This window comes from Pteropus alecto, unplaced genomic scaffold (genome assembly GCF_000325575.1).
Source record: "Pteropus alecto unplaced genomic scaffold, ASM32557v1 scaffold88, whole genome shotgun sequence".
In the NCBI taxonomy this organism is placed as follows: domain Eukaryota; kingdom Metazoa; phylum Chordata; class Mammalia; order Chiroptera; family Pteropodidae; genus Pteropus; species Pteropus alecto.
Genome location: NW_006494611.1, coordinates 1,964,571 through 2,036,659, shown reverse-complemented (window position 1 = coordinate 2,036,659; position 72,089 = coordinate 1,964,571). Strand labels below are relative to the sequence as shown.

General features: G+C 36.2%; 2 protein-coding genes and 1 pseudogene across 3 annotated transcripts in view; 2 read left to right on the top strand and 1 right to left on the bottom strand.

The window, feature by feature from the left end:
* LAMP3 (lysosomal associated membrane protein 3) overlaps positions 1 to 10,109 on the top strand; it is a 26,052-nt gene extending 15,943 nt beyond the window's left edge. Inside the window, exons 4-7 of one of the 2 annotated variants that reach the window (XM_006925758.1) lie at positions 879 to 936; positions 1,616 to 1,783; positions 4,122 to 4,283; positions 9,852 to 9,909. In XM_006925758.1, coding sequence (XP_006925820.1) covers positions 879 to 936; positions 1,616 to 1,783; positions 4,122 to 4,261 — 366 coding nt within the window. In that variant the 3' untranslated portion in view covers positions 4,262 to 4,283; positions 9,852 to 9,909. Of the gene's footprint in view, positions 1 to 878; positions 937 to 1,615; positions 1,784 to 4,121; positions 4,284 to 9,851 lie in introns of both variants that reach the window. The other variant, XM_006925759.1, reaches the window with a different exon arrangement.
* A 7,707-nt stretch (positions 10,110 to 17,816) lies between these two features.
* MCCC1 (methylcrotonoyl-CoA carboxylase 1) lies at positions 17,817 to 66,822 on the top strand. Its single transcript, XM_006925757.3, has 19 exons — positions 17,817 to 18,047; positions 19,115 to 19,161; positions 20,424 to 20,560; positions 22,888 to 22,983; positions 29,488 to 29,609; positions 30,036 to 30,183; positions 30,271 to 30,392; positions 35,974 to 36,085; positions 37,192 to 37,273; positions 46,577 to 46,704; positions 49,028 to 49,211; positions 51,410 to 51,519; positions 53,006 to 53,216; positions 54,726 to 54,812; positions 60,033 to 60,082; positions 62,639 to 62,776; positions 64,009 to 64,116; positions 65,646 to 65,717; positions 66,459 to 66,822. Exons 1-19 carry the CDS (start codon positions 17,956 to 17,958, stop codon positions 66,585 to 66,587), a joined length of 2,175 nt encoding a protein of 724 aa, XP_006925819.1. The 5' UTR covers positions 17,817 to 17,955; the 3' UTR covers positions 66,588 to 66,822.
* On the bottom strand, positions 58,947 to 59,646 carry LOC102891904 (annotated as a pseudogene).
* Positions 66,823 to 72,089: the final 5,267 nt, after the last annotated feature.

Genomic DNA, 72,089 nt, shown 5'->3' with positions numbered 1-72,089 from the left:
TTCAAAAGTCATAACATTGTAAACCACCTCCTTAAAAAAAATAAAAGCTTATTTCTCAACTTATCTTTTCATATCTCCATTCAATTCCCTTTGTTTCACACTCTTAGTCTCTCTGGAAGTTATAGGACCAGCCATTATTTATTAATTTGTTTGTTTTGTTTTTCCAAAAGGATAATCCCTGGGTAAAATGTGGATCACTGTTTTTATATTTCTGAGCACAGCCACCTGGAGGCCTCTGGTAGAGAAGATCTGGTGATCTCAGGGCAAACCATCCCAGAATCACTCACTGTGGCCCCATCTAACCATTTTGGAGACATGAACCCATTAATCTATTTAAAAGTGCCTGATACTCTACCCAGGGAAATGCAATCAAGAGTTTGCATACACTATTTTTCCCAGAGAGTATAAGGAGCTCATGAAGTCTACCCATGGTAGCCTTATAGATAAGTGGTCTCAGTTTGAATTCCTACTCTAAGGTATTAATTACTAGTAAAAGCTTAATGTATGCTCCTCCAACCCCTCCACCTTCCAGATGAATTTGTATTTTATTTTATTTTATTCTTTTTGCTAAAGTGTATTTGCATTTTAATAGGAGGAAAATTGGCCCAACTAAAGGGATTCAAATTATACAGATGGAACTTGAATTTCAGGCTCTCACAACAAGTAGGCAGTAGAGAAATCTTGGGCCAGGGGCCAGCCCATTATTTTTATTTATTTATTTGTTTGTTTGTTTAGAAATTTTCAAACACAATTACGGCTCCCAAACCACCATATCAAGGATTTAATAGCTGGAATCCTACCTGAACAAAGTTTGTAAGCCAGGATCATAAACATAAAAACAGAGGTTACTCAGGTTAACACACTCTGCTGCTTTACAGGATGAAAACTCATATTACATCAGTGAAGTGGGGGCCTATTTGACCGTCTCAAATCCAGGTAAGTAGGCTAATCAGAAGGGGGCTGGTGCTTGGTAGTGTGGAATTAGAGCAAATGGAGTTAATTATATGATTAAATGTTTAAAACCATCTGCCTCGAAGCATATGCCTCCTTGAGAAGGGTATACATGTTATAAAACAGGGCCAGTTTTTGAGCAGATCTTTCTCTCTCTGACAGCACTCAGATGAGCAGAGACGGGCTGCTCTCCCTTCTCTATGTTTCCATGGATGGATGCAACAGCCCCTCCTAATGGTGGGCATAGTCCTTCCTTTTACCATATTAGTCAGTCTGGGGATATGCTCCACTGGATGACTTTGCATGTCACTACTCTGATTCATTTCTGAAATTTTGGGGACACTTTTCTGTAGTCCCTAAACACTAACAACAATTTGTACCAACTTGTCCCCAGTAATTTAAAAATAACCAAAGAAAACATTCCCCCAAGTTCTCATTTTAATGTTATCACATTCCAATGTAGGTGAGGTTGCCCTCTCATACTCCAAACAGAGCACCGTAAAAAGTCCCCAGAGAGCACGAGGGCAATGAGGCGAAAGCAGAACTCCAGAAAGCTACATCTCAAGGAAGGCCATTTAACTGCACATGAGCCACCTGCAATAGCTGGAACTCAATAGATTTATGCCAAGATTCTTATATGTCTGTTTTACCTTTATGTTTTCAGAGAAAATTTACCAAGGAATGAAAAGTGCTGTGATGTTTGAGACTGAGGTTGGGCATTCCTTCAAGTGTGTGAGTGAACAGAGCGTCCAGCTGTCAGCCCACCTTCAACTGAAAACAATGAATGTCCAACTTCAAGCCTTTGATTTTGAAGATGACCACTTTGGAAATGGTAAGTTAAGGGTCCAACATGTCACAAACACAATCTTCAGATACCTATAGGTAGTTTCAAGTTATTTTTTGTCTGAAGCCATCAAAGGGACAAGAATCACATGAGCTTCCTAGAACAGTATGATTTCACGAAGCTCTTAGGGCCAAGTTTCTCCAGCCAACCCTCCCTCCTACCATTTCTATACGAGTCAGTACCAACCTCAAAACCAGACAGCTTAACCCACCCACTCACGTCCACCACTCTCTTACAGCATAATACATTCTTTGTTTGACCAAAATACATATTCTGAATCTCTTAAACACACACACACACACACACACACACACACACACACACACACACAATCTACAAGTCAGAAAATGCTATCTGTAGCCTCCTCTTTACAAGCTGTTGAGTACTGGTAAACTCGGGTATATTTGGAGAACACTTTAAAAATCCTCTTAGTAATATCCAAAATTCAAGATATCAGAATAGATGCTTTGCCACTTGCAGAGGGAAAAGAGAGATGCCATAATTCTATATAGAAATACACTGTGTGTTCCCTCTTCTCAGTTACGAGCTGTTCCACCTGGCCAGTGTTTCCTCACAGTTAGTTTCAGTTTTCATGCAACTTCTGCTTTGGGTTTTAACTGCCACAGAGGGAAGTAGGTCCTAGAAAGAAGGCCAGGGGCAGATCAGGGTGGCTTTCCAAAAAAGCCCCTTTCCCTGCTTGGAAAACAGTGTTGCAAGGATTTCTATATATGTCCAGAAATTGAACTTCAGTTTCTAAAACTTCTAATAATAACTCAATGACATACTGAATACCTCTCAACTATAATTAGTAGGTTTAGCTAGAAATTTAGCTGTAAATTAAATTTCTGTAATGTGAATCTGATCTCTGAGTTCCATTGGAAAGTTGAAGATGCATCTGCACAAAACTTCTGATATATTTGCTGGAAAGCAAAGCATTTAGCAAAGGAAGGATTCAAGTGTTACCTGTGTCGAATCCTCTGATTTCTATAGGTTTTGTCCAAGTCTTACAATCTCTAATTTAACATGGGACCTTCACCACAGTGCTAAAATTAAATTTTAAAATTTACTAGTAGGTGTTGCCTCCCACTTTGTCATCTTGTCTCAAAACTTCCAATTTGGGGAAACTTAACAATTTATTATGAAGTTTTAAAAACCTCTGTAATTAATCATGTGATCTCAAAAATAAGGTACACTTTTGCTCTTCCTCCTTGTCAGAACCACTGTGAAGCAGAAAGCGAGCAAGTCTGAGAAACCCTAGTGGCAGAGGAGAGAAACAAAACCTTTTAGCAGCACACACTTGGTCTCTATTAGCATAGTCCGAAGGGAGATGTAGAAAAACTGCCCTTTCATTTTTTCCTCTCCCTCCCTTACCCTCTCATGCAAATAGTCACAAAACCCTATCAATTCTACCTCTAAATTATTCCTCTTGTTTATTCTACTGTCACTGCCTCAGCTCAACTCCATATTCCCAGTCTTCGTGCTTCAGATTTCACTAAAGACCCTCAAACATGAAGATGCATGCCATTCTGTAAATAATATTTTCTTCCAGAGAGTAAGAGAAGAGGAAAAAAGGAGCGAGTAAAAAAATGAAAGTTGTCATACAATATGGTGTTATAAAAGATACATGTACAGAGGGTTGTGGGAGCAGAGGAAGGCACAGCGTTGGCCGGGTGGGGTCAGTACTGAACAATAGGTGACATTTCAACAGGGACAGGAAGAATTGGAGAAGAATGCAGTAAGTGTAAACACTCAGCCTAGTCATCTCAAACAATAAGCTCTGACTTCTACATTCTCAGCCCCTTCTCCCTAAAATCCCCAAGTCTGCAAAAGGTTTCTCCAGTTCCAAGAGTCCCTGGCTGTCCACCAGCCCCTTAAAAAGCAGAGTTTGAATAGAAAATGTTGACCACGTGATTTGGCACAGGTCCCTGTTTCTGGAGTTGGGAACCATGGTTCCGGGCCTTACCTGGCTTGGGAGTCAAAACACAATTCTGATCCTGACCCTCTCGATCAAACCAATGTTTCCCAGCTTCCTAGAATCACCTGGGCCCCACTTTCAACCCACTGAATCATAATTTCTTGAGCACGAGCCCCGGGTATCTGCACTTTCATGCACTCTTTCACAAGTGCTGCATGTTCCAGATCATTGCACTGACCATGTCTCTCCTCATTTGCACCTATCTGCATGTATGAGGCAGCAGGTGGGAGGCCCAGCAGCTCCCTCTCTTCATCTGTTTCCTTCTCTGTGAAGCCAAGACGGGCAGGGGCACGATCGCTTCCCAGCATTGTGGCTAGCCTCTAACACCTGTTACTCTGACTTCAATTGCAGCGGATGAATGCTTCAGTGACAGAAACAGGAGAGAAATCCCTGTGGCCGTGGGCCTGAGTATCACAGGACTGCTTGTCGTTTTGCTAACAGCATGCCTGGTGACCAGAAAGAGGCCCAGTAGAGGATATGAACGCATGTAAAGCCCCAGCTTCTTCAGAATGTGTAAGGTTAAGGCCTTGGGAATTCTGACTTCATATTCAGCTTAAAGTGAAGGACTTGACTTTTCTAGTTGACTGTCCCACCCTCCAAATCTGATTAGGAAACCTAGCTTTTCACCGAAGGGCCATCTGAAGGCTAGCTAAAAGGTGGCTCCCACCTACTTTCTCCTGTTGGCATGGAGAGGCTGTGCCAAATGAATTTGAATTCCATTCTCCACACCTGATAATGCAGGGGGCTGGCTGTGAGAATTAGGGACAAGAGGCAGGGACATGAGCAGGGTGCTTGTGAGGATAAAGCAAATACCCAAAGGGAGAATTGTGGGAAAGACATTTTCATACTGCACAGATTTTTCTTACACATTTTTAAGAGTCTCAATACCCACTTTTTAAAAAATATTGTTTTTAAAAACCCAGTCCATTTCAAAATAGATTCTAAGGTGATTTGAAACTCCTGGATTTCGCCCACATTTTGATTTATTTGAATTACAGATAGTCTTATAAACTATTATTTTTTTAAAAGACGTATTCTATATTTTTGTAATATATTATCGGTAAAGTGTAGAAAACTTCTCAACATTTAATTTTTTTTAAATGTAAGGCAAGTACCAAAAGTCTTGGCCAATAAGAGTCTCAATAAATGTTAGTTCTCCAGTTTCTTTACCTTCAATTGTTGTCTGCTTTCTTAACACTTTTTCCTGCTTTGTCTCTATTTTTCTTTCATTCTAATCTATTCTTATAACTTGTTAATTTGGGCCATTGTGGGAAGGGAGCAGGCAAAAGATAAAACAATTAGAAATGGCAAGCAGATGAGGGAGAGCTACCCTGATTGTGACTCACTTTCCTTTTTTAGCAAACATTTACCAAAAAAAAAAAAAAAAAAACTGAACCGGACAATTCAAATTCCCGATTGGGAGTGATTGATATCTGGAAGAAAAATTCTATTAAAATCAAGCTCCAAATGTTATTTGTGGTTTTCTATTACATTGATTGTTTAAATGGGAGAATTGGGATTTTTTATTTCAGAGAAAGAGGAGAGTTACGGACTTCTGGATGTTAACTCCTTTTACTAACAGGAAGTTTCCTGTTTTTCTACATTGTCCAGAGGTGCCATTCATTATTTTTAACAGAAAATTGATGAAAGTTGGAAAGAACTCTAAAACCACTGTTAATCTGGGACAGCTACTGGCTTTCCCTTGAGCTATTTTGGCTCTCTCCACTTTCTCAGAGGTGAGAGGGTGGCGAGGGCACATAGCAGCTTCAAGAGATCTTCAAGAATCCCTGAAGATGTCTAGAGTGTTAGGAAATTCCTGTTTCCTCCTTACAACAGGAGATGTTGATGAAAACCTGGGATGTGAGGACCCAGTGTTCCCCAGAGTGACCCAGGTTTAACAGTGAGGGCTTAGCTTTGGAGAGGTGCCATCTCTCTCCATCTCCTTGTTGACTCCCATTTCCAGTTCTGCCTCAAGTGTACTCGAAGGTTCTAAACCGAAGAGTATGAGTTGTTTATACACTGTGCCACTAATCATCATCCTGTAGAATGACTAAAGGAAGGTTCATCCTCTAGTGTGTGGAAATTTCTCCCACAAGTGATGGAAAAACAAATGGAATTAAAATCAAGAGGAGAGGGATAAGACAGCTCACTTAGGTTTAATTTTCCTTCCTACCACTTCGATGAGTTCTTTGGGATGATGGATGCTGCTGCTTAGACTCATTATCTTCCTACCTACCCCCAAAGCCAATTATCTTTAAAATTAATTATAATTAACATTCTGGTAACCAAAAAGAACAAAGTTTTCATTTGAATGACTAATAAATAAATTCCCAGAACTGCCTTATTGTCTCACAGTTTTGCTCACTGTTTTGCAGTAATGTCCAGGGAAGTTCTTCAGGGAGAAAGTGCCGGGATTGAGACTATAGAGAAACTGAGTGTCTGCAAGTAGTCTCCTCTGCCCCTGGGGTTCTGCCTTGTGCTGCCTCCAAGTCTGTCTCTTCGGGCTACAAGGGGCTTACTGCAGGCACCCTGCCCATCGCTTTCTGGGTGGGAGCTGGAGGCTGCTGTGAACGACTCTGGGAAAGCTCGTAGGGGCCTTTTCTGATCTCTCTGGCCTCCCTTGCCACTTGCCTCTAAGAGTTCTGCTGCTTGCCCATCCAGCTGGTTTCAACACAATGTTTCCATTCTGCTGTAAGTAAGCTGTCTTAAATTTACCTCTCTCTCTCAGCATCCTCCTTAGAGGACATAAAAATCCCCTTAGAGATAATAAAAACCTTCACTAATACCCACCTGGAGATAACCTATCCATTGTTAATTTGGATGTACTTTCCTCTCATGGATATTGTTTTACATACTGGAGGCATACAGAGCTTACAATATGATATTCTTTTTACCTGTGCATCATAAGCTTCATGCTATTAAAGGTGCAAAGTATCATTATTATGGCTGCTATCATGAATATGTTACTAACTCTATATAGTAATTTACTTAACTAGGCTTATTTTTATTGAGAATTTTTATTGTTTCTAGATAGTCACAATTATATGATTAAAGAATTACATATGAATTGCATACAAAACAAACTTAGATTAACAAATGTGTATAAACATATACCTGAATTTTTGGTTTTGCCCTATAAATTGTTTAAAATGGTTATAATTTATTCCTTAGTACTAATTCTTAATTTTTAAGAAAAAAGGAACAAAATAATAAATGTAGATTATTTTTTAAATTTTAAAGCATTACAGAAACATATGAAATGAAAAATTGGAGTTAAAATAGTGACGAACTTTTCTCACAGTTTTCCTTTCTCATTATCTAATTAGACTGAGGAATGAAAGATTTTTAAAAATCACCAGCAGCACTCAAAGAGATATAACCTAATGCAATAAATTTAAACTGTTGAACAAAAGAGAAACAAGATTCAGATGCAAGAAGAGGGGCGACACAGCTGATTTAACCCTGCCTCCCTAAACACACTTACCCCAGGAAGCCAGAGGATGACAGAAAAAAACATGTGAATGTTTATTATCATTCCTAAAACTGGAGAGAAAAAGAGCAGCTTATCTCTTCTAATCGAGGGGAAGTAAAAATGGCTACTGAGAAGACTGGGCAGAGTAAACACAGAGAGGGAGACTAGTGGAAGTGAACTGGGGAGCCAACTCAAACCAGAGGATAGCCCCAGGCTATACCTAGTTCCCAGGGTACAGAAAAGAAGGTAGAATCCAAAACAGGTAGGTCAGCAGAAAACACTAACTGATCTCGAGTATAATAAGAAGAAAGGCCTTAATCAACTCAAATGATATCATAGGAAATTTAATATCTGGGCGAGGTGCTGTAGCATGAGCAAGATGAAAACAAAAGATGTGACCACTGTTTAAAATTACGGCAGCATGACAACAATACACATAATATAAGATTAAATCGTGGGTGTCGAGTTTTAGTTTTGCAAGATGAAAAATGTTCTGAAGATGGATGATGGTGATGGTTACACAACAACGAGAATATACTTAATGTCACTGAAATGTACACTTCAAAACAGTTAAAATGGTAAATTTTATATTATGTGCATTTTACTACAATTAAAAAAATTAAGTTAAAATAAAGGAGGGAGGGTTAGAAAGGAATATATTTGATAAAATAAAAAGAAAACATAACTCAAAGAACAGGGAGAAATCCCTGACAGTTTTCTTATGCTGAAAATTACTTAATAAGAATATGAATGTCATGTAACCAGAGCTTATAGATGAGATGTTATAATGAAAGAATGATGTGAATAGATTTTACTCCTAAGAAAACAAATTATCAAAGCAACACGCTTGCATAATGAATAGTAATAGTAAGAGTCAGAATAGGTAGAGCTGAAAACTGGATTATCTTCATAGAGAAAATGACTGAGATAATTAATGCAGATAAAAATTAAGATTATAACATTATACGGAAGCTCCTAGGTATGGAAGGTATTCAGACCATCCAACATAAGGATAATTGGTACCTTTGAAGTAGAGTGCTCAAAAATAGAATAAAGATATATCTGACAATTTAAGAGATTTTCCTTAAGATCAGTAATTGAAGTTACAGATTGAAAGAGCATGGTGTACCCCAGAAAAAAAAAAATTGAGATCTGCTACATCCTTTTTTAATGGCTACTTTATATTCTATTGTATGATTATACCATTTAAAATTTTTGATGGATATTTAGATTGTCCATTTTGCTCTCATAAAATGGAGATTATTTTAACATATCTTTTTGTAATTATGTTACTATATCTTTAGCGTAGATTCTGAGTTGTGGAATTGCTGGGTCAATTGGTATGTGCTTTACATTTTGTTTTAACTTTTTTGTATTTTTTCCAAATCATTTTAATTTCTTAATTTGTCAATGTTCTTTTTTAATCTAATAAATGTATATTTATTTAAAATATAAATATAAAGAAAATTATCATATAGTATAAAAGGGCTTATGAAAAGCAATGTTTTCCTGTCCATTCTCTAAGAGACAAAGCATTTAAAACTAATTTTAACAATTTCTTATAATAGCTATCCCCATAATTCTTTTAAAAAATATTAAAAATCTTATCTTACTATTTCTTAATTTATCAGCTTTAAACTTCTTGCTATGCCAGATAGAGATTTAATACTCTTATACTACCTCTTTATGGTCATATCTCTATTTATTATTAAATCAATAAGGTATATATTATTATAGTTGTGTAAACATTGTCCACCGACAAATCAAATACTGTATGACAAGCACAGTTCCTGTCTTGTACAGATTTTGTTTTTTTCCTGGAGTCTCTAGTTACCATTACCTCTTCCCTGGCCCCTCTTGTTTTTTTTTTCTTGGATCTCAGGTGAGAATTGGGTTAATGGTGATCTTTGGTTTATTTCAATATCGATTCATGCAAGGACCTCATGGATATATCCTCTTATCTATACGTGAATAAGATATAGGTATAATTCTCCATTTATTTATATTAGGCCAAGCTCCCCTTTATCCCAGGGCCTTCCATCTTTCTCCAGTCAAGATTGATTATATTTTAAATGAACTGAATAAGTATTCTCGAATGGAATTTAAAAAGAGAGAGTTTTGACTGATTTACAAACTTCCACTTTTAAGCTCTTATAATTAGGTCTATTTTAAAAAAATATTTTAGCTCACTAAAAGCATTAAGAAATACTGTAAGTGTGACAAGAAATGTTTTATAAAGTGGATAAATATCACATATTTTCAAGGGATCATGTGTAATATAGTAATACAATCTCCTTTATGTAAGCACATCCCACCTTGCAAAGAGCATGCCTGGAAGAAAATAGAGCTAACCTAATTAAATATCTATTAATTGCTAAGAATATAAGGTTATCTTATTTAATACTCTACCAATCTTATATCGTTATTGCTTACTTTATAAAAAGAAATTTCAAGATTAAATAATACTCCTAAATTCACGTAGTGAGTGGTGGAATTAAAAGTCAAGCCCAGGTTTAACTCCAAAGTGCTTGTTCTTCCTACTCCAGCCTGCTTTCTGGTCTGTCTGCATCAAACCTTACCCGCTGTATTGTATTTGTTTTTTCTCTTAGTGGACGAGTGTTCATCTGACTACACAATTGTGCTTCCTGTGATTGGGGCCATCGTGCTTAGTCTCTGCGCTGTGGGTTTGATTGTCTATGGAATCCGCTTAAGGCGTGAATCATCTGGATACCAGAGAATCTAATTGGTCCCCAGGGGAAAAGAAAATAATAAAGTTTAGACAATTCTTTCATCGTTACCAGGATTTTGGGGACTTCCCTTAGAGTGTGTGTCCTTCCGACAATATAACCCATCTCTCACAAACAGAGTCCAAGCAGCACATCAATTTCTAAGTATTTTTTGTTTATTTTTTTTATGAAAAATCTAGTGAATTGCTTTTCTAGTGAACTTTATATGAAGAGTGCTTTCTAGTTTCCTTCAAAACATTTTAACCATTCAAAGTCAACATTTGAGATACATTAAAATAACATAATCTGTATATTACGTTAACATAACAATCAATTTATAAATCAAAGCATCTATTATAATCAACACTACCTGTGTGCATATTGGGTATTTTATCCTGGATCGTTTCCATTTTTAAAAATGCCTCTGCTTTGTCTATAAAATGGAATTTCAGTGCTTTTATTCTTCATGTTTTATATGATAAACATATGCCTGGCAATCTAATAACTCCTTTTTCATGATAAATGTTTTTTTAAAATCATCAAAAAGAACAATATATCACAGGTAGCCTAGGTTTTTGATCTGACATCAACAAGGGGAACAAATTAGCTTTTATTTTTTATCTGAATGACTCCTGCTCCAGAATCACTAAAGACTAAACTTTAGGTGACTATGAACAACAGAATTAAATTATAAGCAAGAAACAATAATAATGGCTCTAATTATTGAACATATATATGAGAGACACTAGGCTAAGCAGGTTACATACATTTCATTTAATTCTCACAACTCATAGCTGAGTAAACTCAGACTTAACAAAATTAATTACTTAAATGTCATCCAGCTAACAAGGGGCAGAGCCAGAATTTGACTTCCCGTTGGTCTGATACCAAGGTCTCTGGTCTTTTCACTACACCAAGTTGCCTAAAAGAACAATGACACTAAGTGCTGCCCAAAGCCTCATAAAATCATATGCTCCCTTTTCATAGAGGAAATTAATTTATCCAGAATTATGACAGAGAAGGGAGGATTAAAGGAGGACTTGACAGTACCCTGTCTTTAAGTTCTCCTGTCCCTTGAAGGAGACTGGAACTCTTTAAAACATTAGTCAGTTTATCATTTTTATGGGATTATTGTTGCTGTGGCTTCAAGATGAAGAAATGGCATAAACTTCTCAAGATATTTTTTATTTCTTTGAAAACACAACAATTTTTTTACTGCTAACCAACTTTTCTTTCTTGAATGTAGATCTCCATCTAGTGGTAATTTGCTGCTTCTTCACTTTTATAGCCACATTTTTCTATACTAGTTCACTTTATTCTGTAGAAAAGCCTGCCCCCAACCCCGCCCCCATGTCTTGCTTGTTGTTACTGCTAAAGAAAGGAGTGAAGTTGAGACATTAGCAGAAAAGACCGTGTGCCCCCTAGTGTTCTTTAGTAAAGGAATAATTCAAGTCGCCCCAGAGTACACATTGACTTTCCTGACTTTTTTTATGAGACAATAGGGTTGGCAAGGTCCTGACTTTAGTCTTAATAGAATATTGGTTTGTATTAAAAGTTTTTGTATTATGGAATATTACTCAGCCATAAGAAGAGATGAAATACTGCCATTTGCGACAACATAGATGGACCTCGAGTTAATCATGCTAAGTGAAATAAGCCAGACGAAAAGTTGAAAATCACATGATATCACTTATATGTGGGATATAAAGCTAAAAGCAACAAATGAGCAGGACAAACAAACAGAGACTCGTGGACATGGACTATAGGCTAGTGGTTACCAGAGGACTATAGAATAGTGGTTACTAGTGGGGTGGAAGAGGAGAGAGGAGGTAGATGGAGTAAAGGGGGTCAAATATAGGGTTTAAGGGGAGGGTGAAGTGGGCAAAGGGGATCAAATATATGGTAGCTGAAGGAAACTGGACTTTGGGTGGTAAACACACAATAGACTATACAGATGTCAAATGATAATGTACACCTGTAAGTTTGTTGGGGTAACATTTGTTAATTAAAAATTTAAAAAAAAAATAAATTCAAAAAAGTTTTTGTATTAAAACCCTATTTTTGAGATTCATTCATTTCTTATAATTCAATTTTTTAGTTTTTGTACTGTAAAAATTTTTGTTTACAATCTTAGTGGTTGGCCTTTGATGTGGAGGTTGTCACTTGAATCAGTAAGTTGATAGCCCTCCTGGACCTTCTGGTCCTTTCTGTGACAGGTCTAAGGGTAACTCGCATGTATACAGCACTTCACAGTTTGCAAAGGTCATTTAATATAACTTATTTATCTTCCCACAATCCCATAAGAAAATATACTCAGACGGCTGCTGTGTATGGCCATGTGGGCTGTGCACTGTACTAGGGTTCCTGGCTGAGGGGGTCTGTGGTGGCTGAAATCCGGCCAGCCCCATATTCCATTCACCATCTGTGTGCCCTGTCCTGGGTCTGCCTCTGCCAGGTAGAAAAGGGAACTTCATCTAATTTGCCCCAAAAGTACCTGGGTAAACAGTAGTCCTGATTATATAAAACATATTTAATCTTCTTTATTGCCATTAAAAAACATTTTTAAATCCCCTAATGCTGTAGTAGTTCATCCCTTTGTGACCTAATCTTACCTTAGATATACCTAATGAGCATTCAAGAGGCTACAGAGCTGCTCTACCCTTCCATTGGAGCAAATGAGAGAGGCCAATGTGTCAATATAATAATTACTCTCACCCAAGAAATTGGAAATAATCAGGCCTGCTCCAGAAAGTACCAATGGGTGGAGTTACAGAGAGCACGGCACGCCAGCTTCTATCGCTGTACTTCCACTTCCGCTCCTCTCCCTCATATTTGTTTTAATCAGATTTAAACATTACTTACAGTTAAGATAATGTCTGTTTCTTGTACGACTTTGCAAAGTACAGAAAATTGTTAAGTTATAGCGAGGAGGAGTGGTGAAATATCAACCATAATTCTACTTTCAGAGACAAACTATTTGGAATGTTAAAAAAACAAAAACAAACAAACAAAAAAACCTCAGTGAGGAAACCTGGCAGACACCATCTTAACCAAGCAATAAAGTTAACATTGCATCATGAGATACGTTGACATTGTGTACCTCCTAATATGATGCACTGAGAAGGGCACGACATCACTTCTGTGATATTCCTGCCTAAAAGGCATAACCTAAATAGAGTCTTGAGGCAATATCAGATGAACTCAGATGGAGGGATATTCTACAAAATGATCAGCCTGCGTTCTTCAAAAATGTCAGCATTATAAGAATCCAAGAAAAACAGAGAAACCATTCCAGATTAAGGGACGTACAACTCAATGCAATGTGTGACACAGTTTTCTTTTGCTATAAAGGGTATTATCGGGAAAATGGGGGAGATTTGAATCGGATCTGTAGAATAAATAATAGTATTCTATCAATGCAAATTTCTCAATTTTAATCATTGTTCTGTGGATAGGTAAGAGAACCTCCTTGTTTTAGGAAATAATTAGGAGTGAAAAAGGCATCATGTCTGCAACTTATTTGCAAATGCTTCCAAAAAAAGTTAAGAGTGTGTGTGTGTGTGTGTGTGTGTGTGTGTGTGTGTGTGTATGTGTGCATGAAGAGAAAAAGATAAAGCAAATGTAGTAAAATATAAATATTTGAGAAATCTAGGGGAAGGTACTATTCTTGTATCTTTTCTGTAGGTCTGAAGTTATGTCAAAACAAAATGTTTAAAAATAATGTACTTTGGAATAGCTAATACAGGCCTGTGATACCAAATTCAAAAGATGCAAAAGGGTATATAGTAAAAAATTGGTTTCCATGTTATCCCTGTCATGGAGCTATCAACTTTTCTTTCCCAGAAGGTATCTCTGAATACTAAGCATGTGTGTATTTTCCCTCTCCTGTTTTTATACAACAGTGGAATAGTAACCACAGTTCTGCTATTGCTTTTTTTCACTCATCAATAATATGAGTACATATAGTGCTCATTCTTTTTTAGTGGCTGTATAGTAATTATATATATACACACACACACACACATACACACACACACACATACATTTATTTAACCAGTCTCTTTTAATCAGTTTGCTATTTCCAACAATACTACAATAAATTTCCTTAATCAGACATCATTTCAATCATCTCTGAGTATATTATTAGGTGAATTTCAAGAAATAGCTTTGCTAGGTCAGAGTTTGCGAATTTGCAATTTTGATAAATACTGCCAAAGTACTCTGCATAATGGGTAATGATTGTGCTCATTTTTACTCATCGCAAAGTAATAGTCCTCATACTCCTCACTAACTTCAGTGTGTTGTTAAACTTTTGGCTAATGTGATAGGTGAAATATGGTATATCATTATAGTTTTAATTTGTATTTCTCTCATTTGGTATAAGGTTAAGTGCCTTTTACATTTGTTTCCTGTTCTTTAAACTCTTCATATTCTCTTTTCTCTTTGTGCTTGTTAGTCCCCCTCCTGCCTCCAACACACACACAACTTTATTGAGGTACAAACATAAAATTGTATACACTTAACGTGTATGATGTGATGGTTTGGTTATGTATACACTGTGAAATGGTTACAACAATCAGGTTAATTAACACATCATCACCTCACATAGTTAACTTTTGTGTGTGTGTGGTAAGAACACTTAATATCTACTCTCTTAGCAAATTTCAAGTGTACAATACAGTATTATAAACTATAGTCACCATGCTATACATTAGATCCCCAGAATTTATCCACGTTATAACTTTTTCTTTGGTCAGCATCTTCCTGTTTCCATTTCCCCCACCCTTCAGCTCCTGGTAGCCACCATTCTACTCTCTGTTTCTATGAGTTCTTATTTATTTATTTATTTTTTAGATTCCACATAAAAATGAAATTACAGTTTCTGTCTTCTTCCGTCTGGCTAATTTCATTTAGCGTAACGTCCACCAGGTTCATGCATATTGTCATAATGGTACAATTTCTTTCTTTCTCATGGCCGAATAATTTTCTCTGTGTGTGTATGTGTGTGTATACTGTATTTTCTTTATCTATTCATCTGTCAAAGGACACTCATTTCGTTTCCATATACCGTGAATAATGCTGCAATAAACATGGGAGTGCAGATATTGCTTCAAGATACTGATTTCATTTCCTTCAGATATATACCCAGGAGTGGATTGCTAAATCATATGGTAATTCTTTTTAATTTTGAGGAATCTCCATATTGTTTTCCGTAATGGCTGCACCAATGTACATTCCCACCAACAGTGCATGAGAGCTGAATATGTTTTCTCCATATCATCACCAACACTTGTTATCTTTTGTCTTTTTAATAAAAGTCATCCTAACAGACGTAAGGTGATATCTCATTGTGATTTCGATTTACACTCTCCCAATGATTAGTAATGTTGAGCACTTTATTGTGCAGGTTTTGGCCACTTGTGTGTCTTCCTTGAAAAAATGTCTATTCAGGTCCTTTCCTATTTTTAATTGGATTATTATCTTTTTTTGTTATTTAGTTGTTTAAGTTCCTTATACTGTTTAAGTATTAACCCATTATCAGACGTATGTTTTGCAAATATTTTCTCTCATTCCATAGGTTGCCTTTTCATTTTGTTGATTGCTTTCTTTGCTGTGCAGAAGCTTTTTAGTTTGATGTAGTCCCACTTGTTTATTTTGTCTTCGTTGCCTTTGCTTTTGGTGTCTTATCTAAAAAATCATTGCTAAGACCAATGTCAAAGAGCTTTTCCCCTATGGTGTATGACAGGGATCCAGTTTCTTCTTTTGCATGTGGATATCCAGTTTTCCCAACACCATTAATTAAAGAGACTGTCTTTTCCCCATTGTGTGTTCTTGGCATGCTTGTCAAAGATTAGGATTGCATATTGTTGATTATATATTCAAAGATTTATTTCTGGGCTCTCTATTCTGTTCCACTGGTCTCCTCATATTCTTTGATGATTTTCTCTTGTATTATAGATTTTTCTATTGATTTTTAAGAGTTATTTATACATTAAGAAAAATAGCCCTTCACTCGTGATGTTATAAAATTATTCCCAGTTTACCATTTGTTGTTTTCTACACATATGTTTTGCCATATAGATTTTTAAAAAAAATTATATAGTTGAATTTTATTGATTCTTTTTCTGTTACAGCTTCTGAGTATTATGTTATACTTCAAAAGACCTTTCCTACTCTAAGATCTCCCATGATATCTTCTGGCACTTTTATATTTTCATCTTTTATAGTTAATCTCATTTTGGTATTAAGTATGAGGAGTAGAGATTCAACATTTTTCCTGGAAGGCTAGCCAATTGTCTCAATACCACTGCTTGAAGTAATGAATCTTAAAATCTAGAACGAATGTTGTATTTTATCAAAGACCTGTTAAGCATCTATGAACATGGTAAGATTTTTCTTTTAAATTATTAATAAGATTAATAGATCATATTAAATAAAATTGAATCATCCTTACATGTCTGGAATAAACCTCACTCAGTCACAGTGTATTATTTTCATATGCTACGGGATATTTCAGTTGTTAATTTATTTGGTATCTTTCCATTGATATTTGTATGTGAAACTGGACTATAGGTGGGTGTGGGTGGGTGTTTGAGAATTTCTTAAGTGTCTCTCTGTCTCATGCACACGCGCAAACATACACGTGTGTGTGTGTGTGTGCATGCACGCATGCACGCATGCACGATATCTTCCTTAGATTTTGGTATCAATGTTATGCTTACTTCATAAAAAGAATGAAGACTTCCATAGCACTGGAGTCAACTACTCTTTACCATTTGGGTAGAACTTCCTTGCGAAACAAGGTAGGCCACTTGCTTTGCCGGTGGAGGCGAGGGTAGTAGGAAAGATGGTTCTTTGATGATAATGTGCTCTAGTTCTACTATGGTAATTAGTTGATTAGATTTTCTTTCTCTTCCAGGATCTATTTTGGTAAACTGTATTTGCTTGTAACATTATCCATTTCATTCAAGCTTTCAAGTTTGTTTAAAATTGAGAAAATTAGACTCTTACAAATCTATACTTTGTTTTCTAGATCTGAGATTTTTTTCCTTTTTTTTTTTTTTATTGTGGCAGGAATTTACCTCCACCCCTCCTGATGAGATTAGGTGACCATTTATTTTATTAGGTGTTTTTTCTAAACCTCTGGGTTTATTACTCCTTTGATATCAGTTTTCTTAATTTATTTTCTTCTATCTTTACTAATTTTTCTATTCTGCTTTTCTTACGTTTTTGTATTTTCTCTAACCTTTGAATTGGATGTTTAATTTGCTTTCACTATGAATTTTCTTATGAGGCCTGTTGTAGTTATATCAAATAAGCATCTACATGTAGTCCTTTCAGTATCTTTTTTTTCTAAATATTCTGCAATTTTGGTTTTGACTTCTTTCTTTTCCCCAACAGTCAATTAAAACACTGTTTCAAAAGCTCAGGAAGTTTTAAATTTTTTTTAAATTTTAGTTTAGCTATTTATTTTAATTTAGCTCTTTTCCTTCATTTTCTAGGAACACTAGATTATTTCGTACCTTGCTCTCCACCTCATTTTACTTTTTGCCCACGACTCCGCTTCTGCTATTTCCCCGCGGCTTTACTAATGAAGATCATAAAGGAGGAATCTTCAACCTGAAGCCCGACAAGAACGAAGAAACCCCGCAGGTGAAAAGAAACCGCGCTCCCCAACCGTGACTAATATGCAGGATGAGGACAGAGCCAACCCCTCCCGGAGTAGGCCTGGAACGTAGCAGGCGGAGGAGGGAAGGACCACACCTCCGTGGGCGGGTGGCCCAATTGGCCAATCACCGCACTGAAGTCCCGTTCTGTTTTTTGATTGGTTTTGGAAGAGACCCACCACCTTGGGATCCGGCTGTTTTGACCTGGACGGTGGCCGGCGGAGGGCAAGAGCCTTGCGGAGCGTAGCGTAGGTCTTGCTGTGTGTGGAATACAGCTGGTGTGCGGAGGAGTCAGAGAGCCACCCACGGACTGCAGCGACATGGCGGCGGCGTCTATGGTATCGTTGCTGCTGGGGGCGGCAGAAAGGAACCAGTGGCAGCGTGTCCCAAACCTGCTGCTGCGGCCGCCGAGGTAACAGCACCTTTCAGGGGGTTTCTGCTTTCAATCTGGGCATTAGAAGATGTCCCACACTCAGTCTTTCCTTTTCTTCTCCCTTCTCCCCAGCCACCCTTCAGCCTTCAGTGTGCCTCTGTTTTTCCATTTATGAAAAGTGAGGGAGGAGAGGTGAAGCTGGGCCTGCCATCTCCTGCTCCACTCACCATAAGGTCTAGGATAATGGTTGTACAGCTCCTGTTTACATTGTGCTTTCTTTTCACTCCTTTCCCTATATGGGGAGCGTTGTTATAATCCCGGCTCTGGTGAAGCCCAAAGCAGTCAACGACTTGTCCAAGATGACACAAGAGTAAGAGGTGGAGCCAGGATTCCCTCAAAGTCCCTTTCGGTTCAGCTATCCCCCAGCAGGAGTCCAGTTCAGACAAAGACTCTGGAGATCTTTCTCCTTATTGGAATGAATCAAGTTAACAAAAGCAAATTTACCTTCCAGAGGGCTGAGAAGTTGTTTTGTCAAAAACTCTCAATTCAAGTTTAAACAAAGCTATCAGATAACTAATTCTAGCAGCTAACCTGATTTCACATCATTTTCTAATTTTGAGCTGTAAGCTTTGGTGACAATAACTTTGACAGTGAAGATGCCCTCATGCTTCCAGGTAGTGGGCTGCTTTATCTTCTTTTGCTGCATCATCATCAGAAGCAGCATTTTCCTTTATTCTGGAAAGACACCATAGCTTAAGTGCTGAAGGAAGGCAGAGGTCTCAGCTTTGCTAACTCACTAGGTGTGTGAGCAACCTTGGGCGAGTTATTTAATATCTCTATGCTTCTATTTCCTGACCTAGGAGGAAATGATGACACTGGTACCTACAGGAGTTAAATGATTAATTCAAGGACACGTATTACCAGGGAGAACAACCAGAACTTTCCACAAAGAAAGCCTTAGTAAATCACTTTGTAGGCTCAAGGTTTGATTAAGATCATATCTGGACTTGGTTTCAAGTGTTTAAAAATATAGATAATTTTGAAAGAACATTGACTGATCTTGCATATCGTGTTTAATTATCACTACATTTGGATTCATTTTATAGGAGATGGGCTTGGAAGCAAAGAACTATGAAGTATGCAGCAACCACAGGTACTAACAGTCTTTGTTGTACTATTTGGCTCTGCTTCAGAAAGGGAAATGTTTAATTTCTTAATTCGTGCATAATAGAATTAGTTCTCATGTAGTTTTCGAGTTTCGGATTTTTGTGATAATTTTCTTAGTATTGAGTCATTGTTTTCACCTCTTTTATGTCAGATCTCTTGCTGCTGAGTCTATTTTTTGGAAATAATGGAGAACATTTTACATTTATGTTATTATTTCTGTCTGACTCATACTGTATTGAATTGAAGAACATAACTACGATGTTGTAAATCAGTGCTTTATAATATTGATTTTCAAGTAGCAGAACCTTTTTTACAAATAAAATTTTACATGGACTTCCCAACGATAAAACATTAAAGTATAACTTCTAGTCGATTGGGTATAGCCCCCTCCTACATGCATACTTAATCCCAGCAGCCCCAGTGACCTGTGACAGTTCTTGGGCTCTCTAAATCCCTGTTGAAAAACATTGTTTTAAATTATATAACACCTAATTGTTTGAGAAAAATAACCATTATAAACTGTCAAAGAACATTTAGTTTATGTGTAATGATGGAAGTAGATTTTATATATTAATACAATATCATGTCATTATAGCACTGATACCAGTGATCTGGTGCAATATTCATTTGAATTTCAAAAGAACCACACACTCTTGTGTTCAGAGCAATAGAGGCAGTGGAGCAGAGTGTCAAAGAGCTCAGATTCTGGAGTGAAGCTAACCTGGGTTCAGATCCTGGATCTGGTTCACATCTTAGATCCACCATTTCTTTAGCTGTATAATTTCAGGAAAGTGCTATCTCTTTCAATCTTAACTTCTTCATTATTGAAATTGAGATAATAATAGTAATAATATCTATTTCATATGATTATTGTGAGGATTTAAGTCCAGATAGAGTCTTTAGCACAGGACCTAGAACATAGAAAGTACTATGATAGTTTATTTTTTAGCTATTTTAATTTGATCTTTGACATAACAAAGCATCTTTTAATTTTAAATTGAAAAAGCTGAGTAATTTAAGAGTTTGTGTTAATAAGAGTATCTTGAATTTCAGTGAAAGGAAATGCACTGTCTAATATTAGTTAAGATGTTATTTTAGGCTCTGTTATGCTAATTTAACCAAAACTAACATTTACCAGCTGGTTAATGTCATAGAATAATTTCACATTCTCATTCCTTGCTCCCAGTAACATTAGTGTATGATTTTAATGATTAGTGTATGATTAGTGTATGATTATGTTTCAAACAGGACGAAACATTACCAAAGTCCTTATTGCCAACAGAGGGGAAATTGCCTGCAGGGTGATGAGAACAGCCAAAAAAATGGATATACAGTCTGTGGCTGTTTACAGTGAGGCTGACAGAAATTCCATGCATGTAGATATGGTATGTTGTTAAACACTAGAAGTCAAATTTTGTAAGTGATTGTATTTGTTTAGTGTGTCAGTATTTTGTTCTGCTTAACGGTTTATATGTGCTAGTACGCCCATCCCTCAATTTATATGGTATATTTTTATGCAAGTTTTTTTTTTTTTATGTATACATGGTAAATAGTCCCCCTATTTATGTGGACTTTTTATACATGGTTTCCATTTATGCAGTCTCGTTTTATACAGTTCTTTCTTTTTTATTTCTATTATTGGCATTTACTCTTTCTAAAAAAAAAAAACAGTAGCTTAACTCAGCAAAGAACTAATGTACAAAGCACTAATACCTAATAACATACAATTATTAATGATCTTCCCATCCATTGGACAGCAAATAAAAAAAAGCTTGGTTGACTACTGATGTTTATTGGGATCGGTTTTACAAATGTTTTGCTGTAGAAGCTGAAAATTATATAAAGGATAATCTCTTCCTTTTAAAATACTTTTACTTTTAGATGATGCAACTGTTCGCCCACACAGTTTAGAACATCTAAATATAAAAGTTGTATATTTACCACCAAATACAACTTTCTTGACCTGACCTTTAGATCCAGGCATTATTTCCATCTTTAAGATTAATTATATTAAACGGAGTTTTAATGACATTTTTAATAAACTTAAATAATAGATAACTTAGATAATGAATCACCTACAGTTACAGAAGCCTGGAATAAATACACAGTTTTAAGTTGTATCAAGAATATTGCTTTAGCTTTGAATGATATAAAGCCATCAACTTTAAATGCTTGCTGGAAAGCAGTATGGCCAGAAGTGGTTGTATGGGAATATGGTTCCAACAACTGGCATTATTAATTTATTAAGTAAATTTCAAGATGGCAGCTCTGACGATTAGTATGTAGATGATATTGACAGATTACTTGTTGATCACAAATTAACTGCTAATAAATTAATTCACTTAATATCTAAGGCCCATCCTGCCAACGACTATGACAGTGATCATGAACCAGTTTTATTCACTGCAGAAAATACTTACAAAGCTTTCCAATTGGACACGAAACTGGAAACTGCAATTCTAGATATTGATCCAAACATCCAATGAGCCTTAAAATTTTGAACAGATTTTTAAAAATGTTGCAGTGGATATCAAAGAATTTATGAAAACTTACTAAAAGACAGGGATGGAAAAAAATCATCTAAAAACAAACATAAATAATGAAACTGAAATCGTAAGTACTTCCAAATATTTCAAGCAATGAAGATAGTGACTTTGTGCTAATTAAAAAGTTTGGTTGAGATTGACAGAGAATAAAATTTTAATTTTTCATTAGCATTTTTTTGTGAAAATATGTGAAATAAGTATTTTTATGACTTATATTGGCCTATTTCTTTAGAATTTTTTTTTTTGTACTAGTGGACTCTTTTTACACAATTTTCTTCCACATAAAATAAAAGAGGTGTGGAATGGGTAATCTGCAAAAATTGAGGGACCAGTGTATTAAATACCGTTAAATACTCAACAGTATTTAAGTAGGTAAGTTCAAACTGCTCACTAATAATTCCTCTTGGGAACATTTTTCAAACATAACACTAGTGGAAGTAAACAGTCTGCTGTGGTGTAGCTGACTTACAAGCAAGGTCCTGTCATCAAGGATTGGTTAAAACAGTTCACCGAACATGGCTGATGCACAGACCACACTTTGAGTGGTACATATCCAGATCCCAGATATACATGGGAAAGAATCAAGATTCTAATTTTAGTAACTACCACTTACTAGCCAAGGGATCTTAGACAAATCAGTTAATGTTTCAGAGCCTTGGCTTAACTGGAAAATTGTAACTAAAAGGACTCTATTCCTCTGAGGTTTGTGTTATCAGTTAAACCTAGCTATTCTCTTATCCACCAGACAGGACCCACCATAGATGAATTCAACTATTGGCCTTCTTTATGCCCACAGCAAGACTCCAAGCACTGACATAATTTGTGGTGATCAGCTTCACCTAGACTTTTAGCACTGCACAGCAGGCCCATGCAGCTCTCTAGACACTTCTTTCTCATTCTATGAGTAATTCCTGTTTCTTTCTGTCATAAGGCACTACAATTCTAGTGTGTGATTTATATATAAAAATCAAGTTTTGACGTTGTCACGCAAAGATTCCCAACCTGCTTATTTTGATAACAGATATGAGCTGGTACTTCAGTTTCTCAATCTTGCATTGTTCTTGGGGAGCCAACATTTTTATTTATAATAATAAGATGACCCTGAAGCAGTTCAATGTAGTATACTAGGTATGTGGTTTTTTAAGTATGTAATATCTCTTAAATAGGCAGATGAAGCCTATTTCATTGGTCCTGCTCCTTCTCAGCAGAGCTACCTTTCCATGGAGAAAATCGTGCAAGTGGCCAAGATCTCTGCTGCACAGGTAAGAGTCATGAAGAGATTTACAATATAAAAGGAGGAAATATTGTACAATTTTCACAAAATCATTTATAGAACTCATTTTCTATTTTTAGCTTTTCCTGAGATTTTTACATTTGATTATTCAGTTGTAATCATAAACTAGGCATGTCCCTTCTCATTCTTCAGCCACTCTACCTTCTTACTGAATCTTGTACACTTTACATCATTTTAGGAAATTGGAGGGAGGTTCTAAATTATAAATTAAAATTAAGAGAGAATTCAGCCCTTTCACCTTCAAAATCAGATCTTAGGAACATTGTATCCTTTGGAGAAAATAGATGGTGCTCTTATTTACAGGGTAAAATGTAACCAGGAAAAATCTTTTTCCCTGTTGACTTCCCAGTTTCACTCTAGGGCCCCACTACCCGCTTTCCCAATATTCCACACTCAAAACTTTGATGTTATTACATCTCTTATTCATCCTTCAAAATAAAATCAGGCAGTGGGGGAAATAAGTAAGTAAGTAAGTAAGTAAGTAAGTAAATAAATAAATAAATAAATAAGGAACCAACTTGTGCTGAATCTTTTTTTGCATTGTCTCCGGAAGTAGTTCTTTTTGATCAAAAAGCCAGACTGTTATCTGGATTTTTGATTCTCAGCTGGTTTCCCTACTTCTGAATCCGTACCTATCCAATGAATTCTCTATAGTGCTATGAATGTTTTTTAAACATTTTTTTCATTATTATCCCTTGCTCTCTCTCTTTTTAAAAATAATCTCACCCGTTTCTCGTCCTATTTCCCAGTGAGTAAATAGTCAATGGTTACAATGTTAAGTTCAGAGACTTCAGCCTAACATTTAAAAGCATTTCTAATATTTGTCAAAACGTATCTTTTATTTCCAGTTCTTTATTATAGCTACAATGAACTTTTCTCCATCTCCTTTACACGCTATGTTTATTTCTTCCTCTAAATATTTGCTTATATTGTTCCACCTACTGGAATGCTCTTTCCCCTTCTCTTATCATTCATACATTTATCTCTCGGGAAGCATTAATTGATCTCCTGCTTTGTGCCAACTTCTAAGCGTAGATGTAGCAATGGATAAGACACAATTTCTACCCTATGAAGCCGGTCTTTAGTAGGTGAGACAGATAATAAATACTTAGACAAGTAAAGAAATAATACACTGAAGAATGTTATAAGTATTGGGAAGAAAGTAAAGGAGAATGAAGGGATAAAGACTGATTAAGAGATGCGTTTAAATAGGGTGGTCAGTGGAGGCCTCCCTGAGGAGGTGACAGTTGAAATGAGACCTAACTGATGAGGAGCCAGCCATATGAAGAACTTGACAAGGAAGTTTCAGGCAAGTGGGATTGCTAAGACTTTGAAATGAAAATAAGCTTGATGTTCAAGGGAAAAAAATATTCAGTATGGATAAAGCGAAAGTGGTGAGGGGCTGTGTCATTCAGTATCTAATCAATAAAACCAAAATTTCATTAGAAATTTCAACAGAGGGAATTTAATTTAGGAATTAATTCCACCAGTGTTACAGTGCTAAAAGAGAAAAAAAAAGTTTGGTGAAATTAGCCAGTGATAAAAGGTACAAAAATTGACAACCACCCCTTGGGGCTGGAGAATAGGTTGGAGTAGCACCTTTGGCAACTGTTGCTCAGATCTCTGTGAAGGGGCCCGGGGTCAGGGGGCATAATGAAGCTGATTCTGGGAGTTCCAAAAGAAGCTGAAGCCTGGAACTGGGTGTGAGAGTAGGAAAGCTTCCCTGCTTCCAGTTTTCATGCCATGACCCCTGCTGGCAGAACCTAACAGAAAGCCCGCTGTCAAAAAAGGTTATTTGCAGAGCCCTATCACAAAGCATAGTGGAAGGTTAGATTTGGAGCAGAGAAAACCAGCTGACACAGGAAGAAAGTGGTAGCAGATGATGAAGCTGAGAGGTAAAGGCAGCATCATTTAGGATAGTACAGGCCTTGGTAAGGAGTTTGCATTTCACTCTAAGTAGCTATTAGGGTATATTAAACTGGGAAGTGAAGTGATCTTATTTACATTTTAGTAAGAACTTTGTGGCTGCTGGTGGAGAGTAGACAGACTAGTGGTGGGATAGGGGCAAAGGTGGGGCTGATAACAAAGAAAGCAGGCAAAACTGTTACAGAAGCAAGGCTCAAATCTGTCGTCTTAATCCAGGGTTTGGGAGAGATATAAAGGTGCTTCAGCACCAGATCTTTATGGACAACGGACTCTTTGCTTTTGGAAGGGTTCCAGGTTCAGGTTCATGTCTGGTCTTTTTGGTTCATTGGGGGGAAGAAACTTTGTTTCCAGGTGTAATTTGCAACATTTTCCCCCCTACTTATGTTTTAGCTACATGAGGGCAGTTTTGTTCTGTTTCTGAAAAATAACTCAGTATTTTGTAAGAAATAGGATAAGGCCAGTTTGAGCTGGTTTTGCAGTTTCAGAATGAATTGCATGCAGTAGCTTTGCCCTTCACTGACACATTGATTCCTGCCTTTAACAGTTTCTTTCACATTGTCTCTATTCACACTGATGTCTTCCTTTTCCTTTAGCATTTGATTTCCTGTTCCAGTCATTGTTAGACTTAATTAGCTATTTTGTTTAACGATTTTAGTGCATATCTTGGCTTCAGCTCATCTCCATTGTACTGAGAAGAACCCACATCTGAGACTTATTATTTTACCTCCTAGCAACTGGAGGAGCTAGTATACAGAGGTTATTGGTTTGAATTAAGGAATATATGTAGTTATTTTGTACTTATGTGTTCCTGCATCAGTGTTCTCTTCTTTAGTTTTAGAGTTCTAGATTAAATAACATAGGCATTAATTTATACACAAATAATCAAAGAAAATGCTTATTTTTAAAGCTTTTTAGTTATTGCTAGGAGTAAAAGACCAATAGGAGAGTAAGGAGATGATAATAATATGTAGATTTATATATTCTTTTGGAAATCAGGTACTTTAATGTAAATATCACTTCATGTATTTAGCATGTGTTTCAGCATACATGACATAGTATAATTAAGTCCATTTTTCAGATGTAAAATCTAATGCACACAAGATTGCATGATATCCCAAATCTAGTCTTGCTACTCAAAATGTGGTCCATGGCATCATTTGAGAGCTTGATAGAAGTGCAACTCTTATACCTCACCCCAAAACCACTTTAATTTACATTTTAATACATAATTTGCATTTTTATCAAGATCTCCAAGTCCTTTGAAAGCAAAACTTGTCTCATCATTGAAAGATAATTAAACAAGAGTCTCCTGACTCCCAGCCCTATTCGTTCCCTGTTCATGAGAACTTTGTTGCCTCACATTTTGGGAAAAGGGAAGGTGTTGTTTAATCAGAAGTTTTAATTAATTAAAAATAACTTCCTGTGGGCCAGCCAGGTTACTTATTTTATCATTGCTTTCTCTCCTAATCGACCTTCTCTTTGGAGGTAAAAATCCTCTCCCTTTTCAATGATGGTTTGCTGAAACCATTTTTAAGTTTAAATAACAACCCTCTCACAAATGTACGATATGCTAATTCCAGGGAATTTGTCAGCTAGGTGTCTATGTGAATTAGTATTATATTAGATGCTATAATAACACAAACAATGAGAAAAGAATAAATAGTTTCACACATTTTGCCTGGATATCCAAGATTTGAGATGGCTTGCAAACATTAAGATAGTGGTTAAAACAAAGGTTAAAAGCAAAAAAATAAGTAATGTAGGACTATTCTTGGGGGATAGAAACCCAAGGGAATCTACTTTAGTTCTTGACTGCTCTGATCAAAAAGGAAATTTGGTGGGTTACAATTTATAAAGCTCTGTAATAAAAAGATACTTGCCAATTAGGGGAGCAAGCCTAGCTCTAACTGACTTTAGAAGAGACTTATTGATCATTCTAATAAAAGTATTTAACAATGTGTATAATGATTTTGAAAGTTTGCTATAACCGTAGAGTTGTTCTTAATGGGGTTGTTTTGACATAGGTATTTTTATAGATGCTAGAGCAGACTTTACAAGTGAGCTAACTTTCTGTTTGATTGCCTGGTGACATGACTATGTTGAGAGAATCTGGAAGATATAATGGTAAGCATTTTCATTAGGCTAGTTCTCAATTGTCTCAGACCCTCTCTGGCTGGGAAAGAGGTAGTCGTAAGCACTGGCTGTAAATTATAATCACCTTAGGAGCCTTTTAAAGAGGTGTAGTGCTTTAAGGGAGGGGCCTATGGTAACTTGGAGGGGAACATAGAGGGGGTCTTCTGGAATGCTAGGGATGTTTTGTTTCTTCATCTGAGTGCTGGCTACACGAGTGTACTCAGTTTATGAAAACGATGTAAAAGCTGTACACTTATGAGGTGTACTTTTTTGTATGTATATTATTTTAGTGAAAAGTTACTTTTTTGTAGGCCTCATCCCCTCAGTTATCTCAATTAGCTCCCGAGCATGGATGTTTTGTAAAAGCGCTCCAGTTTTTTTAATGTGCCACTAGAGATGAATAACTTTATTATGGGCATTTCAAAATCATTGTCAAATACCTGTAATGAATATAGCAAGTTTGGGAAAAGGGAAGATGTTGTTTAATTAGAAGTTTCGATTCAGCAAATTGGTTGATCAAAAGGAAATCCATGTGTTAACTATCACAGATGTGGATAGGAAATTCTTGGTAATAAGAGTTTAAAGAGTATGACTCGTTCCCTCTACAGTGGCTAGGACACATCTCCTTTCTACTTGACGGCAGAGCCACCACCACTACCACCGACTTTGGATCTATATATATATGCTCAAGCATAGAGCAGACTAGATACAAACTGAAAGAGTGGAAGAAATTGTTTTGACAGAGATTTCAAGGTAGAAATGATGGTCCATGGCATCATTTGAGAGCTTGATAAAAGTGCAGACAAGTTTTCTCTTTCCTGTTAAAGGCGCATTAGTACTGTGGAATGAACACTGTGAACAAGCTTGCAATTCTGTGATCCACCAGGAAGCTGAGTACATGCCTGACAGCTAGGGAATTCGCCCACTGGCAGTAGTAGTAATGTTGGTTTTTCCTTTATGACCCATTTAAATGCTCAAAAATACTATGGTTTGGATATATGAAATTGTTCTTTTAGAGAAGAATTAAACTTGTCGATGCCATTCCCAGAATGTATAGTTAAACTTATATGCGGAAGTAGTTAGCTGCTTTTTTTTTCTTAATTATGAAGAGAGAGTATTTATTTAGTTCATCAGAGTTCTATCAAATTAGGTATCTTTAAAAAAAAGGAGACAAAACATCATTGAGTAAAAGTAAAGAAATCCTAAATAAATGAATACATACATCATTGGAAGACTCAGTATTGTTAAGATGGGAATTCTTTCCAAATTGATCTATAAATTTAATGCACTCTTTATCAACATCCCAACATGCTTTTTTGTAGAAATTGACAAGTCGTTCCTAAAATAGCCAAAGGACCTAGTATATTGTTAAAACAATTCTAAAAAGACTAACAAATTTGTAGGGTTTAGACTCTTGGATTTCAAAGCTCATTATAAAGCTACAATAACCAAGATAATGCGGTATCAGAAGGATGAATATATAAGTCAATGGAACAGAATAGAACGTTGTGTGTGTGTATGTATATAGTCAATTAATTTTTTAATAAAGGTGCTAAAGTAAGCTGCTGTTTTCTTTCCTCTGTTTCTTCCCTTTTTCCTGTCAGTATGTTTGCTCTTAGAAAACATGCTGTCTTTCAGTCACTGATTTTCTTCTGTGAGCTAGAAAGGCAGATAAATAAATTTGTTAAAACTGAGTAAGTTGCAAGTAGCTAGGCAAAAGTCTGAGAGTCCTCTTTCACCAAAGTACATGTAGACTTTAATATATGACTTTTTGTTTGCCTCTTAGCTTTTTTTTAGGAAGGTGACATGGGCACATAATGAGCTGACGATAAATGAGGTATTATTGTGCTAGTGCGCTCTTTTCCAACTTTTGGGTACCATGGTTTCAGTGCTAGGCCAGCTTTATATGAAGGCAGAGTCAACAAATACCCCTTATCTTTATCCCTACTTACAGATATTCCTTAATGTTATAACCTAATAGCAGTATTATTTTAAATTAAAATACCGATTCTTCTGTTACCAGGGAATGGAGACTTAATGTTTAATGGGCACAGAGCTTCCGTTTGAGATGATGAAAATGTTATGGAGATGCTTGATGGTAATGGTTGTACTGCACTGCATACATACTTAATGCCACCGAATTGTACACTTAGAAGTGGTGATAATGGTAGTTTATGTTATGTATACATTACCACAATAAAAAAAAAAATACAATTCTTCTGGTTCAGGTAAGGCTCTAGAACTTTTGTATGAATGCTTCATACATCTGTTTGGAAACAGATTTTGATAGAGACCATAGTGTACTTCTATCACTGGGGTAGTGAGAGGCTTCCCCAGAGGAAGATGACTTCACCTGCATCACAGTTTGCCAATGGAACACTAGTAAATTTATCTTTTTATATCTCACTTCTAGGCTATCCATCCAGGATATGGTTTTCTTTCAGAAAACATGGAATTTGCCAAACTATGTAAGCAAGAAGGAATTATCTTTATAGGTCCTCCTTTATCTGCAATTAGAGACATGGGAATAAAGAGGTATGAGTTTATATCTTTTAAATATAACCATAGGAGGGTCAATTGAAATGGTTTGTTTTACCTATAATAGACATTGCTAATTATACTCTTTTGTTGTTATAAGCATAAGTTATTTATCTGCCACTCCAGTGAATTACAGAAAATATTCAGCTAATTAGTATATCTAACCAACATGTTAATTCTTTGGGGGGAGAGGAAAACAAGGTGAGATGAGATACCACATGAAAATCTGGATAGAGAAACATTAACATATTATAATTTTGTATTAATATTTATTGTCTCAGACAGTCGTCCTTTCTTTCTCTATGGGATGTTTTCTTTAAATAGTTCCATTGTATTTTATAGACTGGGCTATATTTGAAATATTTTACAGAATTGGGGCATCTCATTTTTTTCATTGTTTGTTTTTGGCTTTTTGTTCTAAAGCACATGCAAATCCATAATGGTTGCTGCTGGAGTACCTGTTGTAGAAGGCTATCATGGCGAGGATGAGTCAGACCAATGCCTGAAAGAACATGCTAGGAGAATTGGTTATCCCATCATGATTAAAGCCATCCGTGGTGGAGGAGGAAAAGTAAGATTATGCATGCTTGCGTTTTCCATTTTAGGCTTGTCTTTTTGTTTTGTTTGTGTTGTAATCATAACTATCTTTCTACCTTAGGGTATGAGGATTGCTAGATTCGAAAAAGAATTTCAAGAGCAGCTAGAATCAGCACGGAGGGAAGCTAAAAAGTCTTTTAATGATGATGCTATGCTGATTGAAAAGTTTGTGGACATGCCAAGGTGGGTTCAGCATTTTATTCTGCCTCAGATTTTTTAAATTATATAAAAAAAAAATGCATGCACATTATATAAAATATAAAGTTCTAATAAAATGTAAATACATAAGTCCCTCAATCCCACTCCTTTAATGAAAGGTTACCCCTGTAACCACTTTTATAGTATGATGTGCATCCTTCCAGGCTTTTCCATGTGAATAGAAACATTTATACATATGCACAGAAAACAAAATATATACAGAACAGTGAATAGAATCTTATATAATATTTATTATATGCTAAGACTATATCATAGCTACCTTTCCATATCAGTAAATATGGCTCTACCTCATTCTTTTATTGGGCTTAATGGTTCAGTGATATTGGTATGCCATTAATTTGTTCAATTCATTTCTTGTTGATGAACTTTTCAAAATAAAAAAAATTATTGTATGAAATTAAGCTGCATTTTACAGAACTCCATGAGCATCAGTTGAGATGCTCAGAAAATGGAAATAGAAAATGGAAATTGAATTTTATTTGTGATATGTTAACAAATTATACTAACAGCTCACACTTACATGGTGCTTATCATGTGCCAGATTCTAAGTATTTTACATAGACTAACGAATCTTACTGTCCTAATTCTAATCTAATGCTTACAAGAACCCCATTAGGTGGGTACTATTCCCGTTTTTTAGGTAAGGATACTGAGCAACAGAGTAGTCATGTGACTTGCCTGAGGTCTCCTGGCTAGGAAGTAGTGAAGCTTGGATTTGAACCCCGGCAGTTTGATTTCAAAATTCATACTTGAAGCCACTGTACTAAACTGCTTCTCTAGCTACCATGATAACAAATGCCATGTAAATTTCTAAGTTTTTTTTATTTTCATGTCTATTCCTTAAAATATGATATTGATTATAAAGCTTCCTATATAATAGGTTTTGTGGTAATTTATATGTATAGGTATAGATATAGATATAGATATAGATATAGATATAGATACATAGATATAGATATAGGTACATAAAGATATCCTATAAGTCAAGTGTCTTTGTGAAGAATAATTCATTTAGGAATTCTTTATAATGAATAATTCATTTAGGAATTTACCTTGAAGGTAATGAACTGAAGCTTCAGGCCCTTCCTTTGCATGAGCCTCTTCCAAGATCCTCTACCTAATTTTGTATTCTTTATTGTTTTTGTTTCAGGCTGTACAAAGCTTAGGACTGTCCCTGAGCATGGAACATAAGTTAAATTCATTTAGAGTTAGTTAAAAAAAAAAATGTTAACCTCAAAATAGTCCAGTTGATTAGGAGAGCACAGCATATGCCATCTGTTGGTGGGAAGTAAGAAAAAGACAAAGGAAGTTCTAAGGTAAATTTTTCAAAAAAATATAGGCTCACTATCCAAATTGGCATACTCTTGAGTTAGAATTATTTTGGAGATATCAGCTAGCTATTTCAGTGACTGTAATTCAATGCCTACAACATATTTTTTTAAAGTTGTAAATTCTTTCCTTGTGAAATATTAGCTATATGTTACCTCACCTTGTAATTTTTTTCCTCCAATATCTGGAAACTCCTGGAAATTAGGCTCTGCTCATATATTTCTTTTTAATTTTCTCCTATATCAGGGGTCCCCAACACCTGAGCTGTGGCCCGTTACCGGTCCATGGCCTATTAGGAACTGGGCGCACAGCAGGAGGTGAGCAGTGGGCGAGCGAGCGAAGCTTCATCTATATTTGTAGCCGCTCCCCAGCGCTAGCATCACCACCTCAGCTCCACCTCAGATCATCAGGCATTAGATTCTCATAGGAGCACTGGTTCCTAGTGCCAAATAGGTTGGGGACCACTGCTCTATATAATACCTGGCATACTACTTTCTTCATGATAGGCATCAATAATATTTTTTGAAATATAGAAGTAATATGACTACATTACAAACTTTTGGAAAGTACAGAAGTTAGAAAACAAAGTCACTCATAATCTCATTCTCTAGGTATTAGCATTTCTATGCTGTATTTTCTAGTAATATTATAATATTATGCTAATCATACTGTATATACTGTTATATCTTGCTAAATAATTACCTGTTGAATTAATGGCATGCCAGAAAGTTTTCAAGGTGGTGCTGATAACTGAGAAAAGTAGATACCAAAGTGTTTACAAATTTTATCAGATTTGTAAAAGACCCTCTTTAAGAATAAAAAATTAGGTACAGGATCCAGGAAGAGGCTCATGCAAGGGAAGGGCCTAGAGCTTCAGTTCATTACCTTCAAGGTAAATCTCTCTCTGGTCATGGTTCCTAAATGAATTATTTTTTATAAAGTCACTTGGCTTTCAGTATATCTGTATCTTTATCTATATATCTATATATCTATATATATCTATAAATCATCTGAAAGGCTGGGATAGAAAATAGTCTTCAAAGTGTACTATCTGGAGGGTAATAAAAAAAAATCAGATTCCTCCCTCACTTCATATTTAATATGTATTCTAGATAAATTAAAAATGTAAATAGGAAACAAAAAACTTTAGAACTTTTAGAAAATATCAAGTTGTTCCTGACAGAATCCAGCTGTATCAACCTGTCTTGCCAGACCTCAGCAGTGGCTAGTTGGAGTGGCTATGATTTTATGTACCACCTGGTTCTCAGACACTGTGCTACAGAACCTCTAAGTTAGACAAAGCAACAGGAAAGTTCAGTCAGCAGAAGGAAAATAACACAAGCAATTTGATGAATACAGAAATCAAAACAGAGAACACTGATCTTTGATGATCTTCCTTTGTAAGCAGCCAAAGGAAAAGTATTTCTGGGAACTCAGAATAAAAACTGTGTCCTGCTCCTGGTGTGACCCCTACATGTTCCTTTTAGAACCTGGAGTCCCTGCTATAGTGTCCTCTTCTCCAGAGCAGCTAAAAGATACAGGAGAGTCAGTAGAAGTGGTAGAATTTTACAAACTATACAGCTCCCACATGTAAAGAGCTTGGAAGTTGTTACTCACATTTGAAAAGTGAGTAAAAAGCTGAACAGAATAAAAGTCAGTGAGGTCACAGGGTGAACCACCACTCTAAAATCTGGGCGGGCATGTGAATACGGTGAATCAGCTGAGATCAGCTTACCAGGAGCAGAAGATGCTAGAATCATAAGCTAGTAGGAACACTTACTTGGGAATTTTGAAATATTACTGGAGGCTGAGTGTGGGCTAGCTTGATAGTGAGAAACTCCTTAGAGCCAAGTGTTAGGGGGACCCCCAAATTTTCATGGGTTTTATTTCTAGAACTCTATCAAAGTGAAAATCTGAGAAGAATTTTCTCAGGGGGAAGAGAAAAGTAACCATTTTGAAAAAAGTCCAGAGCACTCTCTTCTCAATATCAAAAGCCAGCACTCCAAGGGAAACTTTGCCAGAACATTTTCTGTCCTAGGGAAAGGGCTGATAGCCAAATCTAATCTCTAACCTTCTTGTTTCACCTAAGGGAGAAAAAAGGTAAGAAACACTTCTGAAGCACAGAGTCACAGGCCCACTAAAACACTAAGATTTAATCGTTAGATTATAGAATGCTTTCCCTCCCCTACCCCTTACCATGTCACCAGAACTCCAGTATAACAGTGGATTATAACGGAAAGAGCTGCAAGACACGGACACTACTTAAGAAGCAGTTTTTAGGGAAACCCAAAGACAGCAGGAGAAAACAAAAGAAGAATGTGTTTGATGGACTCATCAGTAAACTGGACAGAGCTAAGGAAGGAATCAGTGACCGTGAAAATATGTCAATGGAAACTTCCCAAATACAAAGATAAGTAAGAATAAAGAAAAATATAACATAAAAGAACTACCCAAGAACTGTGGGACAATTTTAAAAAGTGTAACATGGTATTTGAATAGTACAAGAAGAAAGAAATGAGCGGGAGAATGATTTCAAGTAATAATGGCCAAAATTTTTGCAAAATTGATGACAGACACCAAACTACAGAACCAGGAAGGAAGTTCAGAGGACATCAAACAGGTTAAATATCAAAGAAATTTAAAAATTATATTCAAACTTTAGGAAAACAAACACAAATAGAAAATCTTGAAAAAGCCAGAGAGGAGGAAAAACACCTTACCTATAGAGGAACAAGGATATGTATTACATCAGACTTCTCCCCAGAAACCATGCAAACAAGAATCAAGTAGAGCAAAATGTATAAAAGTGTTGAAAGAAAAAAAAACAAACACAAACCTAAAGTTCTATATGCAGTGAAGTTATACTTCAGACATGAAGGAGAAATAAAAATGTCCTCAGACAAAAATCGAGGGAATTTGTCACCAGTAGACTTGCCTTGCAAGGAATGAAAACAAAAGTACTTCAAAGAGAAGGAAAAGTGATACAAATTAGAAACTCAAATTTAATAAAGAAAAGAACATTATAGAAGGAATAAATGAAGGTAAAATAAAATCTGTTATTCTTATTTGATCTCACAGTTAACGGTTTGAAATAATAATAGCAAGAATGTATTTGGTGTTGATGGCTTGAGGATAAATAAAAAGAGGAGGAAAGGTCAAGAAGACATCCAAAAGGAAGAGATCGGCTCCTATTTTGTTGGACAGGTGGAAAAATTTTCAAATGGAATGTTCAGTAGGAACGATATATCAAGAAAACAAATTCTTCTGAGTGGTTGAATAAAGTCCTTCATGAGGTGAACAAAAAGGAACACATATGAGCCACTGTGCTGAAGAGTACATTTACAAGAATTCCCAGGTTTTTAAATTTTTTCTTCTATGTTTGACATTTTTATTTTTAAAAAATCTAAAGGGAAGACATTTGCTGATTACTTGTTTCTGTATTATGGTGGCGAATATGCGAGGTGAACTACGGTGCGAACATATCAAAATAAGCCTACTGAGAAGAATGCTTTTGTGTTCACCAGATGGTCTGTGTTAGCCTTGTTTTTTTATTATATGCATTTACCCTTAATATGATTTCTGTTTATAAAGTAATAACTTTACTATTTTATATGCAACATTGAAGTGCCTTTATTTGTTTTTTTTCTTTTTTGTGATTTAATGTTAGTATAGTCTTAAAAACTAATGATCCATATTAATTTATTTCTTAACGTTTTATGATGAGCCATTTTAATTTTCAATCTGCCATAGTTTATAAAATCTGACTGTAAAAGCTGATCTTGAAAAACCTCCTTATCATAGAATGTTTTCATTGGTTTTTTTAAGGATATATGAAATAAGACTATAACTTATAATTTTGATGTAGTAAGATTTATCTGTCTTTCCTTTAACAGTGTGTACTTTTTGTAACTTGCCCCTATTCTGAAGTCATAAAGATAGTCTCCTATGTTTTCTGTCTTTTCTTATTTCCCAGTCATTTCATTTTTTCCTTTAATATTCATCCAATAAATGGAAAGGTTTTCATCAAGTGTTTACAAATTTAACTATAGTTGTGTTTCTCAATTCATATCCTCTATTTTTGAGGTGAAAATATCCCATCTTACTTAAAATAAAAATAGAAGAATCCTGGTGACCTTGGCCAACAGTTTGGCTCAATGAATGTGATATTTGTCATTTATAACAAAGTATATTAACATCTGCATTCGCTTTTAAATAGACATGTAGAAGTCCAGATATTTGGTGATTACCATGGCAATGTTGTGAACTTGTTCGAAAGAGACTGCAGTATACAGAGGAGGCATCAGAAAATCATCGAGGAAGCCCCAGCGGTAAGGACCTTGTGAAGAAATTTGTAGGCTTCTCTATAATAGAAACCCCAGTCACTCTGATTTTCACATCAGAAATCCGTAAAGCTAGTATTTCTCCCTAAGTCCTGCTGGACAACCACTTCCCAGCAGTGATGTAAGGATAGGGCCCCACCACAGTGTTAGGGATGAGGAGGGAATTGGTGCTCTGGGGCTGCCATACAGAAGACACAACAGGACCGTGTTCCATCTGGATAGTTTCTAGGAAAATCTTCGCTGATCCAAGTACCTTCCTGATAGTCACTTAGTAATTGTCTTGGTTATCAGATAGACTATGACATTACTTCTGTCCAAGCAACCCATATTTTACTGAAGAATGGCTCAAAAGCACAAGTGGAGCGATGCTGATAATTCGGACATGCCAAAGAAGCTGTAAAGTGCTTTCTTTAAGTGAAAGTTATGTATGTGTAGGAAAAAAGAAAAACTTATGTAGAGTTCATGAATCTTTGGGGTTTCAGGGACACACTGGAGGTCTTGGAACATATACCCCACAGATAAGAGGAGATTTCATATATGTTTTTACCAATATGTATTTCTATTAGGTCAGGGATCTGAAGTTTCTGATTAATCAGTTTGTTATTCTCACATTCAAATTTTCATTTCTGTTGCAGAGTATATTATACCTTTTGAAGTAAATGTCAACAATAATTTTAGTAAAATGTTATTTTCAAACAGACTGCTTAAATATGTATCTTTAGAGCACAGTTTTTAAAATGTTAAAAATTTTGCCTATTTATTGACATACATTTCTTTTTATGTGCCTTTCTTATTAACTTGGAATCTCAAGGTTCACCATTATTCCAAGATAATTATTGGGCAGATGATTTAGATTGCTTTATCATCTTAAAATACCAGCAGAACCATTAAACAGTTGTCAATTAAACAGAAATTGTGACAGTTAAACTGTAGTATAGGACAGTGTTTCTTGATGAAATGTATAACATTAGCTTTTTATCTTTATTATCTCTTTAATGCAATATTTGATACACAGAACTGTAATATTGAATCTTAATGGAAAATTTTAGTGGGGCTAGGTACTAATGGAAATTTATTTTAAATATTTTTCATAGCCCGGTATTAAACCTGAAGTAAGAAAAAAGCTTGGAGAAGCTGCAGTCAGAGCTGCTAAAGCTGTAAATTATGTCGGAGCAGGTTTGTTAAGATTTGTTTCTAATAGAGAAGGAGAAACAATTATTTATTTTTCAGAGGCAAAAGAAACATGTATCTCTTAAATCAGTGACTTTCGAACTTTTTTGACATCTACAGAAAAAATGTATTTTGTATTGAGACCCCATATTTACACATAAGTGTATTTATATTCAGATTTTTGAAAAAAATATTTCACAAAATAGTACTTATCCTAATTATGTATAATACTATTTGATATTTTTTCTCCTATTTTAAATTAAAATCACTAAATTGATTTTTTGCATTTTAAAAACTAATAAACTTTATTTTTAACAGCAGTTTTAGGTTCACAGCAAACTTGAGCAAAAAATACCGATATTTTCCCACACACACAGTCTCCCCACTACCAGCATTCTACATTAGAGTGGTACATTTGTTATAATCAATAAACCTATACTGGCACATCATTATCACTCACAGAAGATAGTTCACATTAGGTTTCAGTCTTGACGTTGTACGTTTTGAGTTTGGACAAATGTTTAATGACATGTATCTCCCATTGTAGTATCATACAGAGTGGTTTCATTGCCCAAAAAATCCTGTGCTCTGCTCTTCATCCTTCCCTGCCTCCAACCCCTGATAACCACTGATCTTTTTATTGCCTCCATAGTTTTGCCTTTTTCCAGAATGTTATATATTTAGAAGTATACAACATGTAGCTTTTTAAGATTGGCTTATTTCACTTACTAATATGAACTTAAGCTTCTTCTATGTCTCTTCATGGCTTGATAGCTTTCAGCACTGAATAACATTCTATTGTCTGGATGTACCACAGTTTGTTTATCCTCTCACCGACTGAAGGACATCTTGGTTGCTTCCAAATTTTAGCAATTATAAATAAAGCTGCTACAAACATCCATGTGCAGATTTTTGCATGGACATAAGTTTCAATTCATTTGGATAAATACCAAGAGCAGGATTGCTGGATTGTGTGGTAAGATTATACTTAGTTACATAAGAAATTGCCAAGCTTTTGTCAAAGTGTATATACCACTTTTCATTCTTAGCAGCAATGAGAATTCCTGTTGCGCCACATCCTCACCAATCCAGATTTTGACCATTCTCATAGGTGTGTAGTGGTATCTTATTGTTTTAATTTGCATTTCCCTGATGAAATATGATGTGGAGCATCTTCTCATATGCTTACTTGGCATCTGCTTTATCAATGATTTCTTCCATGGACTGTGCATTTTTTGTTCTATCTAAAAAAGCATCACCACATATGAGGTCATCTAGGTTTTTTCTTGTGTTATCTCCTTGGAGCTTTGTAGTTTTGGGTTTTACATTTAGGTCTATGATCCATTCTGAGTTAATTTTTGTGAAAAGTATAAGATCTGTGTCTAGATTTATTTTTTTTTTGCATGAGGATGTCCAGTTGTTTTAGCATCATTTGTTGAAAAGACTACTTTGCATCATTGTATTGCCCTTTCTCCTTTGTCAAAGATTGGTTGACTGTATTTATGTGGGTCTATTTCTGGGCTCTTTATTCTGTTCCATTGATCTATTTATCTGTTCTTTCACTAGTACTTCATTGTTTTGATTACTGTAGCTCTATAGTAAGTCTTGAAGTAAGGTTGTTTCAGTCCTCTGACTTTTGTTCTTCAGTATTGAGTTGGCTATTCTGAGTCTTTTGCCTCTCCATATAAACTTTAGAATCAGTTTTTTGATTATCCATGAAATAACTTTCTGGGATTTTGATTGGGATTGCATTGAATTTATAGATTAAATTTAGAAGAACAGACATCTTGACTCTGTTGAGTCTTCTTACCCATGAACATGAAATATCTTTCCATTTATTTAGTTCTTTGAATTATTTCATCAGAGTTTTATAATTTTTTAATATAAATTTTGTATAAAATTTATAAAATGTAAACCTATTTGGGGGGATGCTAATGTAAATGTATTTTTAATTTCAAGTTCACTTATTCATCATCGATGTATAGGAAAACAATTGTATGTTAATCTCACATCCTGCCACTTTGGTATAATTACTTATTAGTTCCAGGAGTTTTTTGTTGTTGTTGATTCTTTCAGATTATCTATGTATGTGATCAAGTCATCTGTGAACAGATAGTTTTATTTCTTCCTTCCAAATCTGTATACCTTTTATTTCCTTTTCTTGTTGCATTAGCTAGGACTTCCAGTGCAATGTTGAAAAGGAGTGGAGAGAACATACATCCTTGCCTTATTTCTGATCTTAGTGGGAAAGCCTCTAGTTTCTCACCATTAAGTATGATGTAAGTTGAAGGTTTTTTTGTAAATCTTTATCAAGAAAATTCCCCTCTGTTCCTAGTTTGAGAGTTTTTATTATAATTGTATTTTGGGTTTCGTCAAATGCTTTTTCTGCATCTGTTGATACCATCATGTGATTCCTTAGCCTGTTAATGTGATGGATTACATTAATTGATTTCCAAATGTTGAACCAGCCTTGCATGCCTGGGATAAATCCCAGGTTATGGTGGATAATTCTTTTTATACACTGTTGGATTTGATTCGCTAATATTTTGATGAGGATTTTTGCAATTTTGTTCATAAAAGATATTGGTCTATAGATTTCTTTTCTTGTAATGTCTTTGTCTGGTTTTGGTATTAAGATAATGCTGGCCACATAGAATGAGTTAGGAAGTATTCTGTCTGCTTTTATCTTCTGGAAGAGATTATAGAGAATTGGTATAATTTCTTACTTAAATTTTTTGTAGAATTCACCAGTGAACCCATCTGAGCCTACTACTTTCTGTTTGGGAAGCTTATTAATGATTGATTCAATTTCTTTAATAGATATAGGCCTATTCAGATTGTCTGTTTCTTCTTGTGTTGAGTGTTGTCACATTGTGTCTTTCAAGGAACTCATTCATCTAGGTTATCAAATTTGTGGGTATAGAATTGTGCATAATATTTCTTTATTATCCTTTTAATGTCCATAGGAACTGCTAGTGATTGTCCCTTCTTTAATTTCCGATATTTTTGTCTTATCTTTATTTTTCTTTATAGCCTGGCTAGAGGCTTATCAACTTTATTGATCTTTTCAAACAACTAGCTTTAGGTTTTGTTGATTTTCTCTATTTCCTGTTTTCAATATCATGTATTTCTACTTTAATTTTTGTTTCTTTTTTTTCCTGCTTACTTTGGAGTTCATTTGCTCTTCTTTTTCGAGTTTCCTAAAATGGAAGCTTAGGTTATTGACTTTTTAATATGGTTAGACGTAGTTTTTTCTCTTAAATATATGGATTCTATGCTATAAATCTCCCTCTAGGTGCTGTTTTTGGTGCATCTCAAAAGTTTCGATAAGTTGTATTTCCATTTTCTTTTTTTTTCTTTTTTTGTTTTTTTTTTTAATTTTTATTTAAAAAAACCTTTTTTTTTTTTTTTGGTAGCATTGGTTAACGAAATCCAGTAAGTTTTAGATGTACAGTTTAACAGTAAGGCATATATATGTTGCATTGTGCGTTCCCCTCCCATAGTTAGATTTCTTTCTCACCACATATTTGACCCCTTTAACCCCATCTACCTCCCTCTTCCCCCCTCACCCCCCGCCCACCCTCTGGTAACCAGTCCATGAGTCTGTTTGTTTGTCCTCTTCGTTTGTTGCTTTTAGGTTTATATCCCACATATAAGTGATATCATGTGGTTTTCAACTTTTCTGTCTGGCTTATTTTGCTTAGCATGATTATCTTGAGGTCCATTCATATTGTCACAAGGTATTTCCATTTTCATTTCATTTCTCCTGAGTTCTTTTTGACCTGGTGTTATTTAATAATGTGTTGTTTCATCTACAAATATTTGGGGATTTTTTCCAGCTATCTTTCTGTTAATGATTTTTTAGTTCAGTTTATTGATTTTTAGTTTAATTGTGGTCTAAGAGCAGACATTGTATGATATTTATTCTTTTAAATTTGTTACAGTGTTTCTTATGCCCCTGCATGTGGTCTATCTTGGCAAATGTTCCATGTAGCTTGAGAATATGTAATCTGCTGTTTTTGGATGAAGTAGTCTATAGCTGTCAATTATATCTAGTTTGCTGATGATGCTATTGAGTTTAATTATTTTCTTACTCATTTACTGCCTGCTGTATTTGCCTATTTCTGATAGAGAGTGTCAAAGTCTCCAACTGTATTAGTGGTTTCATCTACTTCTCTTTGCAGTTCTCAGGTTTTGCCTCATGTATTTTGTCACACTGTTGTTGGGTGCATACACATTGAGGATTGTTATATCTTCTTGGAGTATTGACCTTATATCATTTTCCTTCTCTCTAAAGAACTTCTTTTATCATTTATTGCAAGGCAAATCTGCCAATAAATTCTCTCAATTTTTGTTGATCTGAGACAGTCTTTATTTCTCCACTTTTGAAGGATAACTTCCCAGGATACAGAATTCTAGTTAGCGATTTTTTTTCCCCTCGCAAGGCTTTAAATATTTTACTCTGGTGCTCTTGTTTGCAGGCTCTGGTGAAATAATTTTTCTTTCTTTCTTTTTTTTTTTTTTTCCAATACTTTTTCTTAAAGGCAGATTTTGTTAAGAACAGAACAGCATACTTCACAAGGTTCCATTTCCCCTCTCGTATCTGGAAGCTCACAGAGATTTTTCTCCAGTATTCACTGTGAGGACCTGGTAGAGCTCTTAGATGTCAAAGTCACAAAAGTATGAGAATACCCTTCCCCCTATTCCCATGACTAGGTTCCCATGGGGTTATTAAGTCTCAGAATGTCCATACTGAGCCTCCAGCAATTCATCGATTACAGTGTTGGTTTTCCTATTCTGGTGCTTATTCCTGCAAAGGTTTTTGCTTGTAAATTTCTGGACAGCAAGTTGTGAATCTCTGTATCTGCCTATCTGCCTCTCTAGTTCTGGGGGCCCTGATTTGTCTTGTGACCTCACATCTCCGATGGCTCTAAGAAGATTTCTTGATTTTTTTCAGTTTTTTCAGCTTTTGTTGTCAGGACAGAATGGTTACTTCTAAGTTCCTTACATGCTGGAAACTTGGAAGACTTCACTAAATTTTTACCATCCGCTAATGAATTGTGACCCAGAGTTTGAAAAACAGTTTTATATTACAGTTGACTCTTGAACAGTAGAGGGGTTCAGGGCACTGACCCCCTACGTAGTAGACAATCCATGTGTAACATTTGACTCCCCCAAAACTTAATTACCAATAGCATACAGTTGACTGGAAGCCTTACTGAGAATATAAGCAAAACAGTCAATTAACACATATTTTATATGTTATATGTATGATATACTATATTTCTTACAGTAAAGTAAGCTAGAGAAAAGAAAATGTTATTAAGAAAATCATAAGAGAAAACACATTTACAGTACTTTACTGTATTTATCAATACTACAAGTTTACATCATCTGTTAAGAAGATGAATCTGTCAGTACCTACATTAATATGGTCTTATATGACACAAAACACCATAAATGTTATACATGTTAGATATCAAAAATAAAAAGATAATATGAAAAACAAATTAATATTTATTTACAGGTATAATAATTCATACATTGATAACAAAGAAGCTGCAATGTGGTTGCTTTGTGGTAGCCTAGTGCAATTGATATGAGTGCTTCACAGTAGCCTAGACTATACACTAACAAGTGCATCATAAAATTTTTATGACATACAGTATTACAGTCACATTTATAATACAATATTGGAAACATTGTTACTTTTTTTAAAAAACCACTTACCTGTGGTGATAGGCTGATACCCACCCAGTTTCTCCAATTATGTGTGAGAGGCATACTGTACAGTAATGTAATTTTTGAAAGCAAAGTCATAAAACAGTAAGAAAAGTAACATTATTTGTTAATTTTATACAAAATTAAAATATGAAATTCACTCACCTTATGCCTATGTAAGGATAGACTATCCACTTCGATACAAGGCTTGCACACAGTGTTTTACATGACGAATACTTAGGCAATGATAATGACACAAAAACATCTCTTGCAGTTCTTGCTCTTTAGTTGTTAGATTTTCAAACGAAGACAGTCACACACATACAAAATAGATAAGTTTGTTAACTATATAGCATGATGATTATTTACTGTTCATTAAGTGGAAGTGGGCTATCTAAAGTTTTTCATCTTCATTGTCTTCACATTGAGTAGGCTGAAGAGGAGGTGGAAAAAGGGAGTTTGGTTTTGCTGTCTCAGGCCTGGCAGAGGTAGAAGTCTGCAGAGGAGGTAGAAGAGGAGGCAGGAGAAGCGGACACATTCAGTGTAACATTACAAAATACGTCATAATTTCTGTCCGACTTTTTTGCTTTTTTAGTTCTCTAAAAATGTTTCTATGCGGTACCAATCCTTCTTCATCATTTGCTTTAGTGGCCATATCATAGAAGGGTTCATGTCATGAAAGAAGTCTAAAGCAATCTTGAATAACGAACCCTTCTGCCAAATTGTCTAATGTCGATTTGTTTTCTGGCACTGCTTCTATATCTTCCTCGCCATCTGGCACTGGTTTGGAAACACTTACCTCCATCAAGTCATCTTTAAGTTCCTCTAGTGTTGTATCTATTCACTCTTCAATTTTTCCAAGATCCGTATGTTGAAATGCTTTACCCCCCACTTTTTTCCCCCCATATCCACAGTGTCTTTCGTGATTTCCTTGATTGGCTCTGTCATGAATCCTGTGAAATTATGCACAACATCTGGACACAGTTTTCTCCTGCAGGAATTTGTTTTTCAGGCTTGATGGCTTTTTTTTTTTTTTTTTAAACAATGGCATATTTTACTTTCCAGACTTTCATGATATTCTGTCTGTTGGGTTCCCTTCCATAGCACTTACAACCCTCTCCATAGAGTGCTATGTGTAATGAGCCTTAAAGGTCCTTATGACCCCCTGATCTAGAGATATTGTGTTTGAGGGCAAGTAGACCACTTTGATGCCTTTGGTGTCAAAGTCATGGTGTTCTGGGTGGCCTGTGGTATTATCCAATATCAGAAGAACTTTAAAAGGCAGTTCCTTACTGGCAAGGTACTTTCTGACTTCAAGGACAGAGCTTCGATTGAACCAGTCCAGAAAGGGGGTTCTCACTGTTCATGCCTTTTGTTGTAGTATAACCAAAAGACTGGCAGCTGGTGTTTATCTTTTCCCTTTAAGGTTCAGGGGTTAGCAGCTTTATAGATAAGGACAACCTTGATTATAAACCCGACTATATTTGCATAAACAGTGGAGTTAGCCTATCCTTTCCCACCTTAAATCTTGGTGCTCGCTTCTCTTCCTTCCTAATAAAGGTCTTGTGGTATTTTTTTCAGGAATAGTGCCTTTCTTCTACATTGAAAGCCTGTTCAGGCAGATATCCTTTCTCCTCACTGATTTTCTTAGTGGTGTCTGGGAACTCATCTGCTGCCTCTTGGTTGGCAGAAGCTGCTTCTCTTGTTACCTTGATATTTTGTTACCCCAAACCTCTTTCTAGAATTATCAAACCATCTTTTGCTGGCATTAAATTCTCCAGCTTTAGAGCCTTCGCTGTCTTTTTGCTTTAAGTTGTCATATAATGACTTTGCTTTTTCTTGAATCATATTAGAGTCTATAAGTATGCATTTCTTGTAGCAATGCTACACCCGTATAAAAGCTGCATTTTCAGTATGAGATGAAAAGATATTTAGCAAAAAGTGCAAGGTTTTGTACCTGCTGGCGTTGCTGCAGCAGCAGCTTCACAAATTTCCTTTCCTTTTTTTTTTTTTCACAGTTGTCCTTATTTTGGATCCATTTACCTTGAAATAGTGGGCAACCACAGCTGCAGACCTTGCTCTATGGTACATACCACGCAATTCAACTTTTTCTTATAATGTCATGACTTTCCTCTGCTTCTTGAGAGCACTTCCATCATCATTAATGGCACTTTGTATGGGTACCATGGTGTTATTCAAGGTTTACAATTTTGCACTAAACACAATAAAAAATATGCATGAACTGTGAGAGGTCACTTTTCGTTGCGATCCACAATTTACTGAGGGACAGACTGCTCGTGGGGAGATGATTAGTGTCACATAGCATTTTAAATGGATACTCACAATACTTGAGCTCACTGCAATAGCAACAGGAGATGGCTGCAAAGTTATTACAGTAGTACAGTATGTATTACAGTTAATTTATGCAGTTATGATTTAATGCTGCATCTTTAGATTTGTTTATATTTATCTCGACTGCAAATGGCATCGTATACAGTCTATAATTGTGTGTGTAAGTTTAGATAAATTTTAACTTTTTTTAATAGATTGTTGGATACTTTATGGTAGTAAATGACAAAATAGAGTAGTATCTACATATATTTTATGCATTCATGACATACCTTTTTCTCAATTTTTCAATATTTCTATGCTACATGTTTATCTATAATTTTTTCAAATTACCTCAGATCTCCAAAAATTTTTCCAATATGTTCATTGAAAAAAATTCATGCCTAAGTAGACCCGCACAGTTCAAACCCATGTTGTTCAAGGGTCAGTTGTATATGGAGCTAACTTTAGGCTAAGTGAAAGAAACTCAAACACAAAATACTATATTCTATATTTTATTTATATGACATTCTAGAAAAAAACTAATGACAAAAAGCAAACTAGTCATTGTCTGGAGCCAGGAGCTCAGGGAAGGGACTGACTGCAAAGGGGAACAAGGGAACATGTTGGATGATGGACATGTTCTGTACTTTCACTGCAGTTGTGGTTACATGACTGTATTCAATTACTGAAACTCAGTACACCTATATTTAAAATGGATAAATTTTTATACCTTAATAGAGCTGGGGGAAGTTTTGTAGTGCTTAATAAAATGCCAATAGATAAGACATTGTAAACATAAAATTGAGTTGCTAAGCAATTTCCATGGGTCACTAGCAAAAGAACTTGTAAAGGAAACTTCCAAGGGCCCACAATCAGGAAAACAAAAAAATGTATTTTTCTTTATAAGGTTAGAGTAACATAGGATGTCACAGGGGAAGGTTCCCAGGGATCCAGGTGCAGTGAAGCAATGACACATGGTCCAGCCATCTTCTCATTGCTGTGATAGCTGAAACTGATTCATAACTTGGGCTTACCATTTGCTCAAAACCCAAAGTATATTTTTCTGTTTCAAAATTTCATATGACTTCCTGTCTTTGAGAATTATTTATTGCTGTAAACTGAGAGTTTTTTTATGGAATACAAAGTGTTTACCTTTGAATAAAAACGGTGGTATAATTCTGTGATACATCACAGAAGGTTTTTATTTGCTACTGATTATCAACTTTTGAAATATGACTATTGTATTTTATCTTTTAGGAACGGTGGAGTTTATTATGGACCGAGAGCACAATTTCTACTTCATGGAGGTGAATACAAGACTGCAAGTGGAACATCCTGTTACCGAGATGATCACAGGAATTGACTTGGTAGAGTGGCAGTTTAAGGTGGGGATACTTTTCCTATTGAACATTGGTCTCGAGAATACAGTACCCGATGGCCTCCTAAAAGAAGGTGTCACCTTTGGATAAGGGTTCAATTCTTGCTGGTTATGATGAGGATAGGAAAATGAGAGGTTAAAGGTGACACTGCATTTGATGCTATGTCATTGTCACTGTGGACACAGATTCCTAATCTGTCAGTTACCATCATTTCCCTTCAGACGTGGAGCAGCCAGCAGGTGAGCTGCTGCCGCTGAGACTTTCTTGTGACTGCATCATCTCAATGCCAAAGGCTTGTACTGTACATGATGCCACATTATTCTGGGCCAGTCCGTCATTAGATTTTAGAGGCAGGACAGATATTAGCCAAGGTGAAATGAGTTAAGGCAGAGTTGGGAATGAAGAACCAAGGCAATGGTCTAGACCAGGGGTCCCCAACCCCCGGGCTGTGGACTGGTATCTGTCTGTGGCCTTTTAGGAATCGGGCCTCACAGCAGGAGGTGAGCAATGGGCAAGTCAGCAAAGCTTCATCTGTATTTGCGGCCGCTCCCCAGCGCTAGCATCACTGCCTCAGCTCCACCTGAGATCATCAGGCATTAGATTCTCATAGGAGCACCGATCCCTGGTGTCAAAAAGGTTGGGAACCACTGGTCTAGACCAATAGAGTGAGTGGTCCATTTACAAGAGCTGACTTACAAACTGTTGCTGGCCAAGGTGGGATAAGTATGGACATTCACAGTAAATATTTAGAAGTTTTTAAAGCATTTTTGGCATTGCTATGATAGATCTACTGATTTTACAAACGTGTAAGTCCGTAACTGTTCCTTTATTATAAATAGTGTGAGAAGCGCTGACCTAAACCAGAGTTCCACAAAGCATATTATTTTGAATATTATAATAATAATAATAACTTAATATGTTTTTTGAAAATAATAGATTTTAACAGCCTTTTTTAAAATATAAAATAAAAGTTTTAAGTTGTATAAAAATTCTAGATCTCTTGGGATTCTTGGTTTGTATATATCCTGAATTTAAATTGTTTTCATGTCGTGATTATTTTGATAATTTTGTCTTTTCAGAACTTCCGTGGACAATAATATGATGTTCCTTTTACTATTTCCTTGGGGGTGATTGGTGGTTTTAATTGAGCTGAAAGATTCTTCTGGGCCCCTATAGCCTTGGGAGCTAATGAAAACCAGGCACATCAGGCTAGTAAGTGTTAGTGGATGTCAGGAAAACTTAGTGGATTTAGATACTTCTGGGGTGCTTATATTTCCAGAGTTCAAGGAAAAGGAGGATTTTTTTTTTTTCTGAAATAGCAACTCAAGAGAGTCCAGAATCTTGAAATCATGGCAGATCAAAGATTTCTAAGGAATATGGCTGCAGAGTCTATGGTTTAAAACACCATGCGATAAAGACATTCAATTCAGTCCATTTTCCTTTTACTCTTAACTGCTGTAGTTCCTGATTTGTCTTATTTAAAGAATTTTCTTGTTTTTCAGATTTAAAGAGATTAAATCTTTGCCTCTGTTTTATACTTACCAGTTTAGTTCAATGTGATGCTAAGTTACTTAGAATTTTTTTCCCCTGTACCATGTGCTTTCTCTTTTGTCATTTTCTCATCTTGAAGGAAAACTTAAGGGGAGAGTGTGACAGCAAGTCCTTCAATAGCCTTTTCTAAATTACACTAATTAGAGAAAGAGATTTGTAGTATTGGTACATAATGGCCAAAATAATAATAAGTGATGAACAGTAATGATCATCCTGTTCGTAATCCGGTGCCGTGCAATATACATAAATATAATAAAATTGAAAAACCTTATGTTCCCCTTTCTGGTTTGCTTTATCACTCACTTGCTGATGAAGATTACAAGGATGACTAATGTCACACTTTATCCATAACTGTGATTATAGTCCTAAACACCAACTAATAATTTACTATTAAAAAATTTGATTTGGTAACTGAGTTCTAATGTTTTAGATGAAAACCGAGACTATCTTGCCGGAAAGAAATCTTAGTTTTAATTAAATTTGAAAAAAACGCTGATTTTTATATTTATAATTTCTGTCAGTTTGCTTGCTTTCTCTATTTTAAAACTCTAGAAACCTATTGCAATTAATACATTGTTTTCAAGTTGCACCTGTTTTTTAATCTCTTTTTGCTTTTTCCTAATACTCAAATGGTGGATAAAATAATAATTTTTATTTGGCTTCATTATAAAGCCCAAATGTACATTTTACATAGAAAAAGGCAAGCCCACCAATTTAGTAGTCTCGTAGCTGCTTTAAGGTGGATTTTCATAAGAAACACATACTCTTCTATTACCAGATTGCAGCAGGAGAGAAGATTCCTTTGAGCCAGGAAGAAATAGCTCTGCAGGGCCATGCGTTTGAAGCTAGAATATACGCAGAAGATCCTCACAATAACTTCATGCCAGGGGCTGGGCCATTAGTGCATCTCTCTACCCCTCGAGCAGACCTTTCCACTAGGATTGAAACTGGCGTACGGCAAGGTACAGTGAAGTAAAACAATAAGTCTTTTTGAATTTTTAATGCATTTTTATTTTTGGATGAGGTCTTTCCCTGTGTCTTGTGGAAATCTCTAGTGTGTTTTAAAATAAAGGATTTAATTGATTTCTCATTCATCTTTATTTTTCCTTCTGGAATAGTTAATTTTAAGGAATGACTAGTATTTTCAAACAACACTCTCTTTTGTCAAATGCAGTAGTACTTGGTCGAACCTAAGCAACAAATATTTTATGAGTATCATTTTACATTTTTACTTTGAAATGATTTAAGGTGACTGATATTTGCTATGCTTGAGGTACTCTGCCTTCAAGTCAAGCTGGAGAATTAATATGTAAACTTAGTGCAAACTAAGCAATAATAAAAGAAATTTAAAAGTAAAAAGCAGTGCAAGAGCTATCACAATTCAGCATATGATTAATAACAATAGCCATAACTGACAGTTATTTACCACTTCCTACATACAGGTGCCATTCTAGATAATTTTTCTCTGGGCTCTTTTAACCATGAGAACTACCCTATGGGTAGGTATTATCACCCCCATTTCTAGATGAGGAACCGGGGCACAGAGAAGTTAACTGACTGCCCACGGTCGTCCTTGGAGGCAAGATTCAGACCCAGATAGTCTGGCTCCAGAATCTGCACTCCGAGCCACTACTGTCTACTGCCACCTTAACTTTGGTTGCAGAGAAGTTATAGAGATGGTGAGTGATGGAATATAACAATTCTCAGGACTAAGAGATCATGTTAGGCTCATATAATTAAGAGATGTTTTTGAAAGGAAATCTAGAGTGGATTTGATTAGGCAGATTTAACTTCAAAGAAAAGTGAAGAAAAGAGAACTTAACTAAAGGTATGTTCGAAGAACTATAAGAAAACATGTGGCTGGAAAAATGGTTCAAGATGGTAAGTAGTTGGAGATGTGGCTGGAGACATACCTTGAGAGCAAATCGTATAGGGTCTTGAAAGCCAAAATGAGAAATTAGGACTTCTTAATGATAAATTGGCAACACTTTGATAGCTCTGGATAAGCCACAGCAAGATTTGGTAGTCAATAAATTTTTTAACATCTTGGAGAGAAAAGAGGGCCTTTGCAATAGAAAAGAAAGAACCTGTGGGGCAAGCAAAGCTTGCATAGTAATTTAATAAAGGTACTCAAAAGTTAACAGACATAATTCTGAGAAGGACTCCCAGATTCACATCTTGGCACCGGGAAGAATAATCTAATCCAAGAAACTTCCCCCAGCACTCTTCTGTGTTTCCTGAGCCCATTGTGCATTCCTCAGACATTGCCCTCATTACATTATCTTATGGTAATGTACTTCTTGTCTAGCTTCCCCCACGAGATTGTAAGATTTTTAAGAAGGGGACTGTATTTTCTGTGGTATATTTGCAGCACCTTGCTCAAGCCGAGGCCTAGAAGGTATTCAGTGTGTGTTGGTGGGTGAGCGAGTGGGTAGATGGAAGAATTGATGGATAGATAGATGGATGGACGAAGGGAGTATAATCCAATCCCTTGATTTTATAAATGAAGACCCTGGGTTTCACAGGGGTCAAGTGACCTGCCAAAATCACGAAAAGGCCCTGGAACAGTGTTCTTTATAATACACCACATCCTTTTCACTCGAACCATTTCTAACCAGTGAGAGATAGGCATGGTTCAGATTCTTGTTCTCTAAGACTATCATAATAATGATAGCTGCTATTTGTTTATCAGCTCAGTCAGATATGGCACTTGGTACTTTATCATCAACCCTCCCAACAACTACAGGATAGAGAAATTAGTATCCTTATTTTTCTGATGAGGAAACAGGGTGGAAGGAAGGGAATGCTAAGGGCAGAGGTGATTGTGACATGACAGGATAGCGAGATTTTGCACTGACTTCCAAAATGAGAAGGGAAAAGAAGGTTCAGAAGATAGGCTGAGAAAGCCTGTCTGTGTGTCGTTGAACCACAATTTTTAGGGGCTGGTGCTCTTAGATGGCCACACCCTCCATAGACATATGATAAGTTTTTAAACCCCTATTAGCCTCAGTTCCTCATGAATAAAATGGTGATAATAATATCTATCATGCAGTGTTTTTTGAGGAGTAAGTGTATATAAAGCCCTGGCAGAGTATCTTGCTCGTCATATTTTATCCTTTTAGCTTTGACTTTGAGCAGTTATGTGGTTTTTCAATTTCAGGAGATGAAGTGTCAGTGCATTACGACCCCATGATTGCAAAGCTGGTCGTGTGGGCTGCAGATCGCCAAGCGGCCTTGAGAAAACTGAGGGTCAACCTTCGTCAGTACCATGTGAGTGACTTGGGACCATGTTAGTCCCCAGTGCTCTGGTATCTCTCCAGCCAAGCATGTCTGTCACAATGGGTCAACCTTTGTCTTTGTCAACATATTTCTACAAATTAATTACCCATATGTCACCAACAAAATAATTTCACATGGGAGAATTTCTCATGGGTCAGAATAGGATGTGAGGACTTCTTGATCCAGCTAGAAAAGAGATATTACAAGACTAAAACTATTAGTGTCAGTGTTATACTTCAGGGAAATCTGATATGAGATTCCTATCCATCCTGTAGATAGGTCCAGTTGTGCAAGTGTGGCCTACAGTCTGGTATTATTTTTCTCCAGAGAAAAAATAATTATGTTCAGTTTTATCCATCTGATAGTATGTTGTTTTCTGCAGCACATTAATTTTCTTGGTGCAGTAAGTACCAGCTGAGGGAGCTTCTTAGAAAGATTTCTTGTTAGCCCATGGTATTCAAATTGTTGTATGTCATTACTTTGATCAAATCTCTGATATCTGTGACTCCAACCACAGTGTCCTCCCTGCCATTCCTCAGGCACAGATAGCACGGAGCCATGAGTTCCTGTTTTCTTTCAGAATGTTTTAACTGCACATGATCACAGGACCCCCTCCTCACTGTCTTCAGCCCCCGCTCACCTCAGAGTCTTCTTTGGGCTGCCCTATTTAAAATAGGACCCTTTGCTGTTCTCTGTCCCCTTAATTAGCCTTGTTTTTCTTCATATCACCTGACATTATGATAGATATTTGTTTATGGATATCATTTATTATCTATCCCTAGAATGTAAGCTCTGTGAAGGCAAGGACTTGGTCTGTTTTGGTCTTCACTGTGTCCCCAGTATCTGGATCAGGGCCTGGCACATAAAGAGTGCTCAGGAAATGGCTATTAAGTGAGTGAATGAATGAATGAATGAATGATCAGTAAATGAATAAACTCCAGACTCAGATAGCCGGTTTTGCCCTTGGTTCCATTTATTAGGTTGCTTTGGGTTAAGTTTTATACCTTTTTTATTTTTATATCCGTGTGTAAAATTTGGATTTCATTGTTGGAAGGAAGCTTTTTTGAGGTTATTTAATCCTTTCCCCTCCCCAGTGTAGGAATTCTGCCCTCTATTTCTAGTGGTCCTCTGTTGTGAGAATGTTCTAAGTGGTAGGCCTTCAATATCTTGCAAATAAATGTCGTTTAAGTCTCTTAATATTTATCACTTTCCTAACCTTAGTCAACTAAATGTCTCCACACTACCTACACTAACACCATTTCCTGTGTCCTCTTTATCATAGTAAAATGTAGTTTTAAATGTGAAGTCTAGATATATAGCGATGGTGAAGTGGGGTTTTTTGTTTGTTTCTTTTGTTTTTCTGAGAGTTGTCCATAGTAGAAAATACTTAGCAGAAAGAGCAGAAGCCATAAAAATGATTTTCTGACTATGTTATTTTCTCCACTCACTGGGGACATGGGCTTTATTCTCTTCCTAGATCGTCGGACTGCACACCAACATTGACTTTGTCCACACCCTGTCTGGCCACCCAGAGTTTGAAGCTGGGAACGTGCACACTGATTTCATCCCTCAACACCGCGAAGAACTGTTGCTCAGTCGGAAGCCCATAGCCAAAGAGCTTTTATGCCAGGGAGCTCTGGGTCTCATCCTCAGGGAGAAGGCTGATGTTTTCAAAATTCAGACACAAGGTATGGAATGCTTTTCTCTTTCCTCTGCTTGTCAAGATTTTATGAATAATTATTGAACATGCTCTTCCTTCTTTATGCCGCTCTTACTTCCCTTTTCTTCTCTCGGTGATCGATACCATCCTCTGCTAATGTGGTTTTTGGGATGAAGTAGAGCTCTGTACCCATGAACACTTTTTAAAGTACCCATTAAATATAGCTTAACTAATCACTTAACAATGTCAAGATGGATCTCTTTTCAACCAATCACTGGTTCTTGCCACAGCCCACGCTGATCCCTTTCTGCTTCTTTTATTTACCACTTCTTGTGGCCTACTTTGTCATGGCCTCTGTACCCACAGCAACTTCCCAGGTCCTGGGGATTAAAGACAGAGTCCTGGAGACTCTCAGATTCCCTTGGATTACCCATGATTTATTGTCGAGTTATTTCCTCCTCTCTTTTTTCATTCTATGATCAAATTTCTGACTGACTAGAGACCTACATACTTCATCATGTCATAGAGTTGGAGCATGGGAAGGATTATGGCAGAGATTCATCCTGGCTGCAACACGCATGCATCCCTGCTTCAGCTCCCCACTAAGTTGTCACTCAACTCTTCCTAACATCTCAGGAAACTGGAAATTAATTAGTTTATTAGTTTTGGTCAATTCTCCATTAAAAAGTTCTTCCCTCTAAATTGAGTAAAATCTGAGCTCTCCCAAAGTTGCTCCATAGTATTTATTTCAGCTAACTCTGACCTTTGGAGCAAATAGGAAAAAAAAAAATTTAATCCATTTATCTCTTCATTATTGTTAGGATTATTATATCGTTATAGGATCCTATTATTAGGATCATCAATTTCTGGATTCATTCAAGAAAGTTATATTGAAAGCTTAAAATATATAATTACATCTTTAGGAGATTTGTGCCCTATCCTTATTTTGTCCTTTTACGTTAAAAGAAATGCATCTAAATATGCCTCATATGGTATTCCTAAGCCTGTACTTAGCATTTTTATAATGGAGTGTCCTTTTATTCTCACCTTTTTTCTTTTCATTATTTTTAACTGGCACAGCTATGAGCTTCAGAATAAACTGCTTCAATTTAGCTATGCTATATAGCTCCTGGGTATTGTCTAACAGAGGATGGATACGCAAACACTTCTGGGCTGGACCAATAACATAGGAGAATAAAAGGGGCCAGGCAGAAGAAAAATAGTGAGTGGTAGAGATTTTAGTGACCTGGAATGCATTAGCCCTATCAAAAAGGGGTGACCACTGTGCAATTGATGCCACCAGAGGATGAGAGTTTAGGCTGCAGATATTCTCATTTTTCAAGAAAAGCTGGAATTTTTCGTATGAAATTTTCTGACATGTAAATCAAAATATCTAATTTAAATGTAAAGCAATGAGAAGACAAAGAAAAACACATTTGAGTTGCCAGTATAGGAACTATGTTTTATGTTTTCATTTGTAAGGTATAAATTTAGTAGGCTTGATGTTCATAAATTTGTTGTTGAATTTTTTTTCAAGATCAATATTCTCCTTTTGCATCCAGCAATGGAAGAAGACTGAATATCTATTACACCAGAAACATGACTCTTAGGGATGGTGAAAATAGTAAGTAATGTTTTATTAGAAGAAAAATGTGCTTTATACAAATATATCACATTTACCTGACGAAAAAAAAAAAAGATTCAGCATGACTACAATTAGTCAATTACATTTTTTTAAGATTCTAGCCTAAACATTGGAAGGAAGTATGCCAAAATGATAGAATTGGTTGACTCTGGGTGGTAGTTATGATTTCTGTTTTTCTTCATTATACTTTTTCTATATTTTGTGACTGTTCTAAAAATATGTCATAAAACATACATAGCAAAATGACCGAAATGTAATTTGCCAAAATGTTAGAGAGGTTGCCATGGGGTAGTGGGATTTGAGGCAATCTCCCCCTAACCCACTTTTTTGTACTTTCTTAGCTTTGTAGTTTTTCTTCAGTGGGAATATTACTTTTAAATAAGAAAAAAACTATTCAAAACTACTCCAGGGGAAGATTACCCACTCCTTAGGCAATGTTTCAGGTGGAAGTGGTTACTAAAGAGTTATAATTTATTAAGTGCCTTATCACAAGTAAATTTTTGTCTCCACTACTTAATGCAGGGGAGTCACTATTGTACCCACATATGGCTGATGAAACTGAGGCATGGAAGGTGGAATAACTTACTTGAGGCTAGTAAGTGGCAGAGCCATGGTTGACGTCCAATCTTTCTGACCCTGACTTCTGTGCTAATTTCACCACTTTTCCAGTGGAAAACTGATTTTTATTGCAAACTAATTTGAGTAGGCTCATGGTGAGGACTGATTTATTGTAACTGAACTCAGGAGAGGCTGATACCTACGTCAGAGGAGTTTATAAATTTATGGCTGGAATAATGTACCAGAGGGACCAAAATCATGTGATAGCAGGTGGCACTATCCCTTCTGCTGCAGTACAGTTTGCATGGGAAGCCAGATGGGTAGAAGAGTCAGAGCTGGGAGAGAACCTTGAAGGTGAGCTGTCATTAAACTGTGACAGCTCTGTTATGAAAAGGTGCATACCAGGTAGAACAGAATCTTCCTGCCAGCTCATCGCAACACCCTCCTCTTTACCCTGACTCTGTGTAGACATCTGCTCACTTATTAACACATTCTTTGTTCACAAAAGTTGATTGTGTTTCAGATCTTTGGGTATTTTTTCATTCTGAGCCTAGATTACCTTAAGTGCACTGAGTACTTGGAAAGAAAGTTTGCAGACATCCCTTATAGATTATCATTCTGCAAATGGTAACATTTATGTTGGTGTATTTATTCATTTCATCCTAAAAAAAAAAAAAACCCTCCAAAATGTGGAAGTATCTTACTTTAGATTCCTATATGCCGAATACAAGTATCAGCAACAATAAAGTTTCAGTAGCTTCTTCAACCTAAATTAAACAGGAAAATCATATGTGTGATCATAATTCAGATGAACCAACTGTGTTACTTGGCATGGATTTTCACTAAGGCACTGAGCAGTGTTTTGAATTATGTTGCATTTCTTGGAATTTTTTAAAATTTTAATTTAAAAAAGTAAATATATAATTGAAAAGCCAACATGATTGCTGTTCATGTTTGGCAGTATTTTTCAACAGTAATCCAGGTCCAAATTTAACAGTTTTCAGAAGTGTTATGTTAATCAGTAGTGACTATGGTTGAATAAGAGTGTGCACCAAATAGGAAGTCTAAGGGCCAGAAGTATTTATGAATCTCAAGTAGAACCAACTCTTAACGATCTCAGTGAAAATGACCACACATTTTAAATATTCAAGGCTTGAAAAATATTTTCATTTTGTTACTAGTGGCCAAGATTCACAGCACCCTGCCCTATCCTCAATAATAACAACAACAATAATGATGACAATAATGGCTAAGATTTATTGAGTATATCAGAAATTTTGTTAGGCACTTTACATGAATTATTTCTTGTGTGTTTTCAGAACAGGCCAGTGAGACTGATGTTATTATTTGTGTCAGTTTTATGAATGGAGGGCCTATGGCTTAGGGAGATGAATAATTTTCTTAAAAATTACACCAGGTATAATTGGTGGAGCCAGAATTTGAACCCACACTTCAGGGTACATGTGCTTACCTAACACTGCATCATGCTAAACTTCCATACCTTATTAAATATGTATGAAGATGTCTAAGATTCTCTTGTAAGGGTCAAGAAATATCTAGGGGAAGGAAGAACAAGTTAACATATAAAAGAATTTAGACTTTTCCTGGCAATGTCTTTTACTATGATTCTGTTGGCATTCATGTTATTTAAATATTTTTAATATTTTATAAATTGAAAGAAAACCGATCTTGTGTAATTGGATGCATTTTCTCTTAAGAAGGGTTAAAGATATTGACAAGATATAGGGTGGAGAAGTTTCATTTATTCATACATTCAGTACAGAGTTTTTGAAAAAAGAGATATTCTGAATAATGTAAGGAACAGAAAAAAGATGTCTTTGTCCCTATGTTTTTCTCTTAAGGAATTTACCACATGGCAAAGAAGTGTGTTTGTTGGGAAAATGGATGACTTAGTGGTTAATAATGTAGGCCCTGGAGTTAGACTACGTAGGTTTGAATGCTGGCTCTCTTCTTGTCTGTGACCCTTAGGCAAGTCACACACTCTGTCTAAGTATTAAGTGTCTTCAGCCATACGTGATGATGGTAGTGGTAATTACTTCCTTGTGTTATTGTAGATTTTAAATGAAACAGCACATATAAAGCACTTAGCTCATTGTATGGCCGATAGCAAACAGCCAACAAATATTAGCTGTTGTCACCATAATCATCATCATCATCATCATCATCATCATCATCATCATCATTATTAAACTATCCCTGTGTTACTGTTGAAAGAACAAGATATGTCAATGTTAACTAAAATAACGTTGGTTGTAGAACAATGTTTAGCAATGTACTATTTTTATAAAAGAAAAATGCAAGCTCAAATGTGCATTTTAAAAGTTCCAAAAGGATTCACATGTTCAAATGTTTAATGGTAGTTACATATGGGTAACAGAGAAGACTTTTAGGCCTTGTGAACATTTTTATTTTTGCAATTTTCTAGAACAACTGATAAAGAGAAAAAAATCACTCTATCATAAACTGGACGAGGGGAGAATCATAATGGTGAATGTCCGCAGAAGTTTAAATGTTCAGACAAGAGAGAATTTGTTCCACCTAGACAGGCTCTTCCCAAGTAGCATGACGTGAACGAGATGTGTGGTTTCAGTTGGTGCTGCTGGGGACAAACAATGTAGTGAAGGAGGAGCATGAGCAATGAGGCACAGTGACAGGAAGGCTAGAGACATACGGAGAATATTAATTAGCCCATTTTCACATATGATTGGACACAGGGCTATTTAGAAGAACAGAGTAGGAAATAAAATTGAGAGTTTGGTGTTCTCAATGCAAGGCCAAGTATTTCGAATGTGGTGGGGACATACTAGGAAGCATCAGCTGGAAAGATTGAGACAGGAAGCAGGAAGTCCTGGGAAGACCTCAGAGTGAGCCAGACCTGAGGCCATCTGTCTGAATCAGGGTAGAGCGATGGAAATGGAAAGGAAGAAATGTGTGTATAGGACAGGTATTCAAAGAGAAGAATACCTTTGGAACCTTTGTGGTGACTATTGGAGGTAGAAAGGAGAAAGAGGAGGAAGCAAGAATGACAGGTTTTAAACTAGGGTGACAAGGAGAATAATAATGCCAGTCTTGGAGCTCACAGGTCAGGAGGGAAAGCAGACGGAGGCAGGAGATGATTTTTTGGACCCACTGTGCTCATTTTAAAGTACGGATGGAACATCTAGCTGGGAATGACTAATCAGAGTTCTGGAGAAGGAAGATCAGAGCAGGAAACAGATTTGCACTGGCAACCATCAAAATGATGGTTGAAGTATCAGGATTAGATGAAATAATTTTGATTTACCTTCTCTACCCCACAAAAGTTTTGATTTCCATCTTCTAGTATAGTCTTTAACATATTCTGTATTCACATAATAGTATCAGTATATTGTATATTATATTTGCATAGTCATTTACAGTTTATAAAACACTTGCACATTTAATCATTGTTAAATTCTCATACCCATTTAATGGGTCAGAATGGATCAGAAAAATCAAGTCTCAGATTTTATTTATTTTCCATTGTTGTTTAGCTTTTATTTCATAATCATAAACTTAACTCTGCAACCCAGCTAGACTTGGAGGGAAGGAAAATCCGGAACCCAGTGAACTGCAGCAAGAACACAAAGATTATTGGGTGTTCTGATTATTGGGTGTTCTGAGCAGGTGGGAGTGGGGGGTACTCTCGTGTGCTACAGGAGGAATGGTTTGGTGGTTAAGGTAAAACAAGTCGAATCTATTAGATTTTTCCACAGTCAGCAGTGGTGATCTTGCTGGTCTTGCTACTCTGGACCCAAAGTGCTCCATAGCCTCCACAATATTCATGCCTTCTTTCACTATGCCGAAGACCACATGCTTGCCATCCACCCACCCCGTCTTGGCAGTGCATACGGAAAACTGGGAACTGTTTGTGTTGGGTCCACCACTTTTCATGACAAGATTCCAGGACCCATGTACTTCAGGAAGTAATTCCCATCATCAAATTTCTTCCCATAGATGGACTTGCCACCTATGCCATTATGGTGTGTGAATTCACCACCCAGAATAATTCTGTGAGAGCAGGAACCTTTAAAACCAAGCCCTTTCTCCCCAGTGCTCAGAGCATGAAAGTTTTCCACTGTTTTCCACTGTCTTTGGAACTTTGTCTGCAGACAGCTCCAAGGAGACACAGCCTAATGGCTTGCCCTTGACAGCAATGTCTCAGCACAGTGGAGTTGACCATGGCTGGGCACAGATGGCTCCTGGGCCCCCCTGCAAGGCCAAGACTCAGATTCTAAATGACTTAGTCAAGATCACAGAGGTAGTCATACCACAGATGTAGATTTGAGCCTTAAATCAGAACTTCTCTTTCCCAATTAATTGCACTTTTTACTCTTAACACTGGAGCCTTTTCTAGCGGAGGGGGAAATATCTAAAATAGCCTGCAACCTTAAAAGAGCTAAAACTCCATTTTTAGAAAAGAAGTTTGAAATTTACCTTTATTGAAACATGGCTGATAGTTTGTTGTTGTTGTTTTTTAATCTTTATTGCCAGAGAATTAAAAGATACTGATATCCCTAATAGCTAGTTATCTTTAGGTTGAAAGGGAGATTTTTAGAATTTCAGTTATTCTAATTTTTTTTAAATTTTTTTTCCCTGAAGATGTAACCATAACTGTAACATATAACCATGATGGGTCATACAGCATGCAGGTAAGCCTCACTGCTTTTGTTCTACAGTTCAGAGCTAAATCTGATCTCTTTCATACTGAATCTGGTCTTATTTCACTCTCTGGTTTCTCTTAAGCCATTGACTTGTGTATCTATAGTTAGAAGAATGTCATCTGCTTTTATTTCAGAACAATTTGAGGAAATTACCCCTTATCCAGTTTCTAATTGTTTACTCAGTTTGTGGTTCCCTTAAGAATAAAAAACTTGGCAAAAAATAATAACTTCGAATCAGACACTTATCAAGGCCCCCAAAATGTATTTTTATATCTAAAGCAGTTCTCAAAGTTTTTGGTCTCAGGATCTCTGTAAATTCTTAAAAATTATTAAAACTCTACAAAGAGCTTTTTGTTTACATTAGTTACATCTACTAAAATTAAGTGTTCAGAACATTAAACTGAGAACATTACTGTTATGATTTATTATTTTTAATGTATATTTTTAAATATACATAACAAAATTTACCATTTTAACCATTTTTAAGTGTACAGTTAGGTGGTACTGAATACATTTACATTGTTATTGCAGCCATCATCACCACACATCTGCAGAACTTTTCTCTTCTCGCAAAATTGAAACTCAATACCCATTAAACAAAAGCAGCCCACTTCTCCCTTCCCCCCAGCCCCTGGCAACTACCATTCTACTTACCGTGTCTATGAACTTAACTATTCTAGGTACCTCAAGCATTGTTCCAATTTTAATATATGTGTTGCCGAAGCGAGCACCTAGGTACCTCAAGTAAATGGAATCATTCATCTTTTGTCTTTTTGTGACTGGCCTATTTCACTTAGCATAATGTCTTTAAGGTTCTTTCATGTTATATCATGTGTCCAAATTTCCTTCCTTTTTAAGGCTGAATAGTATTTCATTGGCTATATATACCACACTTTATTTATTCATTCATCTGTCGATGGATACTTGAGTTGTTTCCACCTTTTGGCTACTATGACTAATGCTACTGTGAACATAGGTGTACAAATATGTCTTCAAGACCCTGTTTTCAATTCTTTAGGGGCATATACCTCGCAGTAGAATTGCTGGATCATAAATAGAGTAGTTCTATTTTTAATTTTTTGAGGAACTAGCATACTGTTTTTCATAGTAGCTACATCAACTTACATTCCCCCCAACAGTGCACAAGGATTCCAGTTTCTCCACAGCCTTGTCTATATTTATGTTCTGTTTTTTTCCTTCTTTTTAATAAAAGCCATTCTAATGAGCGTGAAGTAGTATCTCATTGTGGTTTTGATTTGCATTTTGCGAATGACTAATGTGAGAACTCAACTTCAGTCCAATAGTAACATGCAAATTCAGAGAATGGAATAAATCATTTTTAATATGAACTAAGAGATTTCAAATTCCTACAACATGGATTTATCAAAGACATGCTTTAGATCTCCCAACACTTTGAGACACATTGTTTTTCCTTCTCTGAGATTCTGAAAAACTTGGGAAGTCTACCTCCCTTAGTACGTGAGAGTTTTAATTCATATTGGCACCTCTGGTTTGGGGATCCCTTTTATCTCTTGATAAATGGTAAAACTGCAGGTTTGTTCTAATCTGCTCGTGGAACTACATTCACAAATTAAGATGTGCTTTCGTAAATCTTTAAACAAAACTGTCCCTAATCTAACCTTTATGTCCTTAGAATTCCACAACATTTAAATAGCTGTTTCAGTAGATTACAAAGCAGACTAAAATGGCATATTTAACTTAGGATAGATGAGAACCAATGTATACACACTGCAGTGTGACCTATTTCACCCTCACCTACATAATATATTTGAAAAGAATAAACACAGGACTTTGACACTAAAATCATGGGAATTGAGATGAAAAATAGAGACTATTTAAATGGATTTTCTATGTGTAAGGGAAATTTTTTCTTTAGTGTATATGTGAGAAAACATCCTTTAGAACAAAAAGGTTTCATGTCCTTTTGTCAGCTTCCTTGAAATTAAGTGTGAAATCTATTCTTTAGCACTCTCTCTTAGAGTGAGAAAATTGCGGTCAATCTCCAGCTAATTTATCTTCTTAAATCATAACTGAAAACCATAAATGTGATCTACATGCTGTTGAGATAAAAGAAACACCATCTAATTATGTTGTTCTGACTTTTTTCATTACTGACTTTGGCACAGTAAAACTAAATTTGACTTTGGGTACTCGGAAATGCATACTATCATGTAATACACCCATCAACCAAATTTTAATAATTTTGCTTAATTTGATTTATATTTCTATTCCACATTTTATTGCTATTCTTACATTAACCTTTATCTGTAGCATTATGATGCTATAGATATATTATATGACTTTTTTCTTTTAATTATCTTACTGCTGTTTCTATCTAGAGTCTTTTGTTTATGAATATTAGGTGAAAGGTTTCTATATGACTTTTTAAAAACCATTTTACCTGTTACTTTTTGAAACTATTAATAGTAAAGAATTGATTCTGATTTTATTAATACCGTAAGGTTGTTCATATTGTTTTAAGGATCTTTTCTGGTATTTTTTGTTTTTGTTTTTATTTTTCAGATTGAAGATAAAACTTTCCATGTCCTTGGTGATCTTTATAGTGAAGGAGACAGTACTTACCTGAAATGTTCTATTAATGAAGTTGCTAGTAAAACTAAGCTAATTATCCTGGAAAACACAATTTACCTATTTTCCATGGTAATGTCTCTTCTTTATATTAACACTGTTGGGGTTTAGAAGAAAATTGCTTGACCAGAGCATTCTATTGGAAGAGATGAGGAAGTTCCTACTTCCTTTAATCGATGATGTGACCTTTCCTCTGTTTCTTTCTCCATTCTGTTTCTTTGCTACCTTCCTGTCGTCTCTCGTTCTTTTGTTCACACAGATTCTCATCGATAGACACATATTCATTTTCTTTTTTAATTCTGAGACATGTTCTCACACCCTTGTCAGAGAATATCTCCCTGCTCAGTGGGCACTGGCTCTCAGGGACTTGATGCCCGAACAGTTTCCCCAACCAGCATCCTCCTGGTACTTGGAGTGCTGGGGGTTTGGGAGGAGGGGACCCATTCGGAGAGGAGTGTGGACCAGAGGTTCCTTGTGGGGAAGGCGTGCAGTGGGAAGGTGAGTTGGGTTAGTGGCATTCTCTTGATAGATGGTAGAGATAGGCTTGGCATGGATTTGGTTAGGAGTTTATTAGGAGACCTTAACATTCTGCTTGGGCAGAAGACAATGTTATCAAATGTACTGTGGCCTCTTCAAAGTCTTCTCACATTTGGGAACCATCTTACAGATCACAGTCCCTTGTGATGAGATGCCTTAAGTATTACTATATATGGAGTCAAGGATGATCTCACTTTACCAGGCATTTCTTTCCATAGTCAATATGCTATAAAAATATGGTGGCAGAGGCAGTATGGTGAGTGGTGAAGAGCATAATTTCTGGAATATGAAGCTGCTTGGTTCAAAATCTGGTCCTACCACTGAGCAGCTCTGTGACCTTGAACAAGTTAAACTCCAAGCTTCAGTTCCCCCATCTATAAACAGGAATAATAACAGTACCTACTTTATAAGATTGTTGTGACAGTTAATGACAAAATATATGTAACTGCAAAGAACAGTTTCTGACTTAGACTAAGCACTTGATAGTAGGGTTCCTACTAAAAATGGCTTCCAGCCAGTGGCTGTATTTTACCAATAGTTATATACGTGAATTCCTTTAATCCCCTCTGAGGCACGTATACCGTTACTCCTGTGTACTAGGAAGCCAAAAGTGAGAGGGCTTTAGTGATTTGCTTAGGGTCACAAAACTGGTGTTAAATATGACTAAGGTTAAACAGATAACTTGAAAACAATCAACCTCAGATATATTAGTAAAATTATAGGGATAAGATCTTGATTTTCATTTCTGGTTTGTTATTTATTTATAGGCAGGAAATGTTCAGATTGGCATTCCAGTCCCCAAATATTTGTCTTCAGTGAGCTTCGAAGGAACTCAGGGAAGTACCATAGCGCCTATGACTGGAACCATTGAGAAGGTAATCATGTGAATGTACATAGAATAATGTCCAGTAACACCCAACAGATATCTTTATTGAACTTCGTCATATGCATCTTTTTTCCCTCCCTAAATCTTGCCCATTGGAGAGCATCCATTTCAAGAAATCAAGAAACTCTATTATAGATTCAAGTTCTATATTATAGTCATCAATGAAAATACTCATTTACCTAACTTATAATAAACACTATTGTTTTTGAAAGTGGGAATTTCCATGAAAGTACTATTTAAATTATCTTTTCATGATTAAAATAGAGTATTCATGAAGCATTATCCAGAAGGGCTGTTTTTTAATGTTAAATTTAATTGCAAACAGTTTATCATGAAATAATGACATTTTCTCTAATGTACATAATTGCATCTGTGTTAAAATTTGAAAGGCGGTACTGGTGAAGAACAACATGTTTTGGTGTTGAATGCAGTATATACTCAGAGTTGAGATCCATACTGATTTACCTTCAAATGGTGATAGATCAGTAGTCTCTTTTCATATGTTTGAATTATAGTAGTGTCCCCTTAAATGTATTTAAGTCATAAAAAATTTAACTATATAGTCTTAGTACCTCTAAAAAAGAGGAAAATAACTATTTAAATAGTTTGAGTGATTTCAAGAACCATTGCCTTCTGGAAATGTTTGCCCCAGAGGGAGTATGAGCTGGGAGACGTATTTGGCTCATTCAGTCTCAGTTCCCACAGGCCTCTCATAATGTGAACACCCCGCATAAGGTGTGCACCAGGGTCTTACACTTAAAGATGCATGTTTTTCCCAAAACCGGCCCTTAAATCCAAACCATTGCTCTCATCTGATGCTAAAGCATCACTCAGCTTTGGGTAATTTGTGAGGCTTTCAAGGGAGTTTCTTATTTTTCACAATTTTGATTCTACACGTTGACTTAAGAACCTGGCTCCACAATATGATGTTTCTAAACATTCCTTGATAACCGTATTAACCAAGAAGACAAGGATACCATATGGGATATATGTGTTTATCTATACACGTAAAAAGGAAAATGGAGGTTTTTTTCTGGGGTTGCCAATAAGTTTAATTCTTACACGTAAAGATTGTCTACATTCATTACACAAGGCCATAAAGACTTGGAACACTATCCTAGACAACCTCAAACTAGAGAACCAAGTACAACCCTCTACCCAGCCTGTGGCAAAGACATTTAAGTATAGTAGTCCTTCACTGTTGGTGGGATATCTTGTCTGTACATTCATGAAAAAACAAAAGGGTCTCAAGATATATAAAACTTATTCATCTGATTCAAGGAAAACTCGACAGCTTAGAGAGTAGGGATGAGCAGCGAAGTGGTACCTTCCACGGACAACAGTGTCAGCAATGCCAGACTGACCTTTAGGTCTCTGATTTGCACCAATACATTTGTTTTTGGCAGACAAGACAACCACATAGACTCATACTTCTGCTGTGTATGTATACATATCACCTGTGGACCACAAAGGACCCTCTGTGTTTTCAAGTATTAACCTGTCATTCTGAATCTCTAGGTGTTTGTGAAAGCTGGAGACAAAGTAAAAGCTGGAGATTCTCTAATGGTTATGACCTCCATGAAGATGGAGGTAAGTGAAATCATGAGTTCAGTTGCCAAGTAAACTTTAGCAGCTAATCACACCTAATTGGTTCTTTTGCTTTATTTCGTTAGTACCATTTTAAGTATTCAGAGCCATGGACTGATGAAGCATTAACTGCAAGAAACAAAACCAAACCATCTTTCTCATTTTAATTTTGTGAAATCATACCTGTCATTTGATTCTGAAATTAATGAAATTATCAATAGCTTAGATTCAGGCAGTAACCCAACTGAATGTTAACTATGGGTATTTTATAAGGCCAAACCTAGGGTGCCAGCCATCAGTATCAAAGTGAAAACCTCGATCATATTAAATTAGCTGTTCAGGTTTTTAGATGGTTGGAAGTTGTAAGCCACTAGTTCTCAGCCTTGGCCACACATATTAGTCACCATACAAAACTGCTTCCCCAGACCTGTTGAATTGGGATCTCTTGGAGTGGGGCCCAAAAATCAATTGTTTTTAAAAGCGTCCCAGGTGAGATTCTACTGGGAATCTTGGGAGCTTCTCATTTAGTGACCTTGAATGTGTTACAGTTGTGTCAGCCCTTAAGCACATCATGAAAATGTCATTTTCTCTGTCTGCTGTAATATGAAAAAGATAGGGAAGCACCGATGACAAAATATCAAAACAATTGGCTTTATTTTTTACTTTGCGTCTGACTTTCTTGACTTGGTATGTGCTCGGTCCTCATCAGTATCACATTGTTTGTCATGTCTTGTGTCTCTGCAGCATATCATAAAGGCTCCAAAGGATGGCACAGTCAAGAAAGTGTTCTACAAAGAAGGTTCTCACGCCAACAGACATTCTCTGTTAGTCGAGTTTGAGACAGAGGAATCTGACAACAGGGAAGCAGAATAGACTCCATTATACAATGGCCAATAAGCAGTGTTTTAAGTGTAGTATCTCTACACCAAAAAGAGAAAGTGCCTTCCTGCTTTTCTTGGGGTCTGATAAACAGCAGTTTTACTAAACGATTGTGTGATTGTGTTAAAACCCTTTCATATTTGAGAATCATGTACTGGGGTCACAAATACAATGAATTATCTCAAAATATTTCATACTAATAAAATTGAATTATACTTTCTTATTGGAAGCCAATGTGACTTGTTTCTACCTCAAATTTTATACAATGCAGTTTCTTTTAGAAAGTTGAGCAGCAACTTTATCAAAAGAGAATGAACAGAAGTGAAAATCATTTAATTAAATGAATTATCGCCCAGTTACAATCATGATGAAAACGGACAGTAACGTATTTCAGAGACAGATGACATATAGCTAAACTCACCAAAGGTTTGTTTTATCAAAGAGTAACTTATTAGGGAGTTTATAGACATGGGTGTTATTTCTTGTCTTTCTGACTGGAAAGTGTTTAGACCGCCTCTGCCTTTGTTGCACTTTTGTAAGGCTGTACAAATGTATATACAGTCATGCACCACTTAACGACAGGGATACATTCTGAGAAATGCCTCTTTAGGTGATTTTGTTGTGTGAGCATCATAGAGGGCACTTATACAGATCGACATGGTACAGCCTACTGCACACCTGGGCTGTATGGTATAGCCTATTGCTCCTAGACTACAAGTCTCTACTGCATGTTACTGTATGAAACAACATGAGCTTAAATCAAGCACATGAGAAAATGCTGCAATCAAAAGACACAGTGAGCACAAGATGTGTGAGGCTGCTGCTGGCTTAACACACATAGTGTTTTATAGCAGTTTTTTTGTGTAAGTAGCAAGAGTATACTCTAACAATAAAAACTACAGTTAAAACATAAACCAGTAACATAGTTGTTTGTTATCATTATCAAGTATTATATACTGTACGTAATTGTATGTGCTATATTTTTATATGACTGGCAATGCAGTAGGTTTGTTTACACCAGCATCACCGCAAACACATGGGTATTGCATTGACATTATGACAGCTAGGCAACAGGAATCTTTCAACTCCATTATAATCTATGGGACCACCATCATGTATGCGGTCCATCATTGACCAAAACATCGTTCTGTTGCATGTGACTATATATGTATATATACATACACACACATTTATATATGTATATATAATTATATACTGCATGCTAGAATATATTACTTATTAATATTTAATTTGGATAAATTTGAAAAAAATTTTACAGAAAGTGGATAAGTGTAGAAAGCTTCACTGCTGAGTACTTTTTTCATGATTTCATTAGGAAAAAAAATGCTTTCAATTTTATTTCTTCATTTTTGTCTATATTCTGTTTGTCACTATTACTAATTGATATGCAGTCCTCTGCATTTTCACATACCTACTAAAGTATTAAATATTGAATGGATTATTGCTGTATGCATAAGACATATATTATGGAGAATACAAGGAAATATAAAAGATGGTCCCTGTACTTTAAGATGACTGTGATTTAATTGGGAAAATAAGACATAATCATATCAAAAGTTATGTGGGAAATAGCAAGTTCAAAATTAAACCATCTCCTGGCTGCCAAGGAAGCAAGTCCATTGTCAAGAGAGTGGTAAGAAAGGTATCAAATACTAAAATTGGAAATGCTAAGTTCTTAAATAAATATGATTACACAGCTTAGAATGTTCATTTTTTTTCAATAAGGCAACATGAAACAATATCCTAAAATGTGAGTGAAGGTGAAAACTGATGTCATATGACTGGTACAGAAAATAGGTATTTTAGGAGCTGGGGTGTAAGAGTTCAGTGATCGAGGTAGGTTTCATAAAGGAAGGAGAATCCAGGGACAGTAATGAAGGGTAGGAGTCATAGACCAGAAATAAAGGGACGGGGCTGCATTGTTGAAAATGCACAAGGTGTCTTCCATACTCAGGAGCAGACCTGTCCAACTGGAGTGAGAGGTGCTTTGCGGGGGAGCGCTCTAAGAAAGGTGTGAAATTTAGTTTGGAGCCAAATTGAAACTGGTACAGAATGACAGGTTTGGATTTTTATCTTGCAAATAGTGGTTACTTTTAGCAGGGAAAGTTTATGTGACTACTAGAACCTCTTTGAGAAACTTTGATGTTATTTCACAAGGTTAGGCATTTTGTATACCCTACGACCTAACATCCCACTTTTAGAAATGCGTAAATGCATTTGTGCACCAAAAATGTTCATAGCCTAATTACCCATAATAGTAAAGCATTGGAAACAATTTTAATTGGTTGGTGGGAGAAGGTAAGTCACTAAGGTATGGCACACTGGATCCTATGTAACAACAAAATAAACAGGTTAAGAGCACCAACATGAATAAATCTTGTAATCACAATACTAAGTGAAATAACATGTTCCAGGACCTACAGCGTGGTATTACCTTTATAGACCTCCAAAATCAGCAAAATCAACAATGTATTGTTATATATGTGTCTTAAACTTTGAATTATTCTTTCTTCAAAGAATATGTAGTAAACTGTATTCTTTTTTTAAATTACAGTCATGTGCTGCATAATGACGTTTTGGTCAAGGGTAGACCACATCTATGACAGTGGTCCCATAAGATTATAATGGAGCTGAAAAATTCCTATCACCTAGTGACATAGCCATCATAACATCATAGCGCAAAGTTTGCAAAAATCAACAAGGCTGTACTTGAGGTGGCAAACAGCTTTAAGCTGGGTGTGGATGCGAATGACGTTGAGGTGCTCCTAGCCGTGGTTCTCAAGGAATTAACTAAATGAGGAATTGTTGGAACAGGAATGCATAGCTGAGAAAAAGGCAAGAGAAAAGGAAACAGCAGAAGAAAAAAGACCCAACCCCTAAGGAAATTCACAGGGAAGCGTTTGGCAGAAGCTTTTGCCGATCTCATCAAGCTCCTTAAAAAGTTTGAAAACATGGACCTAATACTGAAAGGTTTTCATTAGTAGGAATGTTTGTTATTGCTTACAAGCAAATCTGTGATGAAAAAAGAAACATCAAGCAAACCACCATAAACATATCTATGAAAGGAGTGACACTTCCTTGAAAAGAGTCTCAGGCAGGTCCTTCAGGAGGTATTATATAGGAGAAGAAGAGACAGAAGAAGGTATTGTTATATAGGAGTGACAGCTCCCTGCTGTCATTGTCCCTGAAGACCCTTTAGTGGGACAAGAGGTGAAGGTAGAAGACAATATTGATAATCCTGACCTTGTATAGGCCTAGGTGAATGTGTGTTTGTGTCTTCGTTTTTAACAACATTTAAAAAGTAAAAAAAAAAAAAAAAAAAAATTAATAGAAAAAAAGCTTATAGAATAAGAATGTAAAGAAAATATTTTATATAGCTGTACAATATGTGTTTTAAGCTAAGTTATTAAAGAGTAAAAAAGCTTTTAAAAATTGAAAATTTTATAAAATAAAATTACAGTAAGCTAAGTTTAACTTATTATTAAAGAAAATTTTTAAAGAATTTAGTGTAGCCTAAGAGTACAGTGTTTATAGAGTCTGCAATCGTGTACAGTAATGTCCTAGCCCTTCACATTCACTCCCTGATTCACCCACAGCAACTTCCAGTCATGCAGGCTCCCTTCATGGTAAGTGCCTTATACAATTGTACCATTTTTTATCTTTTATACCTTATTTTTACTGTACTTTTTCTGCGCTTAGATATGTTTAGATACAAAACTACTTATCATTGTGTTAAATTGCCTGCAGCATTAAGTACAGTAACATATTGCACAGGGTTGTAGCCTGAAATCAGTAGGCTATACCACACAGCCTAGATGTGCAATTGGCTATACCATCTAGGTTTGTGTAAGTTCACTCCTTGATGTTTGCACAATTACAAAACCATTTAACGACACATTTCTCAGAATGTATTCCCATACATTGTTAAGCAATGTATGACTGTGGAATAAAAAATTCAAAGTTAAAGGCAGAGATTGGCTCCAGGTATGAGGCACATGGTTGGAATGGGTGAGGTATACATACAGGAAGATGTAAGCGACTTACTAATGTTCTAGCTGTAGGTCTGGATGGTTGTATTATATTTCTTATACAATTAAGTTCCATAACTAACATATGTTACCTTTAAACTTTTTATAACTCAAATAACATTTTTAAAAATTTTATCTGGAAGCAATATGCAAGTTGGATGGAGGAGAAAAAAGACTGGGAAGCCATTAGGAAGAAGTTTGAGGTAATAAAGGATTAGGCCATCTAAACCAGTGCTATTTTCAGCAACAGAGTCCTTTTACCTGTCTAAACAAAACTATTTACATGGAGGAAAAGCAAAGGTGCTCTGGTAGAAATTTTGGGTTGCTGTTTGCCCTCTTTCACATCCTTCAGTGGAACAACGTAGAGTTCTTTATTTCATTGTTAGGCGACTGTGTTGATCACAGGTGATAATGTGTATAGAAGAAATTTGAAGCCAGCTAGCCCATTTACCCACATATTGGTGGAAGTCTTTAAGATCATCGCCAGTTGTGGTGGTGTGTGAGCAGAGTCCTTCACAAGAGACTACATCTGTTTCTTCTAAAGAGAGCATTTGCTGTATACCATGGCCTCTGGAAACAAAGATGGTAAGAAATAGCTTTTGCCCCTGCCCTGATTAGTGGGAAACAGGATCCAGCTGTATAGAAAAAGGTGGTATAATTGATCAATAGTAAGTAATATAATACATCTGTGCCATGGTGGGCCAGGTGAGTGGGATAATAAATTCTACTTTGTGTCAGGAGGCTGATGGAGCGGAAGAGACATTTGAATTGGGCATTGCAGGGTAGCCATTTGCCAGAGGAAAAAGGAGGTAAGACAAGGACATTACAGGGGGAGGGACTAGCAAGGGCTAATAATAACAGTAGCAGGTGAAAGTGCACGGAGCCAGCAAGGGCTGGGCCACAGAGGGCGTGGTAGAGAGGGGTTGGGAAGTAGCTGCCCAGCAGGGAAAGGAGTTTATTCTGGAGGCAGTTGGGAGCCTGGAGGTTTCCAGACAGATGAGTTTTTCAAAGTTATTTTTGTCCACAGTCTGGAGCACAGATTGGAAAGTGGAGAGTGACTAGAGACAGTGAATCCAAAAGAGACACCAAATAGGGAAGCCCAGGCTAGGTGGGTCTGGTAGGGAAGACAGACCTGCATACACATCTTCTTGACTTAAATGTAGTGTTTCTTTTGAATGGGATCCATTTGTAGATATGTATCAAAACCTGAGTCATATATGGGAGGAAAGCAATTTGGTACCTTGTCTTTGACAATAGCATTCTGGATGCAATGTGTTCAGGTCCATAATAACCAAGAAAACAACAAAATTTAAGAGCCCTGATGGTTGCTTTCTAAGCATTGAGGAAGCCACATAGCATTGTAATCAAAAGAGTTTAGGTGTTAAAATTCTTGCATTCGGACCCTAGGTCTGCTACTTAAAGTAGTGTCTTGGGCAATTCATTTAAA

Bases quoted from the DNA above. Each gene is read 5' to 3' on its own strand.
- MCCC1 (XM_006925757.3), top strand. From the start codon at position 17,956: ATGGCGGCGGCGTCTATGGTATCGTTGCTGCTGGGGGCGGCAGAAAGG. The intron at 36,086-37,191 runs GTAAGGACCTTG...TATTTTTCATAG, and splicing joins TCATCGAGGAAGCCCCAGCG to CCCGGTATTAAACCTGAAGT. The intron at 64,117-65,645 runs GTAATCATGTGA...CTGAATCTCTAG, and splicing joins TGACTGGAACCATTGAGAAG to GTGTTTGTGAAAGCTGGAGA.